Here is a 72,089-nt window from a genome sequence, read left to right as displayed (position 1 = left end):
TTACTGCTTATGGTTGGAAATTATATTTGGCTGGGTTTGCTGACTAAGTCATCTATGGTTCGCTGACGTTCCACTCGGCAGCTCTTAATAATGCATAATAGAGTGGTATATTCACCTTATTCACACGCCCACTTTTTCTCTCTTCCGCCTTATCCGCAATTGTATTTGTTCTTCCGGTTCAGCGCTAGTTGGCGGCCAATTTCAAAACAAAACGTCACTATGAATGATGTTTGGCAACATTCAGAAGCTACACTGCGGCCAACTTCAGTTACATGTTCATATAGCGTTACTGCTGTGAGGAGCCGATGGTTACAAAGTTACAAAAGCACGTCGATAGTGTTTTCTTACTGCCAGTAGCCTACAGTACTAGCATCAGCTAGTCCGACCAGTCAGCACAGCCAGCACTCCCAAGCCTCGCTGCTCGTTAAATATTATTATTAGTAAATATAATAGGCGTTATTCTCATCCGAAAAATATTAAAACTTTATAACTGTTTTTTTTTTGCTTGAAAACAGCTTTTTTGGCAAGTCTAAAAATGACTATGGTAGGTGTCATCTACTTCCGTGTCTAAAACAGAAAGACGATTACAAAATGACGTCATGCAGAAGCGTCCTTGTATGTGCAAAGAATAAGGTGAATAGACTTTATAGGCCCCATCCCTAGTTTTCACATATGGTTTTCATTTATTGTTTCTGTTTCAAGCAGAAGAGTTGAATTTAAAAAGAGGAAGGGTGGATGAGAAGAAGTAACAAAGAAAGGAGATAGTTTGGTAAATGAGTTGTGACACTTTGGGGCCTCTTCTCCTTCCTCTATCTATCCTCAGGATATTATGAAACACACTGCCTGCCTGTGCGCACAGATAGCACATAAAATGTGTCTGACTGTGTCTTAATGGTCACCTTGTATACAGTAGTGACAAGGCATTACACAAGAAGTTGAATGGTTAAATAAGATTGCTTTATGGAGGGGAGAGCAGGGCATGTGGTCACACTTTTCACTCATTGGTCTATTTCTCACTAGTGCCTACTACTTAGAAACAATATTTAAAAAAACACTTTATAATAAATATATACGCTACGGAACACTAAATAGGCTACTTAGTTATTCAGTGTATATATACTGACATTCCTTTCTTTACTTTGAGTTTCTTTTAGTCCAGCACTTATTTCACAGGTCACAAGGACTTGACCCCAGCACAGGAAACAGTGGCAGTGGCAGTGGTGGCGGTGGCCTAAAGGTTAGAGAAGCATGGCGCTTGCGCCTCCCTCATTACCACCACTGAGGTGCCCTTGAGCAAGGCCCTTGACCCCAACCACTCCAGTGGAGCTGCTCAGTAGCCAGCAGATCAGACTGTGGTTGTACTGCTCAGCTTCCAGGTGTGAATGTGTGTGTGAATGTGAACAGGGCACTCCTGAAAAAGAGAGCATTGTTCTCAGTGAGACTCCCCCTGTTTAAATAAAAGGTAAAAAAACAAAAAAACATGACTGCTGACAAACGAACACACACACACACACACACCCATACATGCACACACACACACACACACACACACACACACCCATACATGCACACACACACACACACACACACACCCCCATACATGCACACGTGTGACGTTGAGAACAGACCACTATTAAGAGTACTGTATATGCTACACATGCCGTGTTTGATGTCAAAGTGTTCAGAACTCAGAATCACATTGAACTATGTACGTTTTGTGTCTGTTCAAACAATGTTTTCTCAATGTGCAAACTGCTCTATGTTATGACCTTATCTCACTCCAGGGCTAGGTCGTAAAACTAGTGACCATAGCCAAAGCAATAAAACCAACCACATTCATTTGTCCAGGAAGGCCCAGCAAAGGTTCAACTCATCATGCTTCTTTGTGCGTGTCTTTAGATAGAATCAACTATTTTCACAGCTAAGATGACTTTATACCGTATCAAGTTAATGAGAACTTACTACAGTAGTGAGATAATTTTTTTTACTCAACCTCACTGTATAAAATTACCTATTGTGACCTCTAGGATAAACACAGCCTCATGAAACTTCACAACCTCAAACCCAGGGCATTCATATGTTTCGTATGACATGGGGATGGCCATTATAAATTATTTCCATCATAATATTGTAAGCCCTTATATATCTCGGAACAAACATTCAACATTTGAATAAACGCCCCAAACAAAACACAATAATTATTAATTACAGATTTATGACAAGAAAACCTTGACACAGTTCTGAGCTGCACCTCAAATTAACCTTCAGGTTCCCAGCTTTCAGATGATGTGTACACTTCTATGTGGCATATATATATATATATATATATATATATATATATATATATATATATATATATATATATATATATATATATATATATATATATATATATACTGTTGACCTGCTATCGTACCCTAAAATCACCAGTCCCCCTGAATAAGACCAACATTGGTGTCTGATATGTGGGCATGGAGTAGAATAGGTTAAAGGAATTATCTCAAGAAAATATGATTGTATTGTTTTCTTCATAGCCTATTATGTTGAATTATTTGATATGGTGTGGTGGTAATGATTGACTGTGTGCAAATTAAGCGAAGTAGTGTGAAAGCATGTGAACATAAGCGTCACATTTTGATACTCAAAAATATTTTCGCAAGTTTGGCAGGTCTGCATGTGCCCTTTTTTTTTAATTGAGCACCTGCCCTGCTCTCTCTCTCTCTCTCTCTCTCTCTCTCTCTCTCTCTCCCCCATATGTCTCTCTCTCTCTCTCTCTCTCTCTCTCCCCCCCATATGTCTATCTAAATTTGAGGTCCCTGGGCACCCCTCAACAGGATTTTTTTTTTTTTTTTTTTTTTGCAACAAGTACAGGCTTGTTCACACAGAGACATTCCTGAATCTCAACTCAGGATTTACCCAATCAAAGCCAACAGCATGTTAGAAAAACTTATTTGAATATAATTACGGTATATCATTTTGGAATAAGTCACTTCTAGCAACTCATCTTTTTTGTTTGTGCACAAAACAATTACAAAGGAATGACATGCTGCAAAAATATTATTCTAGTCCTAAAAGACACATTCACAGTGCAAAATGGCTGATTGCAATGTCCAAAAGTAGGCTACTGTCTGGCCACACAGCAGCTGCATGGTATGAGACAGTGGGTCCTATACTGTATTGTGACAGATCAGGAGTGGAAAACATCATTTTGGGGGTAATAATCATCTTGATAAACCATAACTTTACATGATGAGGCCTTTGGACAATAATGCAGAGCTGTACTGCTAAAGCACTATACTGAGGGGAACTCACTGTGACAGAGACACCTTTTAAACTCATGTTAGCTTATTTTAGGGGGGTTATGGCTTTGTTGATATAAATGACAAAGCCGTTTGGTTGCAGGGGCATACATGTAAAGTTACCCAGTTCACCCGTGTGTTACTGTGTATTCAGACCCTCCACCGCCCCGAATATTGTATTTAAAAAATTTTTTTAACAATGCACGAACAAGACAAAGGAACAGGCTCAGACACAGGACAAGAAAAGAAGAAGACAATCATATCGACATTCAACATTACAACGTGGTGCTACCAACCGCATAAGGTGCTTTTGTGCTTGTAGAGATATTGTGCATGGGATCCCACACAAGTGGTCCATAAGAAACCAACCGGGCGAGTCACTTGCAGCCCCTACTAGCATCAATCACTTCATTCTTAACCTCGTCAAAGTAGGCCAAAAACAGGTCCCAAATAGTTGAGAATCTTTTGAGCGAGTTGGCTCTCAGGAACCTGAGTCACTCCATCTGTATTCAGTAGGCTATCTGTGTTTACTGTAACTTGTGTTTGAGAGGGGAAAATGAATCAGCAAAATACTAATACTAAATTAGGGGTGAAACGATTGCCGGTGTAATGATAAACCGTGATAAAATTCTGGGGAATTAGTATTACGATTTCAAATTTGAATGACCAATTAAACCGTGTTACCGTGATTACCGTGTGCATGATTACAGCGCTTTGAAAAACAGTAAATTACTGTCCATCAGTTAGCAACAGTCTCCTAGACGCAGTCGTGCAGACTTGCCTTGGTGAATTGATTTCAGTGAGTGTATTACTTTTTGAACATTTCAGCACATTTTAACAATACCGCTATAATAGCCTACTGATAACCGTGATAATTTTGGTCACTACAATCATGAATCTGACATTTTCACACCGTTTCATCTCTATACTAAATACTAACTTTTCACATTCTTCATATTAATTTTGATGATTTGAAATTGTGTACATCATTGTTGAGGTTTAAAAAAGCCTTAAAAAGTAAAATAATTCAGGATTATAATTTACAGTAAATTCTGTCTTTCTTTCTATTCTTTATTTTGCTGCAGATATTCTGGGTTTTTCTAATGGATTATACAGGATAGGCAAAAAAATAAGCCTTGGCTTCAGCGTATTCCTTTTTTCAGTCATTGATTGTATACATTGTATTTGTGTGAAATGGTTTGATATGTACATGTATGATGATGTTCTCTTGCTGTATATTCACACAAATTGTTACAATTTGTTTGTGGTTCATTATAACCTAGCTATGACCGAAAATAAACCATTCATTAATTCATTCATTCAATTGTGTCATCCAACTGTGTGTCCCCCCTTTAAAGTTGGACAACAATCAGCACATTCTGTAGTTTTTCTTCCCACACAGGGTAGTTTGAGGAGAGGATCAGGCAGATGATTGAACTCTGGCTATATATCTATCCTCTCAAAATAAATCTGTTTTACTTATTTGTATATTTTGCCGTGACTGTTGTGGGATTGATAATCAAACCTAAATAATTAGATTTTTTGCATCTTCAATTTATTTATTCCCTACAGTAAATCTGTTTGTGAGAAAGGTATACATTGAACAGGGCTGAGGCAGCAGTTCTTCATCAGCAGAAGACAGTCACCATTCTTTCCCAAACGAGTGGAAAGAAGCCCCAAACTAAAGACATATGACCTGCACACCCAGCACCGCTGCACAAAGAGACATATGACCTGCACACCCAGCACCGCTGCACAAAGAGACATATGACCTGCACACCCAGCACCGCTGCACAAAGAGACGACCACATTCCACCCTTCTGAATTTCACCCCACCACGTGAAAGGCAGACATCGCCTAGCAACAAGCCACAGCCCCTGAGGACAAGCTGAACCCCAATTGGTCGATCGGGGTCAGTCAGTGTCGTGACCCCTCCTCTCGCCCTCCTCCAAACATCTGGCCTGAGTGGCTGCATCCGGGTTGAGAAAACTCTGCAGAAAACTTTGAACAAAGGCCGAGCTGCCTCTCTCCCTTATCTGAAGCACGGTAGGATATCCTGCAGGTGAACTGGGGCTTTGGCTCAAACTCTCCAGAAAAAGAAACGTGCACAGAGCGGCCAAGAGAATCAAAGGACAAGATCTACTTCCCCTATTTTTTCCCGTGATCACAATCTTTTATATATATATATATATATATATATATATATATATATATATATATATATATATATATTTTTTTTTTCGTCCACTTCCTCCCCACCGCCAGTAGACCAGCAGCACCCGATCGCACCGTTCCAGGAGCAGAGCGCGCGCGCCGACTCGGGAATGTATGGCGATTCAACAAGGACAGATTCAAGCGTCCTTTGAAGTAAGAGGCATTTACCTAATAATGGTCTGGGGAGACTTCCTTAGAACCTAGCTTGTACAGTTTGTAGTAGCCTAACTTTTCTCCCTCTCCCCCCCCCCCCCTCTCTCCCTCTCCCTCCCTCTCCTCTGTCACACACACAGACAGACAGACACACACACACACACACACACACACACACACACACACGCACGCACGCACTGATCATTGAAAGATAAGCCCCGCTATATTAATTTCGCCCTGAGCTACAAGGAGGATTCCCGTGACGTAGCTCCCTCTTCCTCCCCTTCACCATGCAAGCCCTGCAGAGCAGAGCAGAGCAATCTATTAATTAAATGAGGCTATTATTACTAGTAAGAGAGTGGCGTCAGGGGAGGTCCAAAATGCGTGACTCATTAGCCAATGAACAGCCAGGAAGGAGTCTCGCGCTACTTTTGAATGCTAAAATAAAGCTGATAATGTACAATTCGATTCATTGCCAGCCACACAGCAGCCTTGCCCACAGCTTGGCTGCTGTGTGGCCAATGAGACCAGCATCACTGATGATGTCAGATTTATGACATCACTGATGATGTCACAGTGGGATTTATGACATCACTGATGTCACAGTGAGATTTATGAAATCACTGATGATGTCACACTGGGATTTATGACATCACTGATGATGTCACACTGGGATTTATGACATCACTGATGATGTCACAGTGGGATTTATGAAATCACTGATGATGTCACAGTGGGATTTATGACATCACTGATGATGTCACAGTGGGATTTCATCAGTGGGATTTATGACATCACTGATGATGTCACAGTGGGATTTATGACATCACTGATGATGTCACAGTGGGATTTATGACATCACTGATGATGTCACAGTGGGATTTATGACATATTTGATGATGTCACAGTGCGATTTATGATCATCATGATTCACCGGCATCATGATGAGATCATCATTACACGGCTCTGGTGCAGACGAGTCTCCCCACGCTGGTTGCTGGAGCCCCCCTCCCCCTCCCTCTCTCTCTCTCTCTCTCTCTCTCTCTCTCTCTCTCTCTCTCTCTCTCACACACCTCCACATAGTGTTGTTGATGTTGATGTGTCCATAGGCGATTGTACGTTGGTGCAACCCCTAGTGGCCAGATGATTTTTTATTTTATGTTGACATATAAACGATAGTTGATGAGGGCAGGCGCTGCGCTGCATACAGAGTTGGACATGGTTGTTTGTCCGTTGCACTTTAGGGGAGAGCAGAGCAAGGAACTAACCATTCTACACTAAAATGGATATTAGTGTGATGGGTATATACCACTCTCATAACATGTGTGTATCACTTAGGGTGTCGAGTCATAGTCAATTTTTTTATTTGTCTTTGAATGTTCCAAAACTGCATGTTTAACTAAGAATAGGCTAATGATTATTTCCACTCACCACTTATTTAATGTGGTTACTTTACTTTGTGGTCAAAAGTTTGGAAGGAACAATGCATGCTGGGAGATATGCAAATGTGTTTGTCCAATGGGTCAAATGGCATTGCTCTCTGTCAGAACTTGCTTGGCTGTCCTGATGTTGGTTTAGTAGCAAAAGTAAACACAAGTTAATAGCAGCATTCACTATAGACTCTTTAGTGAATACTTTCCACAAAATCATGAACAATGAAGAAAACCAGAAGGAATACAGTTCCACTTTTACCAAATAAACCAAAATTGATGTTCTGCGACAAGTTATATCATAATATCTACTAGCCTCTTCATTTTGCTCTCAGAGTGCACCAGATACCCCCCCAGTCGGAGTCCTATTACCTTCTTGGTGGTGCAACCCCTGTTTGGAAAGCCTAGAATCGCCTATGGATGTGTCTATAGTTTGCTTAGATAGAATTGTAGCCTATTAAAAAATCCCTTGACTTGAGCTTTGTGGTAATGCTGATTGGCTCTGTGATTGTGCTGTTGATGAACATTGATAATACATTACTTACTAAGTTATAAATACATGTTATTAGCCTACATGGTCAATAAGAAGTTTTCTGCTCTTTTGTGTGTGAGATTGTAACAGGCTGTGACAAAGTTGAACACCCGTCCTTCCCTATGTTTGATCATAGATACCTAACAGTATCTACCAAGCAAGTTATCATTGAGACTGATAATCGAGGTTTGATCTAATTAGCATTCCATCTTTAAATAGATGGTGGTGCCTTTTTTTTAAATCATATTCGAGGAATTTTGACAAATTTAACAATTTTGAATATTCATGATTGAAGCATTATGAATAATTTATGCTAATAAAACAAACCGACTTTACCAAAACCTAACACCTGTTAGAAGAAGACGTCCAAGCATACCCTTTTGACCTATATCCCCCCCCCCCACCCAGCATTTCTCCCCATGTGTACTTGGCCAGTTCCCCCTGCTGTTCTGGTCGTTGCTCGACCCGCTCTGCTGATCTGGGGAGAGTTATAGACTAGCACGTACTTCCTCCGATACACCCTTCTTTTCACCTGACAGCGAGGAGGAGTTTCACCGGCAGGACGTAGCGCATGGCAGGATCACGCTATTCCGCCCAGTCCCCCCCCCCAACAAGCGCCTCGACCGACCAGAGGAGGCACTAGTGCAACCACCAGGACTCATACCCCACCGACTTCCCACCCGCAGACACGGCCAATTGTGTCTGTAGGAGCTTCTGACCAAGCCCAAGTACCGCTGCCGGGTAGTACGGGGTGGTGGTAGGAGAGTGCGTTTACCTCTACACCAGACGCCTCTGCATGCATACCTGCCAACATCTTCACGGGAGTCTCCCTATTTTTAACCCTTTCTCCCTCTGTGATTGATCATTTCTCCTGTTAATCCCCTGATATCATATAATATCTACTGTGATACAAATCCAATGGCTGCAGCAGATGAGATTCATGAACATAATTCTACCTTTTATTGAGTTTTTGGGGGTTGTTGTTGTTTTTTTCTTTTGAGGACGTTGAGGGCCGGATTGAGATGGTCCATGGGCGGGCTGGGTCTGGCCCTGGGGCTGCATTTTGCCCATGTGTGGTGTAGCCTATGTGGCTTAAGCTCAAACTGTAGCGCTCTCTCCCCTCCTGTCGAATCTGCTTCAACTTCCACTTTTCACTTCCATGTATCAGCGACGCAGCATGTTGTGCTGTGCTGTGCTGTGCTGTGCTGTGTTGTGCTGTGTTGTGTTGTGTTGTGCTGTGCTGTGTTGTGTTGTGTTGTGCTGTGTTGTGTTGTGTTGTGTTGTGTTGTGTTGTGTTGTGTTGTGCTGTGCTGTGCTGTGTTGTGCTGTGCTGTGTTGTGCTGTGTTGTGCTGTGCTGTGCTGTGTTGTGCTGTGTTGTGTTGTGCTGTGCTGTGCTGTGTTGTGCTGTGCTGTGTTGTGCTGTGTTGTGCTGTGCTGTGTTGTGCTGTGTTGTGCTGTGTTGTGCTGTGCTGTGTTGTGCTGTGTTGTGTTGTGCTGTGCTGTGCTGTGCTGTGTTGTGCTGTGCTGTGTTGTGCTGTGTTGTGCTGTGCTGTGCTGTGTTGTGCTGTGTTGTGTTGTGTTGTGTTGTGTTGTGTTGTGTTGTGCTGTGCTGTGTTGTGCTGTGCTGTGTTGTGTTGTGTTGTGCTGTGTTGTGCTGTGTTGTGCTGTGCTGTGCTGTGTTGTGCTGTGCTGTGCTGTGTTGTGCTGTGTTGTGCTGTGTGTTGTGCTGTGTTGTGTTGTGCTGTGTGTTGTGCTGTGTTGTGTTGTGCTGTGTTGTGTTGTGTTGTTGCAGATGCTTTGTTCCATTTGTAACAGCAGCTTTGAGGCATCTTTGAAGTGAGGGCACGGCAATAGTTTTGTTACTTTAACTCAAATATGACAAAACAGTCTCTTAGACAATTGTGAAATAGTAGCATTGGTCCACAGCCCAAAAATGTTCTATCTCACAATTTCGGCCAAAAAATGGAAATGTTTTTTTTAATGGGAGTTTTTAGAGGGGTGGGCGAGGTTAGGTTTAGGCGTGGGGGGTGGGGGGTGCTAGAGGTTAGGGTTAGGGGGTGGTCCTTGCTGTTTCTTTATCAACCAAGGGGGCCTTAGGCTGAAAAAGGTTGAAGAATTAGCTGGAGTATCCCTCTCAAAAGGGATCTCTGCCTCAGGTGGTACCTGCTCAGACGTGGTTTCATTCCACAGGTTAGTGTGTGATTAGTGTTTGGTGTCACACTGAGGTTTCTGGAGTGAATTGACGAGGACGTGGCTGCACCCTCAGATCTGCACAAGGAGAATAATCAGTGTCTTCTCTGTCACTGTTTCCTGTACAGATGAAGGCAAAAGGTGTCTGTGACTCGATCTGGATGTGATTTCACCGGGAAAACATCTCCTAAGGTAGGATTTCTGTTTGATGAATACTCTAGCTGGCATTGTATGTTATATGTGTATAGTTGACTTCTGCATGACAAGGCGCTAAAGTCTTTCAAATCATCAACCTGCTTCATAGTGAATCAGAATGACTTTCATTGCACAGTAGGTAATAAGATTACATATGAGGAATTTGACTTGTGTAAGTACCGACATGCAGCAAAAAAGACAAAAATGAATAGAGAAAGAAAAAAATCACAAACAATCCATAATGCCATAACATTTGTTGACATTGTGGCTTTGTAAAGAACATTGTTTTATTTGTGACATTTAGTGGAAGCCTGAGCAACACTAGTTAGGTTGTGGTGAAATATGCAGGAAGTCTTAGAAGAACTAGTATGAAAGCTCATATAGCCTACATGTTGTGTTTCTGTTGATACTCTGTATACAAAACACTGTGGTTCACTCCCCTTCACACTGAAAGCTTTTGCACATTTAAAGTCTCATTCATTCAGCAGGCGTAATCATTCTCTCTGTATAAACCTGCTCAGCTAACTTATTGGAAAGTGCAGGACTTTCTAGTATTTTGTACACAATCATACATTCCCACACAATAGTGGCTTCACGGTTTGATATTTTACAGATATTTTGAGCAAGACCTGAATGAAGACAATTATTATGTATATTTTTTGTAATGTAAATGTAAAAAAAAAGTGTAATATCTTTTAAAGTCAGAACAGAATGTTCAGTACATTACAATTTGCCTTTTTACAGGAATGATTACAACACCAGAAGTGTATATCCTGTAGATGATGTGGTTAATGTCTCCATCTAGTGGAGACACAGTAGAAGTACCTGATCTGTGGTTTCTCTGTCTCAGAATTATTTTCTGGCCTCTCTAGGCCTTCACCATATGAGGAAAATCTGCGATGTGCAATAACATTGTTCAATATAGCGATGACGATACGACTTCCGATAAATAAACAAATATTAAAGTATGCAGATTAGCTATACAGTTCCTATGTCTTTCTGCTTTAATAATGCTAACATAGACCCCAAACATAGCCTATGCCCACTGAATAAAGAAATGAAATACACACTGACTCTAGCTGAAACTACACACAGCGTGTTTGGGCTTTGGCAGAGGGGCGGAGCGCACTGTTGCAAGGGAAAGGTGTACGCTGGATTTACAACACAAGAGAAAATGATCAGATGCTGAGTGGGAATGCATGATGCATGTAAATAAAACCACTTTTGTTATTCATTGCGTTTCAGGCGTCTCTGCGATGTGTTTATTGCGCATGTTCATATTGCGATGACGATGAAAATACGATTAATTGTGCAGCCCTAGGTTAGACTGATGTTTCTAGACTTGTGAAGTTATGAGGATGTGACAACTCTAGAGATATCTCTATTGCCATGCTTGTAGCCCCTCCCCCCAACTCCAGTGGCAGTGTTGCCTGATTGAGCATTTCCTGCCCAATTGGGCTGTTTTGGGTTGCATTGTGCAGCGGGAAATGGCTTTGTGGCTTTGTATTTGCGCGCGCGCGCGCACGCACTTACACACACACACACACACACACACACACTCCTTCTGTCTGGAGTAAAATCCAATAATCATCATTGCGTATGTATATCTTTGCATTGTGTTGCGTTTAGGTTGCTTTTAGATTTTTAATCTCAATGAGTCTTTTACCTGTACTGGTCAAATAAAGGATATTGATTGATTGATTGGGTATGGTGCAGTAAGTTGTAAATTGTGGCTGAGGCTATAGGCTACTGAACTAAATATTGATCAAATATTTTGGGGAGATTTGTGTGCGTTTTGGTGGTTTTTGAATAATTTCCGGCTGGAAAACAGCTGTATCTGGCAGAACTGTTCAGTAAGAAGCCCAACTAGCCGATTTCTCATTAGACCTTGTGAAAAATACATTTGATAAAAACTGATAAAGAGCTGCAACAAGTGACATCATTGATGACATCGCAACAATTGCTCGAGTGGCACACCTACCAAGGGGCGGAGCCTGTGTGAAATAGAACAATAGTTAAAAGGATTGTAACTCTAGTACTATGATCACATCTATGATCTATGATCCCTTGGCAGCTGCCTTGCCACTCCACAAGTTGCTGAAAGTAACCTGGTGGTGAGAGGCAGAAGCCAGCTAGTTTTATACCCTCCGCTTGCTATAGGCTCATCCTGATTGGCTGAGGTCCATGCAAATTCAGTGTGCCAATGTGTGGCTGAGCATAGGATCAGACCTGCCAAGGGGCTCCTCCTGTGATCACAGAACTAGAGTTACAATGCGTAAGTATCATTTGGGTTGGTTGTGTAGCTGAAGAAATATATGTATGATATCCGCGTTTTGGCATGAAATTAGGGCACTGAAACAGCATTAGCTTTGAATAAAAAATGGAAATCTGAGCAAAGTCTTGCATTTTAATTTTTGGAGTGCTGCTATTTCCACTCATGGACTGATTTTCTTCTACATTACCGATTACTCGTGTGACCTGGCTGACACAGTGATCTTGCGAAGAAATTAATGAATCTTAGCAATTCCTGTGTGAAAATTTGCATCATTGTTCTTGGAGTTTAATATTTCGTGTGATTTTACCAGGGAGCAATGATGGCGATGGATAAAGAGAAAATCTTGGAAATGCTGGATGATTTGGCAGAACGTGAGTTTGATAAGTTCAAGTGGTTCCTGCAGCAGGCTCACATCCTGGGAGACTTTCCAGAAATCAAAAAGAGCCGGCTGGAGAAGGCAGAAAAGCATGACACAGTAGACCAGATGGTGCAGACCTACTGCGGAGACACTCTGGAGTTGACCGAGATGATTTTAATGAAGATGCATAGGAATGATCTAGTGCAGAGATTGTCAACCACCAGCTCAGGACTCAAAGGTAAGTCATGAGAAGATAAAAGAGGGGGGGGGGGGGGTTACAACATGTAATCATGCATCACACATAATTATTTATTATAACATTATACCAACAAATGATATAGAGTGCAGGTTGTATAATTTTTGTATATCTACTTATGTTGGTCTACATCCAGACAATAGATATGTGAAGAGAGACAGGCGGGCCTTGTGAGTGTATGCGCTGGTGCGTGCCAATCAGGAGCACTGGGCAAAGCTCTAAATTCCACTCATCACTCAACATTCTCATGTTTTGTCAACTATTTCACGTAGGATTGCCAAATCAATGTTATTCCTTATGGGAACACCAGAAGTGATGTATCCTGTAATTCAAAACTTGAATCAGTCCAGTTAAAACCTTGTGCATGGCACCACAACGCCGGCGTTACGTTTCTGATTTTTTGCTGTTCATCTGTCATTGTGATTAATTAGGTAGTTAATTCTGAGCAATGCTGTTCATGCTACATACCACATTAACCGGCTAAATCTTGCGCATCGAACCATGTCTTCCTTTTTCAGATCAGATCAACACAGCATAAGTTATAGCTGTCTTTGTACAAAGACAAAGACAACATTTCAGATTATTTGGCTTTTTCAAATGGCTTTTTATAATGGCTTTTTGGAAATCCGCCTAGGTATCTCCCTACAAAAACCACTGCCAAATACTCCTGTTTTGGTATTTTTTCATCTTCTTTGAGGTGGAGATGTGGTAAGGCCTGTGGCTATGTCTCCATTGGGTTTCTAGCCATAAATACAACAACCACAGGTAACTGTTTACACTCTAAAAGTGTTTTTTATTCTAGGCGAGAATCAACCACTGTGTTTGAGCTGGTGTTACTCAGGGTCAGTAAGACATAGAGTCATGCTGACACTTGGACCAGAAACTTCAAAGTCTTACCTTTCAGAAAAGGTCAGGCAGTTGTCTGTAACCCTAGCGCTTCAGCCACAGTAAGCATTTTAGTTTGGGTATGTCGTTTTCACCATTTTCTTCAGAAATAGGTGGCTTTAGAAGATTTTAACTTCATGTTGGGTGTGTTTGTGCAAAGGTGTTTGTTATGAGTCAGTCTGAGGAGAGAGAGGGGCGCGCTCCCTCTAAAACCACTGTCTGTGTAACATGACAGCCAGACCAAAGCTAAGAAGTAAGATGAGGAACTCTAACTGTCCACGACTGTTCTCCATCTCAGAGCACAACTGTAAGAGGCGACCAGACTCCCCTGAACGCAGCAGTGTGTCCATGAAGAGTGACCAGTCTAAGCGTCGCCGTATTCAAGATGGACAGCACTCTGCTGAGCAAAGGTAAGATTTTTAAACAGATGAGTTTGTTGTTATCCATATCTCCAGAGGTGGAAAGTACTCAAGTAAAAGTAAAGTACATCTACTCACTGATCACATCATCACTGATGATATCATCAGTGACATCATCACTGAACTATAGCCTCAGCCTTAAAGTCCCTGGAAACCAGAAATATTTCTTTATTATTTAGCATTTTGAGTTCATCACATCACAGGACCCTATGTTAATAAGCCACCAGCCAAATTTGAACGATGATGAACGTTGCAAAGTATATAAATTTAGGTTTGACAGTCGTGGCAAAACTCATGAGAAAATCATTATTTTTTAGAGTGTATTTCTCCCGCGGACTGTGTGGGCGTGTCCCATCTGCAGCAGGTTTTCCGAGAGAGAGAGAGCGCGAGACAGAGGGGGGGGAGGGAAACGGAGAAAGAGATCGAGTTACACAGCACTCGTGCTGACACAGCACGAGTGTGTGTGTGTGTGTGTGTGTGTGTGTGTGTGTGTGTGTGAGAGAGTAACCTGCGTCACCAGCCTGTGTGTCTCTCGCTCTCTCTCACTAGTCCCGAGAGAGAGAGAGAGAGAGAGAGAGAGAGAGAGAGAGAGAGGCATAGCGCACGACGGCACACAGAGTGGGAGGGAGACGGACAGCGAGGGAGCCTGTCACTGGGGGCAAAGAACGGACAAAAGGAGGGTGGGTGCGGATTGCGCGCGTGTACAAAGGTTATATAGAGCTTATGACGTCATAAGCTCCTGCGTTTTAGCACCTCGCGCACTGCTGTCTTCAATGAGGAAGTACTTTGTAGAATCTTGTAGAAAAGTGGCGATTTTAAGGCTTTGGGTTGAAAGTAATGTATAATAATTTCTGGGACACATAATTACTAACATAAGACCCTAAATAACATAGTTAGAACGTTTTTGTGGATTTTGGTTTCCAGGGACTTTAAGGCAATTAGGGGAATTGATCTGTGCCCTAATTAAAAAAAATCATGCTCCATCAGGTCACCCTCTTACTCCCGCTCTTTACACCCCCTGAAAGTTTCAGCCCGATCGCATGTAAAACGGCATAGCTGTGGCCGGACAAAATTCTTGAAACAGAGGCCGGACAAACAGAGTCCACATTGCCAAATTTATATATATATAGATCAGGGATTCCGTTAGCCGGTAATTGCCGGCTTTTAGCCAGTATTGGTTGCCGTGGGCCGGCAAATTAAAAGGTCGCCGGCTCAAGTAGCCGGTTGGAAATGCCAAATAAATAAATCCATTATATAAAATAGCCCAATATTGTGTGACCAGTGATGTTGCCATAAGCTACAAAAGACTTAAATATTATATATTTTCACCCCGCTGTTATGTTGAGTGGTTGGTAGGGGTGGGAATCGTGGAGTAACTCACGATACGATATGGTCACGATACTTGGCCCTCGATAACGATGTTATCACGATACAGCGATTCTGCGATAATCGATATATTGGAAGAAATTTAACCTACGATACATCACGATATCTGTGTAACTGAAGAGAAAAAAATACCCCTAAAAGGCAAGAAGCAGGTATTATGTATTTATTAGCAGAATTGACATGAACTCTCTCAGAGTTCACTCACTCACTCGTACCATTTTCGATACCACGGAGGAAAAGTTACACATTAAGTCTTTTTATTATTATTATTAAAACAAGAAAACCTATATAACCTACCTACCTATATAATTTCTAAAAGTAGATATTAATGATCAAACATTTCCATTCATGTAGCCTACAGTATTTATGTTTTTGTTTCAACTACAAACATAAATAAACGTCAACTTGAAACTATGTTTCAACTACCACACACACAGCATAATATTTTAGCCTGTTTATTAAAAAAAAATAAAAAATAAAAAATAAACATTGATTCTTGGTGCCAGTGTATCGATAACGTATCGCAAGTGGAAATATCGCGATACCGTGAGTATCGATATTTTGTCCCACCCCTAGTGGTTGGGGGGGGGGGAAGAAAAAATACAGCAGACGCTCCATGCGCACACTGTAGCTGTGCAGCATCCCGCACCCGACAGGCTTCGCAGCCGACAGCGCTCCGGCTTGACACAAGAGACCGAAATGTCAATGCAGACATCCCTCGGCCAGTTCTTTTTATGTAATGATGGTCCAGAACAAGATCCAACCAGCCATGAGAAGCCGCCACAGCGAGGAAAAGTTGGGTTGATAAGAATCGCAAGTTGGCTTTGAGTTTGCACATGTAGCGGAGCGCTGATCATGAAGAAACTACCGCAGGCGAGGCGTATTGCGAGAATTCTCGCAGCGACAGAGAAGTCATCTGCAGGTTGTAAAGCTTATTATTATGTCCGTTAATTTAGCCACTAATGTCAACATAATTTCAGCATAAATAACCTACTAGAACCTCAATTGATTTACCATGGAGTATTTAATGGGCAGCTTTCATTTATTTGTCTGAACGACTCATCTCAAAGCTCACAACACGCAACAAGGGATTTCGTTCTCAGATGTAGGCTACAGGTAACACAAGGATAATATTCTTACCTTTGCCCTTCAGTTTAAAGTAAAGCAAATATTATCATGTTGTGAAGTAGGCTATAAGTCCGTTCTGAAAGCGAGTTGGATGCCCGCGTGTCAACCAGCTGTAGTCCCTCGTCGTCATCGTTGTCAATATAGACCGGTTCAGAAAATATAGGCTATAAAGTTTGATTGACTGCACGTCTCATCTCTGGCTTGTTGCAGGTAGGCAATTTCTTAATTTAGATTATCTTTAAAGTTATTTAATTTCACGTTCTTGGATGCAAAGAGACATTTAATGTAGGCCCGCCAGTGTCTTTCTTTAGGCTTAATTAAATGGGAATATATGACAAACTCAGTTCACAAAGCTTGTGACGAGTTAATTCACTATAATAAAATAGGTTTGTTGGACGATTGGATAATAGCTTTTGTTTTTTGTGTTTTATTGTTTAATCTTAATGGGTCTGCAAACCCGAACCAAATTAATTATTTAAATAAGGAGCGGTGTGCGTGCAGCTCGCTCCCTTTGCACTCGCAAGCGCAGACCGCAATGAATAGTTAGAAAATTATTTGGAAATCAAAATATGATTTAAAATTAAGATTTCGTTTGCTAAAAATTATACAATAATATGTTATGTATTTAAGAAATGATTAGGCTACATCTATCTTTTTTCAATAGGCTACATTTTGACTGGGCCGGTAAATATTCTATAAGGCCGGAATTCTGGAATGTCGCCGGCTCCATTAGCCGGCCAGAAAAAATGCTAGCGGAATCCCTGATATAGATAGATAGATGTACTTTTACTTGAGTACTTTTAAATAGGCTACTTTTTTTTACTCTTACTTGAGTAATGTCCTGGACTAGTACTTGAGTAAATTTTTACTAAAGTAACAATACTTGTACTTGAGTAGGATTTGCCAGTACACTACATATCTCCCATATAGCCCAACACATGCTCCACTTGGCGAGCCAAGGGGGCGCACATTTTCAAGATCTACTTGAAGATCAACTTCAAGAACTGTAAGACATAAGGCATCACAGGTCAATTCAAGGAATCATCAATTTTCTGAGCTTGAAGCAGAACAAGATGATTGAAGAAACCTTAATTTTAAAACACACTATTTTATATCCAACAGTTCACATTATTTTGTCTCCTGTAGATTCTGAATGTTAGGGTACTTCTATATATTATTTGTAATGCTGCATTTCATTTGCACTGTGAGTGACAGGCTGCCTTGTGGATGTAGGCTGGTGTGTGATATTGACCCAGCTGACCATTATAATTTCACCTGTTGGAGGAACATATTTACCTAATTTCAGGCTCATAAATCACAATGTTGTTGATCAGCATGCGATTTGCTTTGGACAGTGTGGAATAGCTGACTGCATAAGGCAGATTTGAATTTAGTGTTGCCTAATAAATACTTTAGTGAAAGAGAGGTAGCATTATTTATTTATTTCGATAGTAAGGGTTGGTGCAAAAGTAAATGTTTTTGATGTGGAGCACATAGTTTAGGCTCGACTGTCTGCTGTAGGACCTCGCATTGCCTAAAGAGAGACGTGAAATTTCATGACGAGTGCCAGGGTTGTAATGTATGATGAATAATGCATTTGTTCTTGTACTACTTGAGTTGTGAGTACTTTCGACAAAGTCTCATGAAAATAACAAATGTCTTGAAGAATGACAGACCTGACACAACACACCTGTGTGTGTGTGTGTGTGTGTGTGTGTGTGTGTGTGTGTGTGTGTGTGTGTGTGTGTGTGTGTGTGTGTGTGTGTTGTTATCTGGAGACCTAAAACTTCATGTTTTCACCACAGAGTTCACCAGCAAAGGACAGTCCCCAGTAGTCAGTCTGCCCAGGAGCATCAAACAGACCTGGACTCCATATTTATGGTGTGTACATATAGAACAACAATTTTTACTTCAGCAACAAAGAAAATGCAGAACTGTTCTAGTCATTGTAGACTCCATGCTGCACTCTTTAGACCAGTGCTTTCCAAGATGGATTTGATGTTGTGTTCCACGATTTTAATATGAAACTAATTTATATTAGTATTCTGTTCCAGCATCTTGAGGAGAACATTGTCACTTTTGTGAAAAATGAGCTAAGAATGTTCCAGAAAGTTCTGAGTCCAGATGAACCAGAATGCTCAGAGAGTCGGAAGGAGGATGAGGAGGTGGTGGACAGTGAGGAGGAAGAGCAGAGGAGGACCCGAAGAAAGGCTTTTCTAAACATCACACTGCTCTTCCTGAGGAGAATGAAGCAGGAGGAGCTGGCCGACTCTCTGGAGAGCAGTAAGAGGCTTTAACCACTTTAACATAATGGAAAAAGGAAGTTAAGAGGAAATAGAAGCTGTTTACTTTTCCAAAATCTGCTGTAAATATGCTGTGCACATCTGCATCAGATCTATACAATTATTCTGGGCTGCACACATTGTCAGAACATGTTTGTCTGCTACTGATTTGCTGAATAGATAGTGTGAAAATATATACATCCATACTGAAATCCATTCGTTTTCATGTTGTTTCTTAATTCAGAAACTCTTGCTATCATCTGCCAACATCAACTCAAATCTGATCTGAAGGAGAAGATTCAGTGTGTGTTTGAGAGCATTGCTAAAGCAGGAAACCCGACACTTCTGGATCAGACAACACTTTATATCACAGAGGGAGGTAGTGGAGAGGTCAATGATGAACATGACGTCGGACAGATTGAAGCAGCATTCAGGAAACCAGTGAGACCAGAAACAACAATCAAATGTGAAGACATCTTTAAACCATTACCTGGAAGAGACAAACCAACCAGAACAGTGATGACAAAGGGAGTGGCTGGCATTGAGAAAACTGCCTTAACACAGAAGTTCACTCTGGACTGGGCTGAAGACAAAGCCAACCAGGATATACAGTTCATATTTCCATTCACTTTCCGAGAGCTGAATCTGCTGAAAGATAAAAAGTACAGCTTGGTGGAACTTCTTCATCACTTCTTTCCTGAGACCAAAGAAGCAGGAATCTGCAGGTTTGACGAGTTCAAGGTTGTGTTCATCTTTGACGGTCTGGATGAGTGTCGACTTCCTCTAGACTTCAACAAGAATGAGATCCTGACTGATGTTACCGAGTCGGCCTCAGTGGATGTGCTGGTGACAAACCTCATCAAAGGGAATCTGCTTCCCTCTGCTCACCTCTGGACAACCACACGACCTACAGCAGACAATCAGATTCCTCCTGAGTGTGTTGATGTGGTGACAGAGGTGAGAGGCTTCACTGACGGACAGATGGAGGAGTACTTCAGGAAGAGATTCAGTGATGAGGAGCAGGCCAGCAGAGTAATCTCCCACATCAAAACTTCACGAATCCTCCACATCATGTGCCACATCCCAGTCTTCTGCTGGATCACTGCTACAGTTCTGGAGCATGTGTTGAACACCAGAGAGAGAGGAGACCTGCCCAAGACCCTGACTGAGATGTATATCCACTTCCTGGTGGTTCAGTCCAAACAGGCGAACTTCAAGTATCATGGGACAGCTGAGACAGATCCACACTGGACTATAGAGAGCAGGGAGATTATTCTCTCATTGGGAAAACTGGCTTTTGAGCAGCTGAAAAAAGGCAATCTGATATTCTATGAAGCTGACCTGAAAGAGTGTGGCATTGACATCAGAGCAGCCTCAGTGTACTCACGCAGATTCACGCAGATCTTTAAAGAAGAGTGTGGGCTGTGTCTGGACAAGGTCTTCTGCTTTGTCCATCTGAGCATTCAGGAGTTTCTGGCAGCTGTTCATGTCATCAATTCATTCATTGACTCTGGTGGCAATCTGCTGTCAGAACCACAGTCATGGACATGGTCTGGACTATTAAGTGCTGTGGACAAAGCTTCATTCATCGACTCTGGTCTCAATCTGCTGTCAGAACCACAGTCATGGACGTGGTCTGGACTATTAAGACAACCATTCAAAGCAACACACCCCTGCCAGAGTGCTGTGGACAAGGCCTTACAGAGTCCAAATGGACACCTGGACTTGTTTCTCTGCTTCCTCCTGGGTCTTTCACTGGAGACCAATCAGACTCTCCTACGAGGCCTGCTGACACAGACAGGAAGTAGCTCACAGACGAATCAGGAAACAGTCCAGTACATCAAGAGGAAGATCAGGGAGAATCCATGTCCAGAGAGAAGCATCAATCTGTTCCACTGTCTGAATGAGCTGAATGACCATTCTCTAGTGGAGGAGATCCAACAGCACCTGAGATCAGAAAGTCGCTCCATAATCAAAATCAACCCAGCTCACTGGTCAGCTCTGGCCTTCATCTTACTGACATCAGAAGAGCAGCTGGATGTGTTTGACCTGAAGAGATACTCTGCTTCAGAAGAGGCTCTTCTGAGGCTACTGCCAGTGATCAAAACCTCGAAAAAGGCTGTGTAAGTGCATAGAAAACTTGATAGGTTCAATTCTGTATACTAAATCTAATATTCAGATAAAAAACTATATATGTTATAGCTATTGTCTTTATTACTAATTCTCCTTTAGGCTGAGTCGCAGTAAAAAAAACTGAAACTAAACTAAAACATCAACATAGAGAATAACATTTTCTTATCATGTCCATCAAGGCTGAGCGGCTGTGGTCTGTCAGAGAGAAGCTGTGGAGCTCTGGCCTCACTTCTCAGCTCCCAGTCCTCTAGTCTGAGGGAGCTGGACCTGAGTAACAACGACCTGCAGGATTCAGGAGTGAAGATGCTCTCGGCTGGACTGGAGAGTCCACACTGTGGACTGGAAACTCTCAGGTATGGTCCATTTAAAGTTTATTTATATTGATGTGACACATTTCTCCAAACTAAGTGCTCTCAAAACAGTGTCTCAGGTCTGGATTCCTGGATTTGCAAAGGGTCAACCCTGCAAATTTTAGATCAGGATTTCAATGTTATTTTACATTGGCATTTCTTCTTTCAATTTAATTTACACTGGGAAAATTTTGGGGAATTTCCCTGCATTTGTTTAATTGTGATCAAACTAAAAGTTGGATGTGAAATTCACATACACATCAGCTACAGCACCATGCAAAGTATGCTCTAACCTCGGCTTTTAGATAAATGTCATCATCATTATCATTAGTAACCTGAAAGAAAAACACAGACATCAACATTAAAATATAGGATAATAACATTTTATTATCTTATTGCTTTATGTCCAATAAGGCTGAATGTCTGTAAACTTCAAGGAGACGCTTCAAAGAGAAGCTGTGAAGCCCTGGCTTCAGTTCTCAACTCTCAGTCCACTAGTCTGAGAGAGCTGGACCTGAGTAATAACGACCTGCAGGATTCAGGGGTAGAGCTGCTGTCTGCTGGACTGAATAGTCCACACTGCAGACTGGAAACTCACAGGTAAGATCCATTTGCAATTTTTTCAATTGATTTTACCCATTTAACTAAGGTATGTGGTCTCAAAACAGCCCTGTGTATCTCAACATCATAATTTATGGAGAAAATACATACCGGAAGTGATTTCCTGAAGAAAACCGGAAGCTCCATCTATGTGTTTTGCTTTGTAAATTATTTCTCATAATTGTATGTTATTATTTCATAACCCTGTGAATGCACGAGTCACAACATGTACATAGGAGTACATGAGAACATTTTGGCGCTGTTGGAATGTGTATTTGGTGTCCTAATGGGTGTAGGCTAGCCCGATACCACAGACTACCAGATGTTTGTGCTAAGCTAACTAGGACGTGTAACTGTTTTTCTATAGCATGCACAGAGAAGAGGGATCTACTGTATCTTCTCATTTTACTATTGGGAATATGGCAAATAAGCTAATCTCACAAAATGTGTTAATTTCACAAGAAGACTTCCACATGTGGCTTACCTGTTGTGAACATATATCAATGACCTCCCCTTTGTATGCAAGGGCATTGAGACCCTGATGTAAGGTGATGACACAGTTCTGTTCGGGAAAACCTCTGAGATAGTCGCTGCCAAACTAACTGCAGATTTGGAAAAAGTTGCTGAGTGGCTCAGTTCATCACGCCTTACCCTGAACACAGAGAAAACGGCAGGTGTGTAGTGCTGTGGATTTAACCAACGCATTAAACGCACTCACGCATCAGCCGTTTAACATTTTGTGGGCGTTCCCAGACATGCGGACTGTCTCTATATGCACTTTGTAAAGATTTAGATCGACTTATGATTATTTTATTTTATTTGACCTTTTTTACTATGTACTATTATGCTCTGTGTACTGTCCTTGTCCTATGTACAGTATCTAATTTTCTGTTTTTTGATACGGTGTCAATGTTCTATGTTCATAGAACTACAGATGGAAATTAGCTTCTTGCTAAATCTGGTGCACCCATCTCTTTGTTTACTGAAAAATGATTGTGCACACTGTCCTTTATAAACAACATAAACTAAAATAAATTGATGTCTCTAGTGAGAAGCAAACCAGCAGCCCTGGCATTGTTAGTGCATACCAAGTATTATTATAGTACTGAGATAAAGTTTGTTACTAGTAGTAGTAATAATCTGAAGGGGAAAAAACACAACATTGAGAATAATCTTTTTATCTGTTCATGTCCATTAAGGCTGAGTGGCTGTAAGCTGTCAGAGAGAAGCTGTGAAGCTCTGGCCTCAGTTCTCAGCTCCCAGTCCTCTAGTCTGAGAGAGCTGGACCTGAGTAACAACGACCTGCAGGATTCAGGAGTGAAGCTGTTGTCTGCTGGATTGGAGAGTCCACACTGTAGACTGGAGACCCTGAGGTAAGATCAGGCTGATACTTTTGTGTATGAATTTGTATGCATCTGTGTTCTGTTTTTTTATATCATTTGTGTGTTGGTTTTGTACATTTTCTGCATTGATCACACATTCAATAATTTCATGGTTAAAACATATACAATGTATTGTTTTATTCATCTTCTTTTCTGCTCTGTTCGCTTTCATCCTAATAAAGTTATATTAGAATTCAGTTGACCTTTCACCATAAGCACCACCATACTGCTGTGACATCAGGTGTGTTCATGCCGGCAAACAGAGCTCCCAGTCGGAAAGTGTTTCACTGCTCTAAATAATTTAATAATTATGCTTCGTCATGTTCTGAGCCTGCCCCGCCTGCACACATGATATTTTCATAATTTGCCAACCCAGAACGCGGGTTCTGGGTGACCGGCGCATCACTATTGCTTACTGACAGTGAGTCACTCTGTAAAGATAAAATATGATGGTAAAATGTTTTTATTAATTTTGTCAGGTTGAATCAAACCAATCTCACAGAGAAATGCTGTAAGAAGTTCTCATCAGTTCTAAGCTCCCAGTCCTCTAATCTGAGAAAGCTAGACCTGAGTAACAACAGCCTGCAGGATTCAGGAGTGGAGTTGCTCTCTGCTGGACTGTGTCCACTGAGTCCTCACTGTAGACTGGAGACTCTCAGGTAAGTTCTGTTTACACTTTCAATCAATTGATTTGACACATTTTTCCAAACTAACATCTGCACTCTCAAAACAGATTCTCAGGTCAGGAATCCTGAATCAGAAAAGTGCAAGTTTACATCAGAATGTCAAAGCCATTTTACATCTTCAAAGCTCTTAGCGCAAAGTAATTGCATGCATGCTGATGATAGGAGAATGCCATCTTTGTCCCCGAATTTAGCGCGGACATGCCTGGTTTGCCATGTGCCTACCCCATCCATGTCCAGTACAATTATAACAGGCATAAAGGTAATAGCACAGCAAGGAGGATACAAATGTGCTTGTGCACCCCCTTAATTTGCATTGCGCGCAGCATTTAACGAGCTCAAAAAAGCACAAACGCTATATGAGTAATTTTCATGGAATGTTCTTTTAGAGTATGGGCTTAAGAAGCCTCTAACAACAGAACTAACTTCTGTACTGGACGCTCCAACATGGTTAGTTTACCAAGGCGCTCACCGTTCTTGTTAAGTCTCCTTACAAGACAATTTGTACCATCTACAGCCTGTAAGACGCTTGAGAGTCACTATTCACCTCTTGCCAACAGTCACCCACTAGTAGATTTCTCATCTGCAAGTGCCAACACTAGCTTGTGGTGATGTTGTGAGGATACTATCATCCAGCAAGATACTGTACAGTACAGGGTACGCCACGACATCCTTTAGATTTTAGATTTATTTATTCACCTCAATGTCTCCTCAATACGCATTATAGGCAAACACAAAAGTCATGTAATACACAGTGCTAAGCAAACAAGGAACCATAGGATCAAAAAGTAAACAGAGTATGCAGCATAAATCAAGCATTTTATATAAATAAGGTTAAAGGTTAAAATATAACAGAATAACACTTTTTTATCTATTCATGTCCATTAAGGCTGAGTGGCTGTCAACTGTCAGAGAGAAGCTGTGAAGCTCTGGCCTTAGTTCTCAGGTCTCAGTCCTCTAATCTGAGAGAGCTGGACCTGAGTAACAACAACCTGCAGGATTCAGAAGTGAAGCTGCTCTCTGCTGGACTGGAGAGTCCACACTGTAGAGTGAAGACTCTCAGGTAAGATCCGGTTATGATTATTTTGTGTGCAACAATCTTGTAACTGTTAATTGCATACTCTTTTTGTAGGTCTTTGTGTTATACTTTTTTGTATTATTTGTGTGTGCCTTTTTCTGCATTGATCAAACATTCAGTCTTTTCAAATGGTTTAAACCCCATATATAAAAGAACAAGTATTATATTTAATTTATCTTATTTTCTACTCTGTTCATTTTAATTATATTATAGTGTGTATTTACGTCCTGTTAATAGCTTACTTAAAACCTTAATCAGCCTACTTACAGTACACAAAAGGAGGTAGGGTACAAAAGTATTGTAGAGTACGGAACAAACAAAACAAATACGACAACAAATTTTGGCATTCCTTCAAAACCATACAAATTAATATTTCCCTTTGCTTTGTTTTATCAAATTATTCATGTACTATGTAGATGAAAGTAACAAATCACTCAAAATACCTGCTAAACTAATTTTCAACCTTCTTTTGCTCATTGCCAACAATGTGCAACAGCAACATGTGAAGGGTTTCTGCAGGCCACCACACATGTAATGGGAAACATTTTTCATTCATTTTGTCAGGTTGAATCAAAACAAGCTCACAGAGAAATGCTGTAAGAAGTTGTCATTAGTTCTCAGCTCCCAGTCCTCTAATCTGAGAGAGCTGGACCTGAGTAACAACGACCTCCAGGATCCAGGAGTGGAGCTGCTCTCGAGTCCATTCTGCAGACTGGAAACTCTCAAGTAAGATATAGTTACTGGTTTATTCAATTGATTTGACACATTTCTTCAAACTAAGGTATGCACTCTCAAAAAAGTATCTCAGGTCAGGATCCCAGAATCTGCAAAGGGCGACCCTGCAGGTATTACATCAGAATTGCAAAGCTATTTTAAAAATTGTCTGCCTTTTTGAATTTCAATTTCATTGGGAGAGAGAGAGACGACACAGAGATGGAGACAGAGAGGGGGAGAGAGAGGGAAAGCAAAAAAGAGAGGGGGAGAGAGAGAGCATGCACATTGCACACAGCTGCTGTGTGCAATGTGCATGCTCTCTCTCCCCCTCTTTCTCGCTTTCCCTCTCTCTCCCCCTCTTCTTTCAGATGGATCAAGTTTATCATTAGTAATAATCTGAAAGAGAAAGTCGGACAACATTGAGATTAAAATCTACTGTGAGAGAGAGAGAGAGCAGAATTTTATCCGGCCATAGCTATGCTGTGTAAGAGAATAACAGTTTCTTATGTGTTTATGTCCATTAAGGCTGAGGGACTGTCAGCTGTCAAAGAGAAGCTGTGAAGCTCTGGCCTCAGTTCTCAGCTCCCAATCTTCTTGTCTGAAAGAGCTGGACCTGAGTAACAACAACCTGCATGATTCAGGTTTGAAGCTCCTGTCTGCTGGACTAAAGAGTCTACACTGTAGACTGGAGACTCTCAGGTAAGTTATTTCTTTTATTCAATTGACACATTTCTCTAAACATGTTCTCATCCCAGCTAGGGCATCAAATTCCATCACTTTGTCACAACCCTTGCCGTCACTTTTTAACTGTAACTTTCTCAATGCCCTGGGTACCCTTTCTCACCCTTTCAATGCCACAGGACACACCTTTATGGCACCATAACGGTTGTGTTTAAGCACCTAAAACAACTTGGTTAAGGTTAAGCAGATTGGAAAAATTTAAATATGTTCCATTTCACATTTCTAGATATGTGAATAATTAACATTATACACCTCATAGAACTGCCGCCTTGAATGTAATGACTTGAATTTAAGTAGGTCAAAGTCATTCCCGACCTGCAACTTTCTGGTCACAAGAGAGACCTTGCTCGAATCCAAACCCAAATCCTAACCCCAACCAAGTTGCTTATGTCCTCAACCAATGTTTTACTTGCCTAAACCCAACTAAAAGTTAATTTTGTTTCATAAACCCAAACATTTTACTTGGCTAAAGCCAACCAAGTGGTCTTGCTGGCCTAAACCTAACCGCCGAATCAAGCCGTGGCTGCCTTGGCACCTTACTGGGCCGAACCAGGCTGGTAGCCACGAGTCGCGGTAGCCAAGGCTCCTGCAACTCGCTACCGAGCCAAGTTGATGGCCACAGTTGGTACCCAGGGAGTAGTCGTGGCTCCTCTGAGGCAAGGGAGGTGGTTACTTTGCCTGGTTCAAGCAAGTAACAAGGAAGAGCCAGTGTCTGTGCTGGAGGACCAGACATGATATGAAATGTATTTTCATTCAGAAATGTTCATATTTTACATTTTCGTTGATTCTAGAAATGTACGGTTTGGGTTAGGGTTAGGGTTAAATAAGAAAAATGTGAAATGTAGAATTACCAGCCAACACTGGTGCCCTGGGGCCCTTTGTCTTATACTCTGCCTATGGAGCAGATCACTGGGTCAACATACCTGTCAACATTGGACTGTGAAAAAGAGGATGTTCCCCCACCCCCATATAACCCTACACCACAAATTTGTAGAATAAATACAAGAATGTAAAGTAAATTACTTTTAAATTAGTCTTAAATTCATAACTCACAGTAAAAATAAATAATAAAATTAAATGAAATAAACATCCGAAATGTACAAACGATGTGATCAAAAGTCAGCATCTAAAATTTGCATCACAAAAAATGAAAAAGAAATGGTCTTGGCCACTAGCATGGCCATTTGCTTTGCTGACTTGCTCAGCATCCGACATAGCTCTCATGAGGAACGTGAACATGTTAGCAGTTCCCCTCTGTGCTTCCACTTGTTTGTGTTTGGCATGTTTAGCAAGTTTGCCAACGTAATTTTTCCAGACATAGCTTGTAAAATGCATGGTATTTGCAGGTGTGGCTAGCAGTTACAAATGATAAGGTCTCACACCAATTGGACTGAAATTTGGTAGTGTATCTCTTCTTCTTGGGCCCTGTTTCATCCATTTCCATGGCAAAGCGAGCAGAGCCCTTTGACTGTATACAGTACTATGGCAGAGTGCCTCACCCAAGAGCGAGCGCAGTGATGCCATGCCTCACTCGTCACTGCCTCTGGATTGGGTTGCCAAGTACCATGATACATCTTAGTTAAAATTGGCTAAGTGGGTTTCAGGTGCATGGTGTCAGAAACAATTTGTGACAGAAGTGATGTCACTCAACTGAAGTGATGTCATCAGTGATGTCACTTGAGCAAATGTGATGTCATCAGTGATGTAATAAATCCTTCCTGGCTGAGGCTATGTGGTGGGAGTATAGAGAGCCGCAGGAACGAGTCCGGAAATCATCGATGCTAACACTCCTGGTTCTTCACTGTTTTCCCCTATGGGATTTTTGAATGGGTTTTTGGCGCGATGCTTCTAATAAGGTCTCTGGGCAACACAAGCTTAATCAAACGCGAACCAGTGTTTAGTAATATCATCTTCACACATGAGGACCACTTTTATGAGTTTTGAAGCTTTTACGTGCCGTTAAAAGGGCGGCTAGCTAGCAAACGGCTAAATGAGACTACACTGTTGAATCGACGGGGATATTATACGTCAATAACGTCATCACTTCAAAGGACGAACACGGAAATTCTCTTTCCCTCACCTGGTTCAGCCCGTGGTAATCAGTGCACAGCAGCGCACACATCAACAACAGTCCAGGTTGAGTGGTGACGTGATGGGGAAGCCTACACTGTGTGTAGTTCTGGATTATTTTAGCACAAGCTTTTTACTCCTAGGGCTCCATTTACGCTTTAAAACTCATGAAAGTGGTCCTCATGTGTGAAGATTATCCGGCTGAACACTGGTTCGCGTTTGATTAAGCTTGCGTTGCCCAGAGACCTTATATGAAGCATCGCGGCAAAAACCCATTCAAAAATCCCATAGACAGAAACAGTGAAGAACCAGGAAGTCCAGGACTTCCGCGTTCTGACTACAAACATACGTCATCCCTGCGGCTCTCTATAAGTAGGGAGCAGAGGACAAGGGGAAGTTTCTCCAGAGTCTGGGCTCTGTCTGTGGTGGTGTCAGTCACGATTTGTGATGGAAGTGATGTTGTAGAAAAGGGTCCATAATGGCCCACCGTCAGGCCTGTTCTTGGGGCAGTTGATGCCCACGAGCCGGCGCGCCAACGACGTAATGACGATGACACCGCCGTGACATCATCAATGATGACGTCAGAGTTCACCTGTGAGGTCATCGGCGATGTCAGGCGGTCTAGGCTGATTGTGATGGCAGACGGGACTTTACGGGGTCACCGATGATGTCATAGCATAGAGTTCACCTGTGAGGTCATCGGCGATGTCAGACATAACATATATAACAAGGTGTTCTGTGACGTGGTATACCTATACTTCCTTCCTTTTCTTCTACTTCATAATGTCTACCCTTCCCACGGCAAAATCCGAATCTGACCCATCACTCTTGAATCCTGGCTGCCTTACAACCAGCCAGGCCACGAGTGGTATTCCTTCAACCGCGTCCGAGGACCGACATCTCTGTGATTCTAACCGATCACAGCCCGTGAGCCCTCAACTACGATCCAGCACACTTCACACCGAGGCAAGCCCACAAGCTTCCTCACAGATGTCATCAGTGATATCAGCTAAACAATTGTGATATCATCAGTGATGTGATCACGAGCAATTGTGATGTCATCAGTGATGTAATAAATTATTTCTGGCTGAGCCTATCAGGGCTTAAAATTCACTTTTCAAACTAGGGGGGAATTCCCCCCTTATGTTCTTCAGATGGGGGGGATTTCTAGATTTTGGGGGGAATCTATAGACTTTGGGGGGGATTTTTTCAGGCGATACTATAACGACAAATACCTGCTTCTCCTGTCCAATAAGCGATAATACTGTAATTTCACATTTTTATTCCTCCGCCGGCGATAGCCAGGCCGGAGGCATTATGGATCCGGGTTGTCCGTCCGTCCGTATGTACGTACGTCCGTACGATGTTTGTTAACGCAATATCTGAGGAATGCCTTGATGGAATTTCATCAAATTTGCCTCAAACTTAGACTTAGACTCAAGGATGATCTGATTCAATTTTGGTGGTCAAAGGTCAAGGTCACTGTGACCTCTCAAATGCCATTTTCCAGCTTGTTAACGCGATATCTCACGAATGCCTTGACGGAATTTCATCAAATTTGCCTCAAACATCGACTTGGACTCAAGGATGAACTGATTAGCTTTTGGTGGTCAAAGGTCAAAGGCCAAGGTCACTGTGACCTCTCGAACGCCATTTTCAAGTTTGTTAGCGCAACATCTCAGAAATGCCTTGACGGAGTTTCATCAAATTTGCCTCAAACATCGACTTGGACTCAAGGACGAACTGATTAGATTTTTATGGTCAAAGGTCAAGGTCACTGTGACCTCACGAATGCCATTCCCAAGTTTGTCAAAGCGATATCTCAAGAACGGCTTGATGGAATTTCTGCCAATTTGGCTCAAACGTCGACTTGGGCGTGAGGATGAATGGATTACATTTTGGTGATCAAAGGTCAAGGTCACTGTGACCTCTCCAACGCCATTTTGAAGCTTGTTAACACCATATCTCAGGAATGCCTTGACGGAATTTCATCAAATTTGCCTCAAACATTAACTTGGCCTCAAGGATGAACTGATTACATTTTGGTGGTCAAAGTTCAAGGTCACTGTGACCTCACAAACGCCATTCCCAACTTGGTTAAGGCAATATCTCAAGAAAGGCTTGATATAATTTCTTCTGATTTGGCTCAAACATCGACTTGGACGCAAGGATGAACTGATTCCATTTTGGTTATCAAAGGTCAAGGTCACTGTGACCTCTCGAATGCCATTTTCAAGCTTGGTAACGCGATATCTCAGGAATGTCTTGATAGAATTTCTTCGAATTTGCCTCAAGCGTCCACTTGGACTCAACTTGGATGAACTGATTACATTTTGGTGGTCAAAGTTCAAGGTCACTGTGACCTCACACACCCAATTTCCAAGCTCTGTAACGCAACATCACAGGAGCGCCTTGACGGAATTTCTTCCAATTTGCCTCAAATGGCGATTTGGACTCAAGAATGAACTAATGGCGGAGGCATAAGTCCGCGTTGCGGTCGTTCTAGTTGTATTTAAAAAAGGAAGTAGTTTATGCACACCTGAGTCTAAATTACTATGGCCTTTGTCGTGTTTCTTCTGCAGATTAAGCCATAGGCTTTTGGTTCTTTTTTTTTCTTTTTTTTTCTCCCCCCCCCCCCCCCGATTTTTTATCCCATCTTTATCCCCCATTAGTGCTAATTTAATTTATTAATCCTGGTTGCTACTCCACCCTCTGCAGATCTGGGGAGAGCCGCAGATCTGGGGAGAGCCGAAACTGGCTCCATGCTTCCTCCGACACATGGGCAGTTAGCCAGCCGCTTCTTTTCACCTGACAGGGGAAGCTTCACCGGTAGGACATAGCACGTGGGAGGTTCACGCTATTCCAACCAGTTCCCCTCCCTCCGAACAGGCGCCCTTAACGACCAGAGGAGGAACCACATTAGCAACCAGGATATTGCATGTTTTTGGTGAGGGATTCCTATATGAAGGAAACCCCCATGGGGCATGGGGAGAACATGCAAACTCCACACAGAAAGGCCCTTTTGACGACCCCACCCGGGCGGTGGGCACTCGAGGACATACGGACGGGCACGCATTCCTTCAGCGCTCACAGCATCCCAGGCGAGAATCGAACCCAGGACCTTCTAGCTGGGAGGCGACAGCTCTACCACTGAGCCACCAACTGAGCCACCAACCAACCAGAGTTCTATTGAAGTGACTATAACCATCTGTGTGTCGTTTCACTTTTTATTGAAAATGCATCCACCAGATTTTCACGGCTGCTTTATGAGAAACGCCATTTGAGTGGCTAGTGCGACAACATCGTTGACATCACTGGCACTCGGCCTAAGGAGGATTAACGTTATTAATTACCGTCATTATCGATATCAGATTCTTCATCGTCAATAACGTAACGCTAAACATCACTGACACTGACGTTACTCGTGTTGACGTTTCAGCTAGAAGTGCCTTGTTGTTCGACTTGTCCTGTTTGTTTTTTCTGAGTGGGTCCCCCTTCTGAGGACTAGTTTTCCTTTTTAGCCAGCGATCTATCATGTTTGCAAGCAGCTGTCTACCCACCGAGAAATCAGCAGAGGTGCGTTGATGTCAAGAGGGATGCGATATTTCTTTCCCTTTTCTCCCCATGATGGCGAAGGCTAGGCGAAGCCATGACCCGCCCCTCTCTGACTGATTAATGTCAGGTGTGCCTGATCACTGTTGTTGTGACTGCAGCAGTAAGGCACACCTGACATTAATCAGTTCATCCAATAGTGTAGGACAGGAAACCAAGATGCCCTACTCATTTCAGGAAGTAGTGGAGTTGTGCAAGTAGTCTATTGGGATCACTGGAAAAAAAATTCTAATAACCGCCCCCGGCTGTTATTGGAAGACCGGCGCTTATGTGCAAAATTGCGATTGACCCCAGGCATTTATTGGAGACCCGGCGGCAATTGGGGACCAGGCCCTTATTGGAAGTTTTACGGTATACTAAAGAACATCTACCTACGTACCGTGTGTGTGTGTGTGTGTGTGTGTTTTTTTTTATTTTTTTTATTTAAAAGGATCCCCATTAGCCGCCGCCGAAACGACCGCTAGTCTTCCTGGGGTCCAAACACAATACACATTACGTTACAAGCAATTGTAAACTTAGACAGTAAAGTGTAGTAGTAAAATACCATATTAAAATTATAAGAAATAGTAAATGCATTGCAATACAGTAAAGTGCAGTAGTAAAATACTATATTAAAATGATAAGAAATAGTAAATGCATTGCAATACAGGAAAATCACAGAAAAACATAGTAAAAACCGATACAAAATAGGATAGGAAAACAACAATAGTTTGGTCAGCTAGTTATGTAGCTGGCCTATTGCGCAGACATAAACTGATCTAAAAAGACACTGTACTAATCAAAACATAAAATTTAAAGTTGTGTCAAAGTGTAATCCCGACCATCAAAGTGTGTTTGCTGGTGTTTGTGAGTGCAGATGGGATCTTAACTTCCTTTTAAAGCCAACCCTTCCATGAATGGAGGAAATATTTCCTGGTAGACAATTCCAGGCCATTGTAGATCTGTATATGACAGTCTTCTTCATATAGTTGGTGTTGGGTCTAGGCAAAATCAGTTGACCCCTACTTACCCCTCTGGTGGAGTGTGTGTGAGTGCTTGAGCTATAAATAATGCTGTTGAAAAGAAAACCAGGAGTTTGGGAGTGAATAACTTTGTGAAAATGTACACACACACACACACAAAATGTGTGATTGATTGATTGATTGATTTTTATTTATGGATATAGAGAAGACAATTTACAAAGGAAATTCCAAAGGATAACATGTTAAAGTGAGAACACTTATTTCCAACATGGTCCCTGCTGTTTTAGGACAGAACGCACAACACATAACATGTAAAAAGTCAGTCATATCAATATACAATTTCTAATCAATATACCATTTCTTATCCGTAACCAGACACCTAAAATCATTAAAACAAAAAACAAAACAAAAACATGAAAATCGGCAACAATTTCAGAGAACCAAATCCAAGAACAAAAACAACAATATCACGAATTAAAAACACTGTTTTGCTGGCGGCAAAACCTGTCCTCTAGCTGGCCACATTACTCCAAAGATGATCCCGGGCCTGCCTTCTAAAAACACCTCTAGACTCTGACAGCTTGATACCTAGGGGAAGGCTGTTCCACAGCAAGGACCCAGTATAAAAAAAAGAGCTTCGAGCTGCTACACTATTCACTCGTGGTACCTTGCATGAGCGCACACTAGCCCTGGTGTTGTGACCATGCTGGGTATGGACCATTGTTATCTGTGAGCCCAGATACATGGGGGCAGTACCATTGATGTTATACATATGCTTTAGCTTTAGCTGTTCAATCCTAAACTCAACAGGCAACAAAATGTGTGTGTGTGTGTGTGTGTGTGTGTGTGTGTGTGTGTGTGTGTGTGTGTGTGTGTGTGTGTGTGTGCAGGCTGTCAGGCTGTATGCTTTCAGAGGATGGCTGTGCTTCTCTGGCCTCAGCTCTGAGCTCCAACCCCTCCCATCTGAGAGAGCTGGACCTGAGTTACAATCATCCAGGAGCCTCGGGAATGAAGCTGCTCTTTGCTGGACTGGAGGATCCACACTGGCGACTGGACTCTCTCAGGTATGGAGAGTCAACATAAAGTGATCAAGTTCACTTAAAACTTGATTTGTGACTCCATTCTTTGTTATAACGTTTACTTAAACAAAAGTATGAGGAAAAAAGGCACAGTAAAGGACATGTTCAAAGCCACAGTCAAAACTAATTTGTACTCTAGCTCAACAGTTTCTCTCTATAGACCATATTCACAGCATCTTGGAATGACGTCACCAGCTGGTTGGGAAGCCAGAGGCTCTCATCTAAACCCATTGGTAACCATGTCTGAACATGGAGCAGTAGACCAAAAATTTGAGTTCTGCCACACGTATTTCATTTGATCACATCGATAAATGGGCAGATGAATGTGTACAGGATTCAAAAAAAGGGCTACAGCAACTGGATCAAGTCTTATATTCACGATATTCAAGGAAGCGCAACCGATGCTCTAAATCAGGGGTCTCAAACTCACGGCCCGCGGGCTGCATGCGGCCCGCCGGCGCCCCCTGTGTGGCCCGCGATGGAATTGCAAAATAATTTTTTTTTTTTTTTTTTTTTTACAATGCACCTGAACGCAACATGCAAGATACCCGCTGAATAAGTTTCCAAATGTTCATGTCATTTTGGCCAATACTCCACTTCTGTTATATGTTATATCGTCTGTCCAGAAAAAAAAGTCACTTAAAGCAGCTACGAGCAACTTTTTCGATTGTTATTAAACAGTATAAATTTAATATCAATGCATCACATCTTACCTCTAATAGTCGACGAGACCAAAGCCGTGTGTATCTGAGATTGCTCCCTTAGGTGATTATTAAGTCTATAGTCTGTCTAAACTCGCGCCAACAGGGGGCTCTCTAGAGCGACCGGACCGGGTAACCCAGAAGTGAAACGCGGAAGTGAAACCAGGAAGTGAAACGCAGCTGCCTTTTTACGCCGTTTGCGCTGCCTAGCAACATAACATAAACAATGTGAACGCCACGCATACTCGCGGGAACATCTCTCGTTATATTCTAACAGGTTTTTTGGAAGTTATTTTGTGGTTATGGCCGAAGTGGCTGCTTTCAATTCCTGATCTGCCCTGGCTACAGACACACTAACACTGGCCGATTCACTCGGGGTTCAAGCGAGACTACTCTGCGTTGGTATCGTCGACTATTAGAGGTAAGATGTGATGCATTGATATTAAATTTATACTGTTTAATAACAATCGAAAAAGTTGCTCGTAGCTGCTTTAAGCAACATCAGCCTTTCAGCCAACACAGTGGCAGAGCGGATTACTGAGCTGTCAAGTGACATTTATGATCAGTTCTAATTCTAGCTGGAGTTCCAAGGGACAGTTGAAAATTAACACTGCCTAATTTAGTAATGTGCATTGTCCCTAAAAAAAGAAAACAAAGTCCCTCAAATAAACAAATAAATTGTTAATGTAAAAAATAGATTGTCCCTCAAATAAATGAATAAATTGTTAATGTTGAGAATTCGAACGGTTGCATTTTTCTCTCTTTTTTTTAAATACATGAAGTGGCCCCCTTGTGACAAGACTGGACACTCAGCGGCCCCCAGGTCATTTGAGTTTGAGACCCCTGTTCTAAATTGTAAACTGCAGTACACCCTCGCACCACTGAGCTCCGAACCGATACATCCGGCTGTGGAGCAGTTGAACCCGAAATGACAGAGCCGAAGAAGCCTGTGTTTGAGCTTAAACTTAGGCACTGGCATCTGAATAAGGGCTTGGTATTGGAAACTACGCAATATTTGGGAATACCATGGCACCCAAATCTTGGATAACATTGTCAGAGCTGACACCTCCGACAACTTTAGTAGCGCTAACATTGACGCTAGTATTAGCATCTTTGCTAGCTAGGTTAGCATGACAGTGGTGCAGGCTGCACACGACATACACGTTATCAATCACAATTAAACTCTAACCCATTCTTAGCCTACCTTGATGAGGTTAGGGGTGACAGATGACTCGCCTGACTGGTCTCTCATGGACCCCTTGCATGGGATCTCAGGCACATTTCTCACGAGCACATAAGCACATTATGCGGCTGGTAGCTACGTTGTAATGTCGAATTCCGATATATATTGTAGCGTTCCTGGTATTGAAGAGGCAGAGGCTTCTTGCTGGTACAGGGTTCTTTATTCACAGTTATTCATATTTCCAACTCTTGGCGGTTGTCACGCTCATAGCTAGCTGCTTCTCTCTAGGCGGTATCCGGAGACTGCCCCCGCATGCTCAGTCTCCCCCGGAAGTCTCCCACAAGCATAGTGTTCCCCCCAGTAACACTCCCCCATATCAGTTCCTATCTGTAGTCGAGACACTTCCATTGCTCACCACTGTATGTGTAACACTGATTCCCTACAATATGTACCATATGTTTTTTTGTTTTGGTGTGTGTGTGTGTGTTTGAGTGAGCATGTTTCTTTGTCTTGTTGTCTTGTTATTGTTATGAAAAATCTAAAATAAAATATTGGAGGAAAAAATCACAATAAAACTCTACTCACCTCCGACACAATATTGTTATCCAAGATTTGGGTGCCATGGTATTCCCAAATATTGCGTCGCTTCCAATACCGAGCCATTATTCACATACCAGTGCCTAAATTTAAGCTCAAACACAGCCTTCTTCGGCTGTGTCATTTCGGGTTCAACTGCTCCACAGCGACGGATTGGTGCTCAGTGGTGTGAGGGTGTACTGCAGTTTACAATTTAGACCATCGGCTGTGCTTCCTTGAATATCGTGGATATAAGACTCAAGTCCAGTTGCTGTAGCCCTTTTTTTTTATCCCGTTGTTATGCCCCTGTCTAGGGGTACCTGGACACAACATGAAATGAGCCCATCCTCCCCAGATCTCAAAATCAGCCACCAGAACACAGTTGGTTGGGTGTAAGGAATAACAATTAATTTATTAGAAAACAATTAAGAAACAAACAAGGGTTTTCAATAACACGGATCAAAATAAACTAAAACTGGAGTTTAGCTTCAGAGTAGACCAAAGCCAAAAAGGTACTAACTAAAGGATTAAATCTTACCTAACAAAATAAGAAGAAAACCAAAAGATATCAGCTTACCCCCTAACTACTAAAACAAGAGAAAAAGGGGGTTAAACTTAAATGGCAGCCTACTCCTACAGCTCCAGCAAATCATAATCTAACAAAGATCCAGTGTGGCTGGTTGGGATCAGGGAAGAATGGGTTATGGCCTTGCGCGCACCAGTGTCTGTGGTCTGGTCCCTTTTGAAGGCTGGGCCTTCCCACCTCCAACCAATCACTGCTCCTGATTACACATAAGGCTCTTTCACACACAGATCGCGCAAAAATTGCCATTTAGGAGTCCCGTAAAGCCAGCCGCCTCGCCACAGAAATTGCTTTCTCACAGAGCCAAGCAGCACGGCCACATTACCGTGCTGCTGTGTACTTTCAGGTGAAATCCCCTGCTCCCGGATTGAAAGGCGAGCGGAGGGATTTCCTGCTCCTCCTAGCCCAAATGTATATTTTCATAGGTTAGTGTAGCCTAGGCTACTGTATGATGAACGAATTAATTCAACAAGACTTCCCTCCTAGTCCGCTGAGCAGGGAGGATAGTACACTCGCATGGTGGGCGGGCAGATCGATATGGTGTCCTACTACAATTGGAACGATACACGACCGCCCGCATATCAAACAGCTGCAGTCTGCATAACGTTCGTCGGGGGAATAGTATAGGCTATAAATGCACATGACTACTTAACGTTAGTAGTTTTTGTAAGGGAATGCACAGAGCTGATTTCGAGAGGGAATAACCTCAGACCAACTCGCCACAGACAGCTATCGCCCTCTGAAGCTTATTATTATATCCGTTAATTGTAGCCTACCTACTAATGTCAACATCGTTTGAGCATAAAGCCTAACCGCACGGAGCATTCCTCCTGGCGTCCCTGCAGTCATGATTGTATAGGCTACTTTTTAGGCTGGTGCTTGCACTGGCCTATAGGACCATGTGTGTCCCAATCGCTGCACACACGGCTTCACACACGACTCCTGGCACCCTTTCATCAAGATGGGCTTTTACTTTGAAATTTGTTTTATTTGACGAATGTCCGGTTTCGGACTTCCTGTCTGCCCTGATCTGATCGTTCAGCTTGACAGAGTCGCTCACGGCCGCAGAGGGTCCATGTTAACGTTACACGCGACGCAACAAATAAACAAACACACATTTCCCAGTGTCTCTGGACATCAACAGTAGCGGGAGACGTCTCCCCTTCCAGCAAATATACATGAATGTTATGCGTAAGGAACATGGACATCTTACCGCGAGGCAGCTAGAGAGCTAAGATAAGTAGCTAACAGCTGAGCTAAGTAGGCTATAACTAGCGTGTTAGCCGATCAGAAAAGCATGTAAACAGCGGTGAGATCTCCTTTATTAAAGTATGCAACCATTTCCAATGAACAAATGGCATGTAGCCTTTAACTTTAAAACAAAACAATGTGCTTCTGCTTACTTCTTACATTCAACTCTGTATGGCAGTGAGTGCACAGTGCAACACCAGTGGCATGTAGCCCTCAAGTATTTAAAACAAAAACAATGGTGCTTCTGCTGCTTACTTAGCCTACATTCAACTTTTTATGGCAGACCTGTTCAAAGAATTCAAGGTGGGTTCATTCTTTCAAACGGTGTAAAATAACACGTTTAACAACATATCAAACGGACCTTATCCTGTCACATTAGCTGGCAATGCATTGTGTAACCAAAAAACGTTTGGCTAACGTTAACGTTAACGTGTTTTGTAATGGAATCTTTATGGGACTCGGCTAATACCTGGAACAGCGTTAGCTAGCATAGTGTAGCACATGTGCAATGCAAATGGAATCATTATGGAACTATGGCTAAGTTCGACTATTAGCCGTGTCCCATAATGATTCCATTACAAATATTGCATTGCACACGTGACATGTTATTTTACTAATGTAACGTCCGAGCGGATACGAACTTAGGACCCCTGGCTCAGACCCATGCACTGCGCAACACCTTAACCACTCGAGCTAAAGGGCCAGCCCGATAGCCGGAGTGGGAGTGAAGCCGTGCATTTCTGACCCTTACACTAAAAATAATACATTTTACCATCATTTCAAGTAGAATGATACCACCCAAGCAAGAATATTTAAAGTGTTTCAAGTGCTTTATTGAAATATTTGGACCATATAATGATAATACAATTATCTCAACCTTAAAAGGTTACATATAGGTGCCAAAAAGCCATAAATTCACATCAAAGAACAAAGAAAAACTACAATTATAATTCAAGTTTAAACAAAGTAAGTGTGCAGCTGCAGCATTGCACCGGCCGTATGCCAGGTTTCGACCTGGCCTTGTTTTACTTTCACTCCTGCACTTTCTTGATACATGAGGTGATTTCCCCTGTAATTTTTTTTATGAATGAGCAGACCATTCGCACCTTTTCCGGCTCGCTGCGACGACCTTTCAAGTGGAGGCGGGTTGCCAGGTAACCCGGCGCTGTTACTACCTCCCGTTGCGGGACAAAAGGCGTAAAACAATTGTCCACCAAAGCGCGTTCACGACTTTCACATCGGAGGCGCTAATCCTATTTTCCGTGCATTTTTCGGCTTTCAAGGCCGGTGTGAAAGAGCCTATACACTCACATACACATCTGGAACCCATTCACACAATCACTCAGACAATCAGGGGAGGGAAACACAAGCAATTAATGAAAATCAAACTACATAAACCCAAAATACGACAACAGTCGTAACACCTCCTTTCCCCAAGAATTAGGCATCCCCCTAAGATGCCCAATATCAATACAAGTGAAAGAGTGGAACAGTGCGGCAATTTCATTATATAGGCTATACAAAAATGAATCTCCTAGTTAAAAATTTGGTCTAGTTTTTTTTTTTTTGTCGGTGTAGACTTGCACCGTAGGCTACTTACTTAAACACACTAATGGACGAAAATACTGTTGGACGAAACACGCTATTGCAAAACAAGCTATTGTAAAGGCACATATTCTCTAGCACAGACTGGATACCACCGATTACACACAAACAGTATTTGGCTCCCGTCTGTGTCTTTTTGAACGAGCCTTTTTAGGGGACGGTCGCGAATCGCCACCTCCAGACTCAAACCAGACACAGACTAGGCGTAACCTGGACAAAATCACCAGACCACGAGGGATACACTCCAAACCAATGTCTGATTTGGTGACGGGAAACATCCTTTCCAATAGAAACGAAGCTCAACAAAACAGACGTACGGACCTTTCTCGAATCACATGTAAACTCAGCTGTCACAGACCAAATCCATTCACTGAGTTTAACATGCTACCACAGAATATAAGAAGAAACAACGAGAGCTCACTCACCTAAGTTAATCATAAACTCCGACAGATCCACAACTTCACACATTTTACAAGCCTTGCACGCGCGTAATCGCGCACCTGAGAAACACAGTTGGCTCAAACGAGGCGACACGGGCACACAGAAACATAAAACTTTGGGTGAAGCACACTTTTCCTCCGGCTAAATCTTACAAAACATCCGAAATGTAACGAAAATGGAGATCCACATCCCCATTATGCACAGGCTGAGGGTCAGAGAGAGGACTGTTGTTTTCTCCTGATAACAGGACAGTTACCAATCAAATGGCCAGACTCATGACAATAGAAACACTCACGCTCTCACCAAAAGCCGGAGATGCGTTTTTACGCGCAACATTTGGTGACATATTACACGCAGGCATGAAGTCTTGACCACGCGAGACTGGCAGAGCGAAGTGCCTACTGCCCAGGTGGACTATCTCGTCGAAAGGGCCTTTCTGTGTGGAGTTTGCATGTTCTCCCCGTACCCCCCAGGGGGTTCCTCCGTACATAACCCCCCACTAAAAACATGCAGAAGATCGTCAGCCGACCAGTGACGACAACATCTGAAGTTGGTCCCTGGGCGCTGGAAATAAAAACCGACCACTGCTCCTGGCCTGCCCCCTGGAGGAAAGGACAAGCCTGGATGGGTCAAATGCAGAGGACATATTTCACCGGCCACCGTCAGCATGAGTGTGTGTTGTGGCCGCATGCATGTGTTGTAGTGTGTTCGTGTGACAATAAAGACGGGCTTGTCCGTCTGAAATCGTGTTTTTAAAGTCCTCCAGCGAGATCAACTCTCTCATCCCCTCCACAGTTTTAACACTACATGCCTGGCACCACTTATCAAACAACACTCTTCTCGCGCGCAAATTCAACATACGACTGATTGGCAGTTTTCTCACCATTTCTAAAACGTTGTCTGTAGGCTTCAGGCACAAGTTCATAAGCCTGCAACACTGTTTTTTTCAACAGCTGATAATCCTGACTTTGCTCAATGGACAAACTCGCACAGACTTCCTGGGCTTTCCCAACAAGTTTGCACTGTAATAGAAGTGACCAGAACTCTGTGGGCCATTTTAATGTAGTGGCTATGCGCTCAAAAGCGCTGAAATAGGCATCCACCTCAGACTCACGAAACTGTGGCACTAAACCGATGTGCTTACTGAGATCAAACGCCGGGACAGAGCTGCTTGTGCCTTGATGGAATGATTGGACGGGGGTGGAGACCACAGGTGCTCCCCGTTCCAACTCAAGAGCTCTGACGTGGAGATGCATGGCCTGCACCTCTAGCTCTCTGTTCTTCCTCTCCGCCTCCTTTATCTGGAGGGTCATTTGGAGATCCTCACTAGCCAAACCCCCAGCAAGTTCACGGGAGGGACCGGACCCCACACCAGCAACGAACACACCAGCAGCCTCCGCCACTTTCGCGTCCGCCCCTGATGTATCAGATCTGCGATCCCCCTCTCCCCTGCTGCCAATGAGGGAGGCTGAGGCAGCACACCTTTTTCCACCAGCACATCACACAGCTTATTTTTCACCTCTGCCTTCCGGGCACTGTAAAGCACATCAACTTTAAAAAGTAATTTTTTCTACATTTATCAATTGTGGCCCACGAAGGACTGTCCACAAATTAATCTACTAACTCCATTGTAAAATAAAAGCCTACACAGACAAAAACTGCCAAACAGAAGTATGAAAAACTACTTACCATAACTTACCATAATGCGAGAAGAACAAATGGACGAGCCCCCAATTTCATGTTATGCCCTTGTCTAGGGGTACCTGGACACAACATAATGAGCCCATCCTCCCCAGATCTCAAAATCAGCCACTAGACACCAGTTGGTTGTGTGCAAGGAATAACAATTAATTTATTAGAAAACAATTAAGAAACAAACAAGGGTTTTCAATAACACAGATCAAAATAAACTAAAACTGGAGTTTAGCTTCAGAGTAGGCCAAAGCCAAAAAGGTACTAACTAAAGGATTAAATCTTACCTAACAACATAAGAAGAAAACCAAAAGACATCAGCTTACCTCCCAAACTACTAAAACAGGAGAAAAAGGGGGTTAAACTTAAATGGCAGGCTACTCCTACAGCTCCAGCAAATCATAATCTAACAAAGATCCAGTGTGGCTGGTTGGGATCAGGGAAGAATGGGTTATGGCCCTGCGCGCACCAGCGTCTGGTGGTCTGGTCTCTTATGAAGGCTGGGCCTTCCCACCTCCAACCAATCACTGCTCCTGATTACACATACACTCACATACACACCTGGAACCCATTCACACAATCACTCAGACAATCAGGGGAGGGAAACACAAGCAATTAATGAAAATCAAACTACATAAACCCAAAATACGACAGCAGTCGTAACACCGTACACATTCATCTGCCCATTTATCGATGTGATCAAATGAAATTGGTGTGACAGAACTCAAACCTTTGGTCTACTGCTCCATGTTCAGACGGGTTATCAATGGTTTTAGATGACAGCCTCTCTGGCTTCCCAACCAGCTGGTGACGTCATTCCAAGAGAGCTGAGCAGAGCTGTGAATATGGTCTATTGAAGGAAAATGTAAAGGCACAATCCACTGATGTTTCTCCACTGGCATGGCACACAATTGAGATTTTTTGTAGAAATGTTGAATTGCCCTGTCAAATTACCTACTTTACAGCCATTTGCAATTGTGCTGCATGTTATTTAGGATATTTACGGTAGTCTCACCCTCTGATTGGTTGCCTTCCATGGCAGCAGCAGAACAATCTAGTAAGATGCCACTATCTTACTAGATTGCTCTGCTGCACTGCCATGGAAGGCAACCAATCAGGCAGAGAGTGGTCACTACCGTAAATATCCTAAATACATGGCTCTGGGCAGCAGAAAGCAGATGAAAGATGCCAGCGCGGAAGACAGAGGACCGTGCTGTGTATCTTGTATAGTGCTTTCATTTCAATGTCCTGATTTTGGAAGGAATAATGTTACATTTGTATGTGCGTGTCATTCATCTTGGTGTGGCCCACTGATTGACAAGCAAAATTTTAAATGGCACTTCATATCAAAAAGGTTGCCGACCCCTGATCTAAGGCAATATAAACAATGTGTTATACAATTAAATCCCAATTATTATAAATATTAATCAAGACACTCAATAAATGTATATAATCTAAATATATTTTAACAATAAAGTTTAATAGTGGATATGAGTCATGTATGGTAAATCATAAAATCACTTTTCAAGGATATGAAGGTTATTTGTTTCCATTATGAAGACATTATGCTGGTCTGACTTTATTTAACACCCACAGTGTGGACTATGATGGAATGCAGATGTTGAAACCAGGTCTGAGCAAGTGTAAGTGTGTCTTCAGTTTATATTCATGAAAATAAAGCAGCACACATTCAGTTTCTTTGTATGTGACATCTACAGGATTTATTCAAATGCTAGTGTGAAAAAAGATGGCTGACAAAATGTGTCATGATGAAATTGAAATAATGAACAGTCAATCAGTTCATGAATCAACAGATAATACACAATGAGAAACTGCTGCTGTATTGAGTCTTGTTCTCTCCATCAGATGCATGTGAACTCACACTGGACCCAAACACATCACACAGACACCTCATCCTGTCTGAAGACAACAGAAAGGTGACAGTGGTGAGAGAGGAGCAGAAATATCGTGATCACCCAGAGAGATTTGACTGGCATCAACAGCTGCTGTGTAGAAATGATCTGACTGGTCGCTGTTACTGGGAGGTTGAGTGGAAAGGAACGGTTCATATAGGTGTGACTTACAGAGGTATTGGAAGGAGAGGAGAGGGTGATGACTGCAGGCTTGGAGGGAGTGAAAACTCCTGGAGTCTGATCTGCTCTGATAATAGTTACACTGCCTGTCACAATAACAGAGAAACACCTGTACATCCCCCCTCCTCCTCTGGCTCTAAGAGAGTAGCAGTGTATCTGGACTGGCCTGCTGGCTCTCTATCCTTCTACACAGTTTCCTCTGACACACTGATCCACCTACACACCTTCCACTCCACATTCACTGAGCCACTCTACCCTGGGTTTTGGCTTGGCCTTTGGTGTGGTTCCTCAGTGTCTCTTGTCAGATAGAGGGTGGAGAGCGAAACACTGAGACGGCTGATCAAAGACAGCTGCTGACATGATAGTTCACTCTGGACAGGAATACAAGTTCACACATCTTAATCTAAGTGAGGAATTGAAAAACATCATTAGCTGGCTGTCTCTAAATAGATTGTCTTTGTACCTTGGCAAAACTGAATCTATATTATTGGGTTCTAAAATTAGGCTATGATGGACCTCAGAGCTCAACATTACAGGGGGTGACACTCAGATTGCCGCCAAAACATGTTAAATCAGGCCTATTCAACTGTGTGTAGTTGAATAGCCCTGTGTTAAATACTTAGGCTGTGAGTTAGAGATCCCTGAGTGGTGAGATTATGGGACAAATAGTTATTATAGCGGACAACCAGAAAATCACATTCCTGGCACATAAGGCCTTTCTCATGAATCAGGAAACCCGTAAAATATTAGCAGCAGCTTTGATACAGCCTCACTTTGACTATGCCTGTACTACATGATACAGCAACGCCGCCAAGGGAATAAAAACTAAACTTCAAACAGTTCAAAATAAACTAATCAGCGTGGTATTAAGTGCCTTGGCCTGAATTTAAGACAAAAGAAAATAGAGTACGGCAGTTGAAATTGAGGCTTACTTACAAAATCCTGCAAGGTAATGGGCCAAAGTATTTTAGAAATGATTTACGCTGGTTAAGGACTCTCATGTTTATTCTACTAGGGGCAGGGCCACAGATATTGCGCCAGGTAGATTTAAGACCTGTTCAGGACAGTATACCTTTCTATATATGGCAGCAGCAATGTGGAATAGGTTTCCATGTAAAAAAAAAAACAGTCAATCTTACCTCAGTTTTAAAAGTAAATGTGGTAAATGGATGGCTGAAGAGGGTTGAGGTAGGACTTTGGAATGTATATTATTATTTAATGTTTGTGTGTATATATAATATGTACTGATGCCTGTTCTTTGTTGTATTGTTTTATATGTCTGAGACCAGGACAAACAAATGGAAACTAGTCTGTGACTTAATTGTGTCTATCCTTGATGTTTTCTTGAGATGCAAATGTCTTTTTATTTCATGTTTTTAACTTAAAGGGACAGCTCACCTCAAAATCCAAAATACATGTTTTTCCTCTCACCTGTAGTGCTATTCATCCATCTATATCGTTTTGTGTTAGTTGCCTGAGTTTTGGAGATATCGGCCGTAGAGATGGCTGCCTTCTCTCCAATACATTGGAACTGGATGGCACTCGGCTAGTAGTGCTCGAAGCACTAAAAAAATACTTTTGAAAAACTCAACAGCAATATTGTCTCTTTCCAGAAATCATGACCCGGTTACTCAAAATAATCCACAGACTTTGTTGTGAGCACTTTCATGTAGGAACTATTCTCTTTTGTAGGAACTAGCTAGCAGCTAGTGGGTGTAGTCACGTCCACTCCATTTTGATCGGGTAAACCACAGCATGCGAGCCTGCACCCTGCGAGCGCTGCTACACAGCTTTTCACGGAGCTTGCTGACAGATTTTCTATGCAAGTCGAAAGTCTGTGATTATTTGATTGGGTACCCAATTTATTTATTATTGAGTAAAAGAGCAAATATGCCACACATCGGCTTTATACTGATGCTTTGGCCAATTCTGATATTAAAAGGTGTTTTATGACAGTTTGTCACATGGTATTTTTATGATGTTCTGTGCTGATGCTTTGGCTATTTCTGGTATTATGAGTTGATGCCAGTTGTAAATATTCTTATGGAATTTGCATGTGGTCTTCTTTTTTCTGTTTCTCTTTGTATAATTGTATAATTCTGATTGGATGGCCATCCGCTGATTTAATTTTGCTGACTGATGTCTGATGTCCATATAACTTTGTTACATGACCTCTTACTCCCTGATGAAGGCTCCTGCATGAGCTGAAACATGTTGGTGTTTTTTTAGCTTGTTGCCATGTCTAAATAAAGGCTTTTTAATATTTTTCTACCAAAAGAACAGTGTCGCCCTAGAATTTTTACAGTTTGCTCCCCTTCTACTCTACAAAAGGTATTCTACAGGAGACAAACTCTACTTTTCTGTTAATTGCTTAGTGTTTCTGTGTGTTGGGAAACTGAACAGGGTTTTCACAACACACACATACAAGAACATGAACATTTTATTTTGAAACTGAAATTAATGAGAAATATTCATAGTATATATATATATATATATACAGTATATATACATACATACACACACACACACACACACACATATATATACAGTATATCTCAATCAATCAATCTTTATTAGCAGACACAAGGTCCAATAAAAACACACAGTAAAAGACAACACAACAACATCAAACAATTAAACAATTAACATCAGCACATCAAAAAGACTACAATAAGAGCCTGTACCAATGAGCCCAAGTGCTGGAGTGATACTTGATTGCACTAAGACTGGGCTGAGTCAGAAGCATGATTATGATATTCTGAGAAACATTCAGGCGACAAATAAACTTATAGGTCAGGTTTCTCAGTAGTATTTCTGCAAATGCAGTATGTTGTGGTTAATGGAGGCGCCTCCAGGGATGTATTTGTTTTGGGCCTCTTCCAAATTCTACTTGACTACTTACTGTAAACCAGAGCCCACAAACTACTCCCTTTTGGGGGCCAATTATAATTGTCCTGCTTGTTTATATACTGTTAGAATCTGTACATTTGTGTCTATAATACTAATACTTTCATATGTGTGTACATTTTTTTATTTTAACTTTTCTAATTGCTAATTGCTGAACACCTGGTGATCTGTCATGTGTATTGATACGGATATTTAAGACGGCGTCTCTCTGCCACTTCAGAAAGCGTCTGAGGAAGGGCCGGTGTGGCCCCAAACGTCACGCTGTGTTGCAAATAAAAAAACAACAATGGGAGCTCTCTTGGTGTGCGGATTGTTCTTTTTTCACTGTAAGTTAACCTTTTGATCCAGCACCCTGGCCCAGTGTGGCCCAGTTTGGATGTACGTGTCCCTGTCTACTTTTTGCACAGGTTTCTCAGGAGGGCATGAAAGGTATTGACCCCTACACCACAAAACATTTCACTGGCACTACAACACCTTGGCCTCCCAAGCAGTATTCTCATACAGTCATTGGCTGAGTTTCCCAACAAAGAAGGTTCTTAAGAGTTAAGAAGCTTCTTAAGGAGTTAAGAAGCTTCTTAAGGAGTTAAGAAGGCTCCAAAGAAGTGTTTCCCAAACGCCTTCTTAACAGAAGAGAAAAATAAAAAAAATATAAGGCTCTTAAGAAGCATCTTAACTGGAGCTGTCCATCATCTCGATGTGAGAGGTCCTCTGCAGCCCATTAGATGGCACTCTGAGCCCACCAGTGGGCCACGACTCAGTGGTTGAGAAACACTGTTGTAGAATAACCTAATCATGGCCCCCTTAAACTTTATTAAACATTATTTATTTCAGACATGGACTGCAGTTCAAATTGCTTTATATACACAGCATACAACAAAACAGAGAAACACTACAGAATTTAAGCGACCTTGGGTTCTGTGAAAGGTGCTATATGAATCCACAACATTATAAAAGGAATCCATTCTGATTAGAGGAATATAGCCTACGGTAAAACATTTAAAACACAAGTAACCATACATAGAGGGGAGATTTTCAAGTGTTCCCCAATTTTAAAAACTCAAGGGTGCATGAAAGAAAGGAAAAAGGGAAAAACACAAGAGGAACAGTGGACACAAGTATCTCCTTTTGCCTGACGCGGCTGGATCTGCCAGTGTTTTGTCATTAAGAAGGTGTTAAGAATGCCCCAGACCCTTCTTACAAAACCTTCTTAACGAAAGATCATCTTAGCGCTAAGAAGCTTTTGGGAAACGCAGCCTTCTTAACGGAAGATAATTGGAAGATAATTTTAGGCTAAGAAGCAATCGGGAAACACGTTGGCTTCGTTGGCTTCTTACGGGAGCCTTAAGAAGGGTCAAAGAAGCTTCTTAGCGCTAAGAAGCTTTTGGGAAACGCATGCCTTCGTAAAGAAGCAATTGGGAAACGCGTTTGCTTCTTAAGGGGCCTTAAGAAGGGTTAAATTAGCTTCTTAGCGCAAAGAAGCTTTTGGGAAACCCAGCCATTGTAGGCCACCTGCAGTTTGCTAGCCTGCTTAAACTTGACCCACAAGGGGGCAGTATAAAGCGGTGTACAATAGGCTTTGAATAGGGTTATCTTAACCTCTTCAGAGCAGAAATAAAACTTATTTCTCAGCATATTTGCTTGTGCATACAACATACGTCGCTGTCTATACATGTCATCGTCATCACTCATATGATCATTAATGATGTGGCCCAGATATTTAGTACTGCTACACACATCCAGCACATGTCCTGAAAAGGATGGGAAGGAGAGATCCCTATCATCTCTTGTCCTGAATATCATAATGCCACTCTTTTTAGCATTGTACTTTACATCAAACTGTACACCATAGTCAGAACAAATATTTAGCAGCTGTTGGAAACCCGCACTGCTTGGCGACAGTATGGCCAGGTCGTCAGCAGACATAAAATGATTAATGAAGGTGTTACCAAGCACACATCCAGTTCTACAGCTACTGAGCTGCACAGAAAGGTCATTCATATAGAAATTAAAAAGCACAGGAGAAAGAAGCCCTCCCTGACGGACACCATTCCCAACCCCAAAAGGAGCAGAGACAATGTTGCCCCACTTGATCTGCATAGTCTGGTTTGCATACCAGTATGCCAGGATTCTGATCAAACTGCAAGGCACTCCCCTCTCCCTCAGCTTAATGAACAGTTTCTGGTGGTTTACACAGTCAAATGCCTTAGAGGCATCAATGAAACCCACTAATAAATGGTTTTATAACATCTTGCCAAAAGGACTACAGTTGCGAATTAGCCAGTTGGCTAAAACTGGCGCATTTACAGTAATGTTGATTAATGTGTACTGTCCTTTTTCTTAAATAAACTGAAACTGAAACTAGGACAGAGGAGTTTTTACCTTTATACATATCAATAACTTCTTTCAGTCCATAGATGCAAAGGTCAGTACCATGCTTGGCTTTAACCCAAAACTGATTATCAGCAGTGCCTAAATATGGACTTAAACGAGATAGTAAGATTTTCTCTAAAACTTTGGAGAGTACACTAGCAAGTGCAATTGGCCGGTCATTGTCCAGGCTACCCACCTTGCCTGTCTTATCCTTGATGACTGTCACCAAGGTAACAGGCAACATGGAGTTTGGCAGCAGCCCATGTGACATGAGGCCTGTAAAACATATGGCGAGCAGAACAGAGACCCTAGGGGCTTGCATACTTTAATGCTCTGCAGTGATATTATCTGGACCGGCTGCTTTATGATTAGCCAGCTGAGTTATTGCCTCCTGCACCTCAATAGCTGTGACTCCAACTACCTCGCTGTCAGGGATGCTCCCCACTTCCAAGGGGTCACTGTCTAAGCAGTTAAAGATAGCGGAATAGTGCTGCCTCCACAACTCCGCTATGTTTTCATATATATATATATATATTGTAGCGTTTCAGGTAATCCAAGTATTACCTGTAATGTGATGTGCAACATAAGTGTCTGGATTGTAGCTAGGAACTAATGTGTGCGGGTGTGTTCCTAGGGGAAACGGGGTATATAGGACCAGCGGCCGGGGTGCCGGAGGCAGTCAAGCTATGGAGTGAGCGAGACCGGGTGTTGTGTGTAGAGCTAGCTCTGTGAAGCTAGCTGCTAGGAGCTAAAGAAGCCTGTGAATAAAGAACCTGTACCAACTACAACTCTCCGTTACTTGGCGTATCACCGATACGTTACATTGGTGTCAGACAGTAAAGCGGTAGCGCCTCTGATTCGGTCGAGAGGGGAGAGAGTGAGGAGGAACAGCGGAGAAAAGTTGGAGATCAAAGGCTCGAGCGACCTAGCGGGAGCGAGCTAGCTGTGTGAGCTAGCTGCTACGAGCGCCACGTGTGATGGTGCGCCTAGAAGAAAGCCTGTCGGCGAACGGGAGAAAAGAGGGGCTGACGACAGAGATCAGCTCGATGCTGGCGGGCATGGAAGCCCGTGTGTTGAAAGAAGTCAGACGGCTGGTGGAAGAAACTCCTGCCTGGGCAGTAGAGGTGATGCGGACGCTGCGAGAAGTCATGCAGCGGGTGGATTTGATGAGCGCAGAGGGAGCGCAGTGTGGAGAACGGCTGGAGGAACCACAAAATAGACTGTGTTGGAGCTGTGGAGAACCGGGCCATGTGGCGAGGTGGTGCCGAGGCGGACCCGGGAGACGGACCGGGTATGCGGGACAACGACATGGACAGCAGGGAGCCTGCTGGGCATGCGGCGCGATCGGACATTTAGCCAGAGAATGTCAAGAAGCTGTCGGGGATTGGAGGACAGCGAGAGAGGAGAGACAGGTGAGGCTGTGTTGGGCTTGCCAGTCGCCTGAACATTTAGCTAGAGACTGCACTAAGAGTGTGAACGCTGGAAGAGACACACAGCCGGGGGAGCAGCCGGAGCAACAGGCAGAGGAGCAGCGGAGTAGCGGAGCAGTGGAGCAGCCTGAGCAACAAGCGGCGGAGCAGCGGAGCAGTGCAGAGCCGATTGTTCTGAGCAGGAGAGTGACTGTTGAGCCGGCCCAGGCTAGCTGCTCTGCATACCAGCCGGTAGAGGGGGACATCATCATCAGCGACGAGACCATCAGGAGAGCGGGGATCGTTTTGAACAGCCAGAGGGAAGTGAGCGACATCATCTGCAGAGCTGTTACAGTCGGGGGAGCGGCACTCGTGTCCCCGGGGGAGCGAGAGGGGTCAAGGCCGGAGGAGACGCCCCAACCAAGCCGCTACACAGCCCCCACGGCCGCACTGCAGAAAGTCGAGGTGGAGATCGACGCCGATGGTGTCCGCCCTGCTGTCCTCAACACGCCGCACCCTGGGGGAGCGGGACGGGAGGACGAGCGAGTGCAAGAGGTGGAGCAGACAGACGAAGACAGGGCCATCTGGGAGGTCGACGGGCATGAGCGGAGACGCAGACAGATGGAGGATGCGGATATCGGTCCGGTGTATGCGTGGGTGGCGGCCGGACGCCGGCCCCCTGTGGAGGAGATTCACATGTTTTCCGGTGCCACGAAAGGATTGTGGAACATGTTTTCGGACCTGCAACTGGGTGGAGCTGGGGTTTTAGAGAGAAAGGGGCACGGGAAAAGCGGGACCCAGTGGGTGGTACCCGGTTGCCTGCGAGAATTGGCACTGAAGTGGATGCACAAGGGCCCATACGGTGATCGTGGGCCCGAAGAGACACTCAGCCTCATCCGTGGACATTTCTATTGGGGCAAACAAAAGGAGGACGTGCGGAGATACTGCAGGGAGTGTGAGGTCTGTGGGGCACAAAGGGGGGACCGAAAAGAGTTACACTGCAGAGGACTAACCCCACTGGGGGTTGAGCGGGACTAGCATGCTTTAGGTGGGACATAAGCTTTAAAAGGGGGGATGGAAATAGTGGTTGAAGTGAAGTGGGATAATGTGAATAAGAAAAAAAGGTTTAAATGAAGGTAATGGAAAAAAGAATGATGTCAATGTGATGGGTTGTAAAGAGACAAGAGGGAATGTAAATGTTGGGCTTGTGTTAAGTGAAAATGTTGGGGAAAAGGGTGCTAATGGGAAGTAACTAAATGATGGTGGGAGTGAATGCAAAATAAGTGGTGTTAAAGAGAAGGGCTATTGGAATGGGAATGTGAATTGAAATGTGGGTTGAATTTAAAGGAATGGGAAAAGAGGGAAGAAATGAAAAGAAATGCAAATGGTGGTGGTGGAACGAAAATTAAGAAGTAGTGAAATAATAAGAGACAAATTGGGGGAATACAAAATGTTGTGGGGTGGTGTGTTTTGGTACAGGGGGATATGTGTGGGTTGTGGGTGTTAACGTGGGCGTTAAACAAATGTTGGGTGAGGAGTATGTAGCGTTTCAGGTAATCCAAGTATTACCTGTAATGTGATGTGCAACATAAGTGTCTGGATTGTAGCTAGGAACTAATGTGTGCGGGTGTGTTCCTAGGGGAAACGGGGTATATAGGACCAGCGGCCGGGGTGCCGGAGGCAGTCAAGCTATGGAGTGAGCGAGACCGGGTGTTGTGTGTAGAGCTAGCTCTGTGAAGCTAGCTGCTAGGAGCTAAAGAAGCCTGTGAATAAAGAACCTGTACCAACTACAACTCTCCGTTACTTGGCGTATCACCGATACGTTACAATATATATATATATATATATATATATATATATATATATATAGGCTATATATATATATTTAAGCAATATAGCACGAGAGCAAGTGTGTTGTGGAGAATATATCCCGCTGATAAGCTGTTATCCCACGAGGCAGCAGGCCGAGTGGGATAACAGCTTATCAGCGGGATATATTCCACAACACCACGCAGCTCGAGTGCTATATTGCTTTTATAAAACGGTTTCCAAGTATAATAATATAATAATAATAATACTATAAGTCCGACTGGCATGGTCTGATAGAGTCAGTTGAAACACTACTGTAAGGCGGGACCTCTAGCAAGAAGATAGACGTGCGGGTGATTTGATTGGATCGTTCTGGAGACTGAAGTCGACATTGGCCAATCCTGGCGCTTGCTGAGAAGCTGAGAGCTTTTTGTAAAGCCCGACACCAGAGCCGTATTCCGACACCAAGTAACGTTACGTCTTATTTAGAAATGCGGGGTTAAGAGTGAGGGCGCGCGAGAGAGGGGTTAAGACATTAGCCCGCGTCTATTCTTGTACAAAACATCATTTTCTGCGAAGTATTAGTAAAGTTATAAGCGAAGATCGATTCACAAGGATCTGACAGCTGTCTCCGCCATTTGTTTTTTTTTTTAAACCAAAGGCTTTTAGTAAGAGAGTTGCCATGGCAACCAATAACCGAGTCCAATAACCCATGGCCATGGGTTATTGGACTCGGTTATTGGATTTATACAATGGCTGTGAACCAATCAGATTGCTTGATTTGAGAGAGCCGTTTTATAAATATATATATACCATGCACTTTCTCAAGAGCTATTCAGTTGGTTCATGAAATCGCTGGGCTGCGTGCCCTCCAGTGTTTGTGGTGTGGGATATTCCAGCTGTCAAAAGAAGAAGACAAAAGACTTGCTCCTGGCCAATCCCGGCGCTTGACTGCTGCGTAGGCGGGCACAGGGCGTGGTTATTGCGTAACCTATGTGCGAATAGAAATCACGCGTCGGTGACGTCAGTCTATGCGTCAGACACGTCAGACGCGGAATAAACATGGCGTCCGAGTTGGTTGCATAGATATTCTCGTCTCGTTTTCTTACTGCGCGCAGGTATGTAAATGTGATGTTAAAAACAGAGTGAGTTCACAAAGTATCGAGATGTTAGATAATCATTCAGCTACATTTGTGGGCGATATAAATGCTCAAAGACCGAGTTGGATGTTGTTTTGGGTCAAGCATCTTAACATCTATTGTTGTCTCACTGCTAGCTTGCCTGTGACTGAGATGAAAGCATTTGAATGGATTATAGGCAGCTATACTTGTTCGTTTGACCCACATTCAGAAGATTACAACAGGAGAGTAACAGTTCCTTGAGTGAGGGAAAACGAAAAGTCCATTTTGAGTCATTGAGTTATTAAGTGACAATGAATTGGTCATCGTTTTGTGGTGTTGTAATTCCAGTAATGGCCACTACCAGGTTAACCCGTTAACCTCAATGTTGGTTCATTCTAAACAGACTGCAGTGGTTCTGGAGAGAAGGGAAATGCTTTAGGCTCGTTTGAGTTGACTGCCGCCTCGCCTGGAAAGCAGACGAGAGCAGGCTTCTTCTGCCGTTTTGTTTAACAGCGGTTTGTAAACAATATGCATTAGCGCCACCCACACTCACTGCTCAAATGACCCAGCCCTTCAGATTACTTATTTTTTTATTTTAATGTATGCATTGCAGGTGGTATTTATGTAAAAATATGGAGTGACAGCTTGGAATAGATATACAATTGAAGTTGCTACACTTCACTGTGGGTTTGTGATGCACCTGTGTTGAACCAATGGGCTTTATACGTTTCTCGTCGCAGCATTTTGGCAAACAAACCACGTCACTGGGTGGCAACGGCAATGGAACCCTATGGAGCCTGAGTTTGAGCGTCTGACTCTAGCCGGCTGACCGTGTTTACAATTTAAAAACTGCAACAGTCCACACAACTTTAACACGACATGTATATATTATACATCAAACTAAGCTGAACTGAGCTAATTCTGCTCTCACTCAGAATGTCAAAATATAACGTTTGTTTGGCACAACTCATACTAGTTAACTGCCGCGAGGTTAGGCATTTTTGGGTGGCATTGACGTCACGCTGATTTGTCCTATACAGTATGTGACTGAAATATGATTTTACAGTATACAGTATCAGTTAAAGGGCATGTCTGTTTATTTTTGATACAGAAATGTGTTATACAGAAATATGTTTGATACAGCAATATGATATTGAATAGACTTGAAATGGATTGTCATACGCAGAATAAACATGGTGTGTTTCCTAATGCTCCGCAGCCATCCAGGATTGGCATAGCTAAATAGCTGCTGGCCCAGGTACCCCTAGGCTTGAGGCCGGTAACATCACCCCTACTCTAAAAAAAATCTATTGTTAGTGAAACCAACAACACAGCAACTCTTCGGCATATCAATATTAATTTAAACCATTTTAAATAGCTTGTTTGAAGTGTTTTTGGCTTCTTGTACAGTCTTTTCCTATGGCGAGTTTCTGCCTAAAAGGGGCACGGTCATGAGAGCCTACTACAAAATGTTGTATTTGCCGATCTGATGTATAGATTACTGCTTTATTTTCTATTGTAAAAAACACCCTTTCCCGCGCTTTTATTTTGAAAGCAAAATCACCATACCGGAAGTGAAACTGCTGTGCTTGTCGGATAATGGAGATCTTGGGTTGTGCAATGTCAGCCACGTTGTCACAAAGCCCCCCTCTCTCTCTCCCTGTGCTCTCTATCTCCTTCTCTCCCCCGTCTCCTATCCCCCCCCCCCCCCCCTCTCTCTCTCTGTCTTGGAAGATGGCGGCCGGTGTGTGGCGAGCACCGGATCTTCGGAGTCCCGTCCCAGGTCACAGCCTCACTGAAGAAGAGAAGGAAGGTCAGCACACACACACACACACACACACACACACACACACACACACACACACACACACACACAGGGGGTTCCCCAAGCCCCGGTCACCAGTGATTTCTCGCCTAGTGGCCAGAGGTTGATCATGTCAAATACCTGTGACTCCCAAACGAATTAGAAAGTGTCTGACACTCAGTACAGTTTACATGCATGCTATGCTATTTTCACACCTATCACACTGCATCACCACCTGGTCACAAGCCTCACAAACAACTATAAAACCCATTGTATCTCTATATAACCAGACAATAAAAATCATGGACATAAAACCAATGAGGTGGCACCATTGTCCCATCTTGGGGAAACACAAAATGCTCAGCTTTGGAAGTTTCATAAGCTATTCAAACCTAAAGCTTATTTTTAAATGTCTGCATGGCCACGCTCCTTCCTCTTTTAATGATTACGTTGTAAGACACCAGCAGACGAGTAGAATTAACACGCGGGCTTCTACAAACGGAGACTGACGTGTCCCGATGTGTATAACCTCGTTTGGACAATCAGTTTTCTCCGTTAAAGGAGCAAAACTATGGAACAGTCTACCTACTGAGCTGAAAACACAACACAATTTTAATACTTTTAACAGGGGTATTATGTCATGGTTAAAAGAGAAACAACTGTGTTCTCACACTTAATACTTGTAGACCTCTGGTGGTACTCTGTGTATTATGTCTGTATTGTGTGTACACTGTGTGTACTGTATTGTATGTACATCCTTGAATACCTGGTCTCCAGCATCTAGTGACCTCCTTGTCAATACATTTGTATGTATGGCTTTACTCTTGTGGTTTTATATTTGATTATGTTTCTTTTTGGGTATGTCTTATTGGGTTGTGTTTTGGTGTAGGAGTCGCCTGTGGACAGGTGTTGAAAATTAGCATGCCGCTATAAACACTTAACACTGTGTATCTGTTGTGGTGCATACATGTATGTCACATCTCCAATGCTATGTGATGTCCATATCAAATAAACTTAACCTAACCTAACCGGCTGCTTTATAGATTGAATTTTTGGGGGGTTGAGGCCATAGATATAAATACCTAAATATCATAAATACGTATTTATATCTATGGTTGAGGCAGGCAGGTAGTGTGTGAAGTAGTCTCTCCCCAGACTCAAATATTACATTGAATCGCTGCGCTCCGTATACTACATAAGTGAGTCTGTGACCCTTCACAACCACTGCTGGTTTTTGAAGGCGGGTTGAAATTGAATGAGTGACAGGTCGTAGCACCGATGAGAGAGCTGTTCTAAAAATGGGCTGCGCCTCCCGTGTTGTCTGATCGCAAAGTCATTACTGATTGGGGAGGACTGAATCCATCACTGGCATATGACTGGCCAAGTGAACGGTTTCCTCCCATAACCAGCCGGCTGAGGGAAAGTGTCCCAGAACCAGAGAGAGCTCTGGAGCATGCAGTAACGTAGTGTATCAGCGTAAGAACTCTCATGGGTCTGGCGTTGAGACTGTGTGTGAAGTAATAAACAGCACTGCGCAGAACCAATGGTGTCCATTGAAAACAGCGTGTGATCGACTCGTCAGTGGAAGGATCCTGGCTGGCTCGGCTCAGTCTGAGCATCTGAGCTCAGTCAGTCGGCTGGCTGTTTTGCCTAACAGCCAGAAAAAGTGTCTGCAACAATACGCGTTAGCTGGCTGGCAAGACAAGAGCCACATAAACAGATGGAATTAAAATGTGTCAGATGATGGATCATACATGGGAGACAAAACTATTGCTGCAGCAGACGATACTTATGGCTAGAGTTAGCTGGCTAGCCTGGCTTGCATCAATGACACCGCTAGTTAGTTAGCAGCTAATGTTCACGTTATTAGCAATATTAGCTAATCACGTTCATGTTATTAGTGCCCGGCCACGACCCATTGCTGCGGAGGAGCTATAATTTCCTAGAGTATTCTGGGTAATCCGTTTGAATCTTGAGCCGAAATGCTCGGGTGTGACGGGTCTCAGCCTCAGCCAGCCGACTGCCGCTTCGCTGGCCTGGCCATTAATTATACCCGGAATCAAGTGATTTGGGGCTTCAAGTCGTGTCTCAAAAGCCACGGGGTGACGTCACGCTCATTTTATCCATCTGATTTACTATCTATGAATACAACTCATAGTGAGAGGGGATTATTTTCACCGGACTTGGTGACCGGCAGATTTTAATTTCTCTGACTTTGATTAATTATAACCGTAGAAGTCTGGCAATTACCAGATAACGGAAACCCTGGATCATACTGCATCACAGTTGCTCGAGTGACATCACTGATGACATCACAATAACTGCCTGAGTGACACAGTTGAGAATTTGTGCTGTGCCAACTTTTGCCCAGGAAGTGATGATGTCACTTCTGTCACTTTTGTGACACAAAACGTGACTTACACCGCTACCCACCTCACTGATGTCACTTTCGTGACTGACAGAAAGACACCGGGACACCGCCCACCCACCCACTTAGTCAATTTTAACCAAAGAGAAGTCACCATCTCCAGTAACAAGTGTCAGTTGACTTCCTGTTTTCATGTGAATATGTTTGTATTTCAGCTGTACCTCCAGACCTTCAGCAGCTGTTGGTCTGTAAAGAAGAGGTTCCCTCTGAGCAGCAGGATTGGAGCTCCAGTCTGGACCAGGAAGACACAGAGCCTCCACACATTAAAGAGGAACATGAGGAACCCTGGACCAGTCAGGAGGGAGAGCAGCTTCAAGGGCCGGAGGAGGCCCATATCACCAAGTTACCATTCACTCCTATCCCTGTGAAGAGTGAAGATGATGAAGAGAAACTGCTAATCCCAACAGCTCCTCTGATCCTGACCGGTATGTCATGCTGCTTTTCAACATTCTTATAGAGGGCGTGGCCTCTGTCAAATAGTGCTTGCTTCCTGAACTTCTGTCATCAGTTCCTCTGCAAGCAGTGAGCTACTGAACTTGCTCTCTCTTCCTTTTTAGAACTATGTTGATTGGTTGAAAATGTTTTGTTGTCTGCATGCAAAATCACCAAGATATAGCTATCACGATCATTTTGGATGTTTATACAGGTTCCCAATAACACTTTCAATCTTTCTTTTATCCTTTAATTATTGTTCTTTATAAAACGGCTCTCTCAAATCAAGCATTCTGATTGGTTCACAGCCATTGTATAAATCCCGTAACCGAGTCCAATAACCCATGACCATGGGTTATTGAGTTGCCATGGCAACTCTCTTACTAAGAGAGTAATAATAAGGCTTACCTCAAATGACAACGTAGAAAAAAAAAATGGCGGAGACAGCTGTCAGATCCTTGTGAATCGATCTTCGCTTATAACTTTACTAATACTTCGCAGAAAATTATGTTTTGTACAAGAATAAATGTGGGCTAATGTCTTCTTTGCAAAAAAAAGGCTGTTAACCCCGCATTTAACCCCGTAACGTTAGTTGGTGTCGGGCTTTGCAGAAAGCACTCAGCTTCTCAGCAAGCGCTGAGAATGCAGCGCTGCGCTCGAGCTGCCTGTCGGCTTTCCAGAAAGCTCTCAGCTTCTCAGCAAGCGCCAGGATTGGCCAATGTCAACTTCAGTCTCTAGAACGATCCAATCAAATCACCCGCACGTTCTTGCGGTCCCGCCTTACAGTAGTGTTTCAACTGACTATCAGAATACCATGCCAGTCGGACTTATAGTATTATTATTATTATATTATTATACTTGGAAACCGTTTTATAAAAGCAATATAGCACTCGAGCTGCGTGGTGTTGTGGAATATATCCTGCTGATAAGCTGTTATCCCACGAGGCCGCAGGCCTCGTGGGATAACAGCTTATCAGCGGGATATATTCGCCACAACACACTTGCTCTCATGCTATATTGCTTAAATATATCATGAATGCACCAGGTATCCTTATACCGGTAGTATTAAGAACTCAAATACTTAATTCATAATTGAGATTCAGGGGCAAGAGATCTAGCAAGCTACATACAGCCTTTGGCCTTTGGTACCCCTCAATAATTTTTCCATTGACATTATGAAGAAATGGTAACCAGTTTAGGTTGAGTTCCAGTCAGTTTTCCTTTGTGAAGATGTCTGTATTTCAGATGGACCTCCAGACCTCCAGCAACTGTTGGTCAGTAAAGAAGAGGTTCCCTCAGAGCAGCAGGAATGGAACCCCAGTCTGGACCAGGAGGACCCAGAGCCCCCACACATTAAAGAGGAACAGGAGGAACTCTGGATCAGTCAGGAGGGAGAGCAGCTTCAGGAGGACCCAGAGCCCCCACACATCAAAGAGGAACAGCTGGAACTATACATTAAAGAGGAACCGGAGGAACTCTGGACCAGTCAGGAGGGAGAGCAGCTTCAGGAGGACCCAGAGCCCCCACACATTAAAGAGGAACAGGAGGAACAGGAGGCCCATAACACCCAGTCCCCATTCACCCCTGTCTCTGTGAAGAGTGAAGATGATGAGGCAAAACCTCACTGCTCACAGCTTCATCAAATTCAAACTGAGGAGAACAGAGAGGCAGTGCCTCTAGCCAGCAGCTCAACTGGACAGATAAAAACACAAGCTGATGGAGAGGACTGGACACATCCTTTTGAACCTGAGACTGAAGACAGTGATGGTTGGACGGAATCTGAGGCTCAGTCAGGTTTAGACTCTCAGAAAAACTGTGAAGTTCTTGGAAAGAAACTCTTTAGTTGTTCATTCTGTGGTAAAGGTTTTAATCAAAATTCAAACTTGAAGATGCACATGAGATACCACACAGGAGATACATTAAATTGCTCAGTCTGTGGTAAAAGTTTTGGTAATAAAGGACACCTGACGTCACATATGAGAGTCCACACAGGAGAGAAACCATTTAATTGTTCAGTCTGTGCGAAAGGTTTTAGTCAAAATTCCAAATTGAAGATACACATGAGATACCACACAGGAGATGCATTTAATTGCTCAGTCTGTGGTAAAAGTTTTGGCTATAAAGGACACCTGACATCACACATGAGAGTCCACACAGGAGAGAAACCTTTTAATTGCTCAGTCTGTGGTAAAAGTATTGGTCATCAAAGCAACTTGAAGAGACACATGAGAGTCCACACAGGAGAGAAACCGTTTAATTGTTCAGTCTGTGAGAGAGGTTTTAATCAAAATTCAAAATTGGAGGCACACATGAAAAGCCACACACAAGATGCATTTAATTGCTCAATCTGTGGCAAAAGTTTTGGTCAGGAAGGACACCTGACGTCACACATGAGAGTCCACACAGGAGAGAAACCATTTGATTGTTCAGTCTGTGGGAAAAGTTTTAATCAAAATTCAAAATTGAAGATACACATGAGATACCACACAGGAGATACATTTAATTGCTCAGTCTGTGGTAAAAGTTGTGTTCAAAAATCTGATTTGAAGACACACATGAAAGTCCACACAGGAGAGAAACCATTTAATTGTTCAGTCTGTGGGAAATGTTTTAATCAAAATTCAAAATTGAAGATACACATGAGATATCACACAGGAGATGCATTTAATTGCTCAGTCTGTGGTAAAAGTTTTGGCTATAAGGTACACCTGGCGGCACACATGAGAGTTCACACAGGAGAGAAACCATTTAATTGCTCAGTCTGTGGTAAAAGTCTTGGTCATCAAAGCAACTTGAAGAGACACATGAGACTCCACACAGGAGAGAAACCATTTAACTGTTCAGTCTGTGGTAAAGGTTTTAATCAAAATTCAGACTTGAAGATACACATGAGATACCACACAGGAGAGAAACCATTTAATTGTTCAGTCTGTGGTAAAGGTTTTAATCAAAATTCAAACCTGAAGATACACATGAGATACCACACAGGAGATACTTTTAATTGCTCAGTATGTGGTAAAAGTTGTGCTCAAAAATCACACTTGAAGACACACATGAAAGTCCACACAGCAGAGACAGCATCCAATTGCTCAGTCTGTGGTAAGAATTTTAGTCATCAAAGAAACTTAAAGAAACACATGAAAGTCCACACAGGAGAGTGATCATTTACCGGCTTAGTTTGTGTTGTGTGGACGTATGTATTAATCATATAGTTCTCTTTTATAAGAGTAAGAATTGTGAAGCAATTTAGATGTATTAAGCGTGTTTTATTGCCAATGAGTGAATTCCCTGTAATGGAACTCAGTGTAGTGAATTAATGAAGGAATTTATTTATTTTGAACATAAAATGAAATAAAAAACATAAGTAAACAAACAAAACAGGGAAACATTGTCCGAAAAGGAGTAAGTAAAACTACATTCCTACCCCTTTCTCACTTAACTGTTAAATAACAAACCGCTTCATAAATCTATTTACAACCAAATATAAATATTCAGACTAATATCCCAAATTTCTTTACAACCCAAATTATATATATAAACAATCCAAATATCCACCCATGCAGTGTTAAATAAATTTAAAGAACAAACAAAAACAGCCCTTAACACAATCCATCCTCAACCATATACCTCCCAAAAATGTTGTTTTTGTATCGTTTTTTTTATTGATTTATATTTGGGTTTTGCTTTAACCCATCACCCAACCCATTCCACAGATCCACCCTTGATTGAAATACACATACTCTGTTTTGTTGTACGAACACAATGTTGTTTTTTAATTAACTTCTTCTCTTAAATTATAGCCCACCTCTCTGTCACAAAACATTTTTTTTTTGCCTGGAAGTAAATTATTTCTTGCTTTGAACATAATAAGTGCAGATTTAAATTGGACCACATCCATGAGTTTCAATGTATGTGACTTTAAAAACATTATCCGTGTGTTCTCTATATCTGACATTATTATCCTGATTGCTCTCTTTTGTATACTGGTTCTAAGTTGCTTTTGTAAGTCTTACCCCAAACGTCTACACAGTCATTCAGATATGGTAAAACAAGTGAAGAATACAGGATGTGCAGTGATTTATGATCCAGTATGCATCTTGTTTTCCCCAGAACTGCTATGCTCTTTGCTAGTTTTGTTCTTACATGACTTATCTGAGATTTCCAGCAGATTTTGTGGTCCAGTATCACACCCAGAAATGTATTTTCATATACTCTTTTTGAATATTAACATTATCATTATTTGTACTTGTGTGGTATTGTGTGGTAGTTTTGTTCAGATTTTATGACAATTTGTTTATGTCAAACTAGACTCAGCCCTGGTGGCGCAGCTCACCAAACGTCTGGGAGCCGAGACTAATGTCAAACCATCGTTTTAATTTTTTCATTTCTGTTGTGACCACCTCCAAAAGCTGCTGCAGATTTTTCCCAGAACATAAAATGTTAGTATCGTCTGTAAATAAAACAAATTTCAGCATCCTTGAAACCCTATTATGTAATTTATGTATAGAATAAACAGTTTTTGACCTAACACTGACCCCTGAGGGACCCCACATGTAATGTCTAACATTGCTGATTTGTAATCACCCATTTGTACATACTGTTGCCTATTTTCAATATAGCTTTTTAACACCATGACACCATACTTTCCATTTGATTAAGTAATGTCATGATTAATTGTATCAAATGCTTTTTTTATATATACATGTATATCTATGATAATCCTATTGCATACTCCGTGTTGTCAGTAATTTCTTCTGTTAACTCCATTAATGCCATTTATGTTGATCTGTTTTCTCTGAAACTGTATTGACTGTCAGTAAATGATGCTTTTCAATGAAGTTATCTAGTGTAATTTAAATGTTCATATTCTTCACTTCTAAGACTATTAAAAGTCCTAAAACAGCTATTGGTTAGATCTTTCCCCCATCTAATTCATTGTTTTTTTCTTATTATTTTTCTTCTTACTTTTTACTGTTTTATTAGGAGGATTATTCCACAATGGTTGGGTTAATCGGGTTAATGTTCAATGTTATTTTTTATTTTAGTATTATTTTACATAACTTAAATATTTCATAATCTTTCAATAAGACTATGCACAATTTCTTTTGGATATGATTGAATAAAGTCTAGCTTTTTAACCCTATTAAAATTCTCCATGGTAGTCCTTTCTACTTCCATCTTTGCTTTGTCCTGGTGGATCAAACCAATGTTGTATTCGATGGCAACTGGCAAGATGGCCTCAAGTATGACCCCCCCCCCCCCCCCCCCCCCCCCCCCAATGCCGAACAAACCCAGAAATAGTTAACTTTATTTAGACTGGCAAACCAATTATTTGAAGTAAGGGGTAAGATTCTTATTTTGATTAGATTGATAATTAGTGTTTACAAATGCTTTGGGATATTAAGTAAAGCATGCAATCCACTGCTGAAAATTCTGCGATATTCAGTGATATTTTTTTCCCATGATGGCAAAGGCTAGAATATGAAGGCATGACCCTCTCTGCCTGACAGGCGAACCAGAAGTCATCTGAATGACGTCACCACACACAGAGTCCCATAATCCAATCACAGCCCTAATAAACGCGTAGTGTGAAACCAACCTCTCGGAAATCTACTACTAGAGAGGTGCGTTCCTTTATCGCAAAATAACTGGGATGTGGAGGCTCAGAGCAGCGAGCGATATTTATTATAGGCTACTGTACTGTCACAGGAAGTGGAACACGACCCCCGTGTTGGTTGGAAGGTGAATAGGATGATGTAGCATAAGCAATTTACTTTAGACGGTTTTCACCAGCTGCAACCCCACAGCACTTCCTTTTTCTCAGCTTCTTCTTCTGTGTTTTATGGCGGTTGGCATCATAGATATGGTTGGCATATCTTAAATGTTGCATTACCGCATCACCTGAATTGTATCAGCTTCACAGTGCTAACTATTGACAGTGTCCACTTTCTCAGCTATTCAGGGGAAAACACTGACATAGCCTACTTCTATTTCTATTTTTTCTATGTAAACGTTTAAATGTAAAGATAGGCCTATGCGTGCAATAACGTACTGATAGTCAGCTTACTCTGTAACATGTAGCTTTTATTAGCCTCTCAGGCTAGCTCCGGGACGCAATCTTTTTTTCCCATGATGGCGAAGGCTAGGCGAAGGCATGACCCGCCCCTCTCTGCCTCTAATTGGCTGACTGCACTCGGCTGCTCTCGCCTGCTTCCCAGGCGAGCCGAAGTCATCTCAAACGAGCGATGCTGCGGGGGGAAGTAGGCTACTTCATAGCTTAACTATGAAAATAGTGTTGGCTGTTTATCTCCCTTTCTGCTGCAGCATGTTGAAGAAATAAATGTTCAGTTTGAACAACACCCATTCTGGTCATTGTAGAGCAAGATGATCGCTTCCACTACCAGGGCCGCCCAGAGAGATGGCAGTGCCCCTGGAAGGGCCCACCGCTGGCGGCGCTCTCCTCCTCTCCTCTCCCCCTCTCCTCTCCTCTCCTCTCTCCCCCTCTCTCCTCTCCCCTATCCCCCTCCGCCCTCCTCTCCCCTGCCCTCCTCTCCCCTCTCCTCCTCTCTCCTCGCCTCTCCCCTCTCCTCCTCTCCCCTCTCTCCCCTCTCCCCCTCCTCTCCTCTCCTCTCCCCCTCCTCTCCTCCCCTCTCCCCTCCTCTCCCCCTGGTTCCCCCTCTCTCCTCTCCCCCTGGTTCCCCCTCTCCTCTCCCCTCCTCTCCCCCTGGTTCCCCCTCTCCTCTCCTCTGGTTCCCCCTCTCTCCCTCTCCTCTCCCCTCCTCTGCTCTCCTCGCCTCTCCCCTCCTCTCCTCTGGTTCCCCCTCTCTCCCTCTCCTCTCCCCCTGGTTCCCCCTCTCCTCTCTCCCCTCTGGTTCCCCCTCTCCTCTCCCCTCCTCTCCCCCTGGTTCCCCCTCTGCTCTCCTCGCCTCTCCCCCTCTCCCCTCCTCTCCTCTGGTTCCCCCTCTCTCCCTCTCCTCTCCCCTCCTCTCCCCCTGGTTCCCCCTCTCATCTCTCCCCTCTGGTTCCCCCTCTCCTCTCCCCCTCTCCCCTGGTTCCCCCAGAGCCCCTCTCCTCTCCCCCTCTGCTCTCCTCGCCTCTCCCCCTCTCCCCTCCTCTCCTCTGGTTCCCCCCCTCCCTCTCCTCTGGTTCCCCCTCTCTCCCCTCTCCTCTCCCCCTCTGCTCTCCTCGCCTCTCCCCCTCTCCCCTCCTCTCCTCTGGTTCCCCCTCTCCTCTCCCCCTCTCCCCTCCTCTCCTCTGGTTCCCCCTCTCTCCCCTCTGGTTCCCCCTCTCCTCTCCCCCTCTCCCCTGGTTCCCCCTCTCTCCCCTCTCCTCTCCCCCTCTGCTCTCCTCGCCTCTCCCCCTCTCCCCTCCTCTCCTCTGGTTCCCCCTCTCCCCCCTCCTCTCCTCCCCTCTGCTCTCCTCGCCTCTCCCCCTCTCCCCTCCTCTCCTCTGGTTCCCCCTCTGCTCTCCTCGCCTCTCCCCCTCTCCTCTCGTTCCCCCCACCCACCCCCATCTGCGGTCGCCTTTTATACACGTCGCAAACAACGCAGGACAACGTGATTGGCTGGCTCAGATTTGAACCGATCTGAGCCAGCCAATCGCGTTATCCTGTGATGACGTAATGTCCTGTGCCCCATAACCGGATGGACCATATATGGACTTCCTCCCCCCCCTGGCTGCGCTATCATAGCTGCTGACTGTTGCACTATCCGTCAGATCCCTTTGCAAGGTACATGGACGTTACTCTGCAGAAACTACAGTAACAAAATCACGAATGCGCTGTTTTTGGAGCTCTGCATGTCTGTGTTTGTCTAGTTAATGTGTTAACGTTAGCTAAGGGCTAACATTCGCTAGTTAGCCAACCAACCAGCAGCTAACATTAGCTAGCTAGCTAGCTTACCGGAAGCGATAATTTTTTTGGATGACGGCGAAGGCATAACCCACCCCTGGCCCTCTCTGCCTCTGATTAGTGGCAGCGTTATAAACGATAGATATGACTATATTAAAAACATAAACACACTGGCGTCTTTCATGCAGGCTAGCAAGCGTAACTGCTGTATGTCTGTCTGACCCACTGAGTCTGACGGTCTGACCACAGACTGTAGAAAGAGATGTAATGCAGGATAGCCAAGCGAATGTGTTTGGATGGAAGTTTGACGCTAGGCCAATCAGAGGCAGAGAGGGGCGGGTTATGCCTTCGCCATCATCCGAAAAAAAATATCGCCTCCGGGACAACAACGCTTCCTACCCAGCGTGTGCACGTCTTTCCGACAGGGGTGGTTGTTATGGCAACTATCATCAACAACAACAACAACAACTACTACTACTACAAGACATAAAGACCGAAATAGGCTACCTTGTTAATGTGTCTGTCGGAGACACGGCCTAACGTTAACATTTAATATGAGCCGAATATCAGCCTGCTCAGCTATGTATACAGGAAGTAAACCGGATATTCAGGTGGGTTGTGACGGTTGTTATTGTTGTCAAGTTAAAACTGTCTATAATATTAACGCTAGCTAGCTAGCTGGTCTGTTGAGCCTGTCTGCTCTCTGTCTGGTGGATGTATCTGGAACAGAGATAGAATACTGAGGGACGCATTTGAGCAAACTCAGACAATTGAGTGAAATATGGACACTAAATAATTGGAGGACTTTGGGTGGACTGTTCTTTCACTGTAAATAACTGCACTGTGGAAACTACAAAAGTTCAGTAGGCGGCCATAATGCACCAAAAGCTGTTGCCAACTGCCATAACATAAAACACTAGAAGAAGAAGGGGCGTTGCGTTGTTACGTCGCGCAAGATGGCGACCGGTGACTACTTCTGTTGTTCTGTTGTTCCTTTCTAAAGTCTAGTCAGTCTACAACTTTAACTGAGCAAATACGACTGTGTGCGTGACATGGATATAAGCTGCGCCCGAGGCTCTGTTTAGCTCTGAGAGGAAGGTGAAGAAGAAGAAGAAGCTCTTCTCTCTTATGGACTCAGATTAGCTCAGGGTTAGCTGTGATGCTAACGCTATAATGCTTTAGCTGTGAAGCTAACGTTAGCTGTGAAGCTATCGGAGCTTTGAATGGCAGTTTGTCAGTAAATAGTTGAGAAGGAAAAGTTGTTATCACTGTGTGAAAGCTGAGAGCGCTGGTGAAGCTAGCGACTGTTTGTAACCCTCTGGCTCTTATGCTGCGTGTCAACACTACACATAGTAAGAGCCCTCGATTTGCCTAACCAAAATCCTTTATGAAATCTGTGTCGGGCATTCAACTCACCCTATTTCTGCACTTTGAAGTCAAGTCACAGGACAGGTAGGGTCGCTATGGGGCAACCTTTTTTTTTTAATATTTTATTTTAAATTTGTATAGAACATAATACACGAACAAGACAAACAAACAGGCTCAGACACAGGCAGAAAAAAATACATCATCAACGTTCTACATTACAACATGGTCCTATCAGCTCCATAACGTGCTTGTGTTTGTAATGGATATTGTGCATGGGGTCCCACGCAAGGGGTCAATGAGAAAGCAGACGGGCAAGCCATCAGTCACCTCCAGCCTTAGACACCATTCATAACCTCGTCAAAGTAATAGGCCAAAAACGGGTCTCAAATAGTTGAGAATGAGAACCTTTTAAGTGGGACCTGAGTCTCTCCATCTGTATAACAGAGATCATTTCCATCAGCCACACCTGAAAAGAGGGTGAAGAGGAGGAATTATGTTCCTTCAGAATTAGATTTTTGGCAACAGTTGTCCCGAGTGTCAGAGATTGTTGCACAGCTGTAGGAAGTTCATGGGGCAACCTTAAAAGTGTCCACAGATTGTACCCTTTTGGGCCTATTTTCCGAAAGGTTGTTGGCAATTTGAGCAATGTGTCACATCTGCCATCTTTCTGATTATATTTGCTGTCTAAAATGCATTGCAAAATGTCTGTAGAAGACGAAATGATGCCAGTGCGCATGCGTCTGGACTCTGTTTCCATACAACTGGCCAATTCTCATCAAAGTGTCTTTTAAAAGAAGAATAACCGCTCACTTTTTGGAGCAACTAGGCTTCCGATATAATAAGGTTGCCCCATGCGACCCTACCTGTGACTTCAAAGTGCAGAAATAAGGTGAGTGTAATGCCTGACACAGATTACCTAATGGATTTTGGCTAGGCGAATGGAGGGCTCTTAATTGTGTACTGTTGACAGGAAACGATCTAAAGAGCCTGAGGGTTAGGCGGCTGTTTAAGAGAACGATAGCAGAGTATGAGGAGGAAGCTTCTCGTCCAAAACAAGGCAGCTTAGGGGATTAACTTTATGCCAAATTCACCAATATAGGACCTAAGTACTGTAGCTAAACAAAAGAGGTCTTGACTTCAGTTATTTTCTTGAGGTACTATGTACGTTTGCCATTAAGCAAGTCGGCTTATTGTCTTTCATTCAAAGAGAGAAAGAAGTCAAAAGAAAGTCCAACAACAGTATTCTACAGCCATAATAATGAGTCTGTATTTCTACTTTTAGCTAAATGGCAGCTCCAGTAAAGATGGCTTTTCCAGAAACCAGACACCTTTCTGCCGGAGGAACGGAGGAACCCACGGGATACAGGAGTATCTGGATAGTACACCAAGGCTTATTGCTGAAAACTGCTAAAGAAGAGGTGCTGGACTCTCCAGGCCTGTGGGGTAGTAAGTAGCAGCAGCAGCAGTAGTCAGAGAAGTTCAGTTCCAGAGATTTGTGTATGAGGAGAATGGCGAGAAGTTTTGTCAGTGTTGTTGCAATTGGCACATGTTGCTGACTTTGCCACTTTAAAGGGATAGTTTGGATATTTTGACGTGGGGTTGTATGAGGTATTTGCCGACAGTGTACTAAATGCAGTAGAATGCAGCCGGCGTGGTCCCAGTTTGGAGAAATGGAGACCGACCGTGTCAGGCAAGTAGAGCTGCGTACTGACTGTGAAAAGGGCCACAAGCAAAAATGTAAAAAAATCGTGTATGGTGTAATCGTGCATTCCTTTATAACTGGGAACTGGTAATCTTACGACTTCAAAGGTCATGAGCTGGGACGGTGATGTCACCAGAGCTGGTATTTCCCATTCTAAACTCGTAGGAGCCTCAGCAGCCCCGACCTAAAAAATCCAAGATGGCTGCGCCGCGCAACAACAGTAGTTATTATTGTAGTAATGTTGTTTAGCACTTCTGTTTTGTTTGTGTCTCATTAAATCAGCTGTACACACAGCACTGCCTAACATCTATCTGTGTGGACATGAGGCTGCAGTGTTTGTATTCACAAAATGCCGCGAAATGCCTTTTTATCAATTGTTATTGCTAACAATGGCTAGCCTGGCTAGCGACTGGATCTGACCAATGAACAGTGAACTTCCCAGCTCAAGTTCTCTGCAAATGGAATACTAACAAAACGGATGTGACGTCATTTAGCCTCCACATCCCAGTTATTTTGCGATAAAGGAACGCACGATAAGTCTCCACAAGCACTGAGATGCCAAGTTGACTTGAAAATACATCATTTACAATTTTTTAGTTTAAATCTTCAGTCTTACAGTATCTACTGCCCATGTTCTCGGTCCTATCTTCTTCCTATGACTACAGTGAACTTGGCATCTCAGGGCTTGTGGAGACGAGGTATGGGAGCATGTTTTAAATGTTTTTGGTTGTGACCCTGTTCACACTCAGCAGACAGCTCTACTTGCCTGACATGGCCGGTCTCCACTTCTCCAAACTGGGACCATGCCGGCTGCATTCTACTGCATGTAGTCCACTGACTGTCTGCAAGTACTTCATACAATCCCACGTAAAAAAAATAATCTGAACTATCCCTTTAAATCAAACTCACAGTATCTACAAACCATAAAAAGCACCTGACTTCTCCGTTCTTCTAGCCTGGTAAACTATCCGGTCACGTGACCTCACATTCTGTTTCATTCTGCTTTTTTCAGCCCTGGTTGGGCGTTTTCAGAAATTACAAAGTGCTCTCTAGCCAATCAGGGACCTGCCTTGTAGTTGACATTGTAGCCGGCCAATCAAGAATTCCGCTGGCAAAACAGTAATGGCTGCCTCCAGAATGTGAGTTCACGGTTCTGGATGGTTTTAACCAGGCTACTGTCTTCTTTCTGTATCAGATCCACAGATAGAGATTTCCAACAGCCTAAACAAGCAACAAACAGACCCACAACTCCTGCCACAAATCAACCACGAAGGGAAGGTTGGTTCTCTAAAGCCACCCAGTTGGATCACTGTTAAGCTGAAGGAGGAACCCGAGGAGCATCACAGCATCTGTAAGCTGAAGGAGGAACCTGAGGAGCATCACAGCATCTGTAAGCTGAAGGAGGAACCTGAGGAGCATCACAGCATCTGTAAGCTGAAGGAGGAACCTGAGGAGCATCACAGCATCTGTAAGTCAACCCGTTTGCTCTTCCCTCATGTCTGAAAACAATAAAAACAATTAGAGAAGCCATACATAAAAAGAAAATGTTGCGGAGGGCATAGAGGAGCATCTTAGTAACAGCTGGAATAACTATATAAATATTAGAATATGAACTTTATTTGCCATTTCAACACATGGTTGATTGGAAATTGTCTTGGTGCAGAAGTGCTCACATAGAATCACATAGAATCCCAGGAGACATAAGCTGTGTTTCCATTACAGTTTTTCGCAAAATAATTGCGATATTTCTACAACTTCGACAATGTACAATTGCGACTTGTAGGCGTTTCCATTGAAGTTGAGTTTGAGTGACAGCGCACACACCTGAACGCAATTCCCCGTTGCAGCAGCTGCCACAGTGATTACGCATGGGGATCTGCCCCAAATCCCGTCCCCTGCATGCTCAAATCCAACCAATGGTCAATGCAAATCACCACATGAAGTTACAACGCATATAAACGAGCCTGATTATCAATTCAAAAGAAATGAGTGTCGTACCCTGCCCCAACATGTTGCTGGCTGCGGTGAATGCAGTGAGCGCGAGAGGCAGAGGAAAAAAGGTAGCCTACAACTGCGCGCACACAGACAGGCAGCCTGTCACCATGGAGCGATTTCTGTCATTAAACATGATCTATTTTCCCCAGCTCCGCTTTTGCACAACACTCGTCTTTCTGCTAGGTTGCTGCGGAGGTTTTGCCACGGCTTATCGAACCCTTTCTCCCTCATTTTCCTTTCATTTTCCGCTTCTTTTCCAAAGGATTAGATGGGTCACATGACATGCAAATGCGAAAAATGTGTTTCCATTCCACTTTTGCGATAAACTGCTATATCGACACGTCTGAAAAACCACCTCATGAG

The 72,089-nt window shown here is 43.1% G+C and overlaps 1 protein-coding gene across 1 annotated transcript; it reads left to right on the top strand.

Moving 5' to 3' along the window:
* Positions 1-18,585: 18,585 nt before the first annotated feature.
* LOC310776676 (NACHT, LRR and PYD domains-containing protein 12-like) lies at positions 18,586-44,841 on the top strand (the record flags this gene model as incomplete). Its single annotated transcript, XM_083636838.1, has 13 exons — positions 18,586-18,602; positions 18,776-19,004; positions 19,248-21,126; positions 21,316-21,489; positions 21,901-22,086; positions 23,286-23,459; positions 23,948-24,127; positions 25,041-25,214; positions 25,794-25,955; positions 26,469-26,642; positions 34,219-34,392; positions 44,036-44,082; positions 44,306-44,841. The coding sequence occupies exons 1-13, from the start codon at positions 18,600-18,602 to the stop codon at positions 44,839-44,841; spliced, it is 4,092 nt and encodes a 1,363-aa protein (XP_083492964.1). The 5' UTR covers positions 18,586-18,599.
* Between the last annotated feature and the right edge of the window lie 27,248 nt (positions 44,842-72,089).

Source organism: Poromitra crassiceps, assembly GCF_964638095.1.
Source record: "Poromitra crassiceps genome assembly, chromosome: 5".
Classification (NCBI taxonomy): Eukaryota; Metazoa; Chordata; class Actinopteri; order Beryciformes; family Melamphaidae; genus Poromitra; species Poromitra crassiceps.
Note: the sequence above shows the minus strand (reverse complement) of the source record. Positions and strands in the feature narration are given on the sequence as shown.